The following is a 72,089-nucleotide window of genomic DNA, read 5'->3' on the forward strand; positions in this document are numbered from 1 at the left end:
AATAGAATGGCAGGTTTTTCAAAATGCATTTTGATTGAAAGTAAGGGAAGGAGTTAATAATCATGGGGTTATCACTAAATGCTGAGGCTTGTGTTGGATAATTTACATATGCTACCTCTTTTAATTGAACTTAATTTCATTTAATTAAATTTAAATTTAATCTAATTCTAAAGAGTATTTAATATCTCTTTTTAACAGATGAGAAAACTGAGGTTAGGGAAGGGTAAGTAAAATACTCAAGTTTGTACAATTAGTAAGCAAGAGAATTCAAATTGAAATTCAGTTTTGAGCTCTGAGTCCCATGGAGCAGATTACATGTGCCAAAGAACACATTTGTTTTGTTAAATAACAAAAATTCAACGGAGCTAATTTTTAAGATCTAATTGACTTTATTGAATCATTCATGAATCCAGCAGTCTCCCATCCAAGTGGAAGGAGCTTTGCTGAGTTGCAGAGAACAAGAGGTTTTTAAAGATGGAAAGGAAGCTGAGAAGGGAAATCATTGGCAAAGAATGCACTATGTCACCCTCCTAAGGGGCATGGAAGTGCCTGTGGGTCAGATTACCTCACTAGTGCTGACAGGTAATTCCAGGTCAATGAGTTAAAGGTTACATTCCCAGGGAGTTGAAAACTTCGATCAGGTTGGGCATTAAGTCTTGAGGTTGGGTTTGGTAAGGTTGGGTTTAGCACAAGAGACTCCACAGAGGGCTCGCTGTTTCCTTTTTAATAGTTTCTGTTACTGGGCAGCCCGGTGGCTCAGCGGTTTAGCGCCACCTTCATCCCAGGGCGTGATTCTGGAGATCTGGGATCGAGTCCCACGTAGGGCTCCTTGCATGGAGCCTGCTTCTCCCTCTGCCTGTGTCTCTGCCTCTCTCTCTCTCTCTCTCTGTCTCATAAATAAATACAAATCTCTCTAAAAAATAGTTTCTGTTATTAATATACATCACAGGGGGACGCCTGGGTGGCTCAGTGGTTGAGCCTCTCTGCCTTTGTGTCAGGGTGTGATCCCGGATGGAGTCCCACATCAGGCTTCCTACGAGGAGTCTGCTTCTCCCTCTGCCTGTCTCTGTGTATCTCTCATGAATAAATAAATAAAATCTTAAAAAAATACATCATAGGAGATGTGACTAAAAAATAGAGTTGCTTAGAAGCAGGTAAGTGAAATTAATGGTTCATTGTCCATGGGTACAAATGTTTTCCAGAAGTAAATTTGGGAAGTCTTAAGCTTATTCTATTCATGCCACCAATCCTTAACAATCTTAAGAAATATTTTTAGAATTCCTCTTTGGAATTGAGAATATGAAGCTATATTTAGGACCTATTTATTGAGCACCTTCTAAGTCCTAGTTACTAAGCTGGGAGAAAATAAAAATAGGTGAAAACTCCATAATGCAAGTTCTACTCTCTGGTAATTTGAAATCTGGTTGGAGAAATGGGATATTTACACATCTACCTCAATTCAAGGCAATACAGCAGTGCACAATTTGTGTACAATTTGTGGCAGATTTGTGTACATATTGCATGTGACAGAATTGACAACTACTCTATAATTAAATTTGGCCAATTTAAGATTTTTGGCTTTAATGTATTCTAAATTTTTTACCTTGAAAATGTATTCCAATAATGTGCAGAATGAATCACTTACCTATATCTGGAAGAACAGGTACCAACCTACAAGTGGAAGAGGTCAAGGAAAGCTGATCTTTTCTTTCAACCCAACAACGAATAGATAGTGTGAGAGAGAGAGAGAGAGAGAGAGAGAGAGTGTGTGTGTGTGTGTGTGTGTGTGTGTGTGTGTGTGAAGAAAGCAAAAAACAATAAACTCTACATGACTGATCACAATGAGGGTATTTTAGCAGGATTAATGGATCATCTTGTTTTATCTATGCTATCCTGTCTAAAATAATGAGTCTCGGGGTGCCTGGATGGCTCAGTCGGTTCAGTGTCTGCCTTGGGCTCAGGTCATGGTCCCAGGGTCCTGGGATCAGGCTCTCTGCTTGGTGGGGAGCCTGCTCCTCCCTCTCCCTCTGGCCCTCATCCCCACTTGTGCTCTTTCTCTCTATCTCAAATGAATAAATAAAATCATTAAATTAAATTAATTTAATTTAATTTAATTTAATTTAATTTAATTTAATTTAAAAAGAGTCTCATTAGGTCATGGTAAATCTGGCCCAAAGTGGATTGAACTCCCACCTTAGTTATAAAATTTAGATTTCATCTTTTGAAGATAAGTTTTTTTTTCCAGAAATGAGCAAATCATCCAGAGCTACCATAATAGAGAATTTTCAAAATATCCTGTTGGAAGCTCTGATGACAGTTAAAAAAAAAAAGGAATACAAAACATATGCCTATCCAATAACACATTTGGGGTTTATTTTGTGTTATTTTGTTTTGTTTGTTCTTCCATAATACATTTTGAGTGAATGACCAGGTGGCTTCCAAGGTGGTCCTGGGAAAGAAATAACGTGTCTTTGTCAGCATATCAGACACAACATGAAGTCCAGCCCTCACTCTGAAACAGCAAAATCTTCCAGTTGGTGCCGGCCAAACTACAGAGATTTTGTTTCTGCCATCAAGTTAAATCTTTTGTCAGGGTTTTCTCTACTATGCGATCAGCATAAGATTTTCTTTAGTTCAGAGACCTTGTAATTTGGCATTTGTATTATGTACAGTGCCTTTTGAGCAATTGTTTGCTTGGTATTCCCCTTTGCTTTTGTTAATCCAGTTCCATAAATGTATATACATTTATGGCCAAGAAAATAAGGACATTTAGTAATTATCTGGTTGCCGGTGGATGCAGAAATCCATTGAAAATAATTCAATAATTCAGGCACAGAAGTGGAGTTCTGGGCTTGAACTGTTCAATTGGACTATCATAAGCTATGTATAACCATGAGACTTTCTTTTTGCTTAGTGCTGTAAATCAGTCGCAAAATGAAAAGAGTTCCTAGGTATACTGTAGACGAAGGACACAAAAAGCAATTTTGCTGCTGTGTTTTCCCTCTCAAGACTTTAAAAATTCTGATTATTAATCTGCTGTGGGAAGTTTCTATCTGTGCTTCTTTCCAGTTATCTTGCAAGCAGGTATTCCAGGAGACTTGCTCTTTCTAAATCTAACCTTTCAATAGATAAATATTCTAGAGGCTGGGAAATCAACAAAAACCAAACAAAACCAAGCAAAACAAAACAAAACAAACAAACAAAAAACAACCCCATACCATGTGCTTTCTTCCACTAGTCACCAGAAAACAAATATCGATAGCATATTACAGGAGAGTAATGGTTCAGGCACTGCTCTCCATGTTGTTGAGGCACCCATGCATACAATGCCCAGGGCAAGGAGAAAAAGCAACATTTTATTGCCGATTTCCATGGTGCATCGTAAAGATTTGCAGATATAGGTCAAGAATGCCAAGTTCATTGCTGGGTCCAGAGAGGAAGGAAAGATAACCTGTGGTGGGGTGGGAGGAATATTTGGAAAAATAATGTACTATCAGTGTTTCTACCTTTCAGGCCATTAGCTCAGACAAGATCTAAACCAAATATGAACTAAATCCCTCCTCTGTGTCTTTCGTTACCTTCCATACCCATCCCTCCTTCATCATTAAGCTCCTAGCAGCAGGATACCCCCTGTGCTTTCTCTCCTTTATCCAAATCCTTTATCTTCACAGTCTTCTTATGGATGTTGAGGCCACAGATATGGACACTAAGCAAGCTAGGCTCTCACCTTTCCTTTCTCTGGGCAGCCTGTTGGCAGAAGAAGGTGATGCTACTCATAAATCTAATTGATGAGGAGAAGAGGTATTCCCTGATAGAGGAGAGACAATGAGCAATATGCACTTTACTAAGCTCCAAACTAAAACTTATTTTGGATAGCCATGGATTTGCAGTAATTTGACAATTTTTTACACTATTACTATACTTATTTATTTAAATATTTTATTTATTTATTTTAGAGAGAAAGAGTGTGTGCATATCCACACACATGAGAGTGGGGGAGGGCAAGAGAGGAAGGGAGAGAGAGAATCTAGAGCCTACTCCATGTTGAGTATGGGGCCTGACATGGGGCTGGATCCCACAACTCCGAGATCACGACCTGAGCCAAAACCAAGAGTCAGATGCTTAACCAACTGAGCCACCCAGGTGCCCCTACTATTACTATAATTATTTTACTCAAAATTTAAAAAAAAAATCAGTCATTATCTCCAACTGATTGATTACCCCTTATGATATGAATTCATTTACAGACACATAAACACACACACACATAGACACACACCCAGAATAAGGCAAAGAATTGAATCTCTTGATTGTGGTTAATAGATATGAATATTGTTCAAGTAGCACCTGCTATTTAGGTGAAGCAAAAACAGTAGGCCATGTTCCTTAGGGTAACGTCTTGAAATTTTGATATTTTGGCTTATTGGACTATGGGATGTTCCCATTATCTTCTAGAGACCACAGAGTTGTATAACCAAAGGATAATCTTGACCAACCACTCAACCAATGTGTGAGTTTTCCTTCACAATATCTTCCAGCTTCTGGTTGAAGTATCTAAAGGGATTTGGAACTAACTGCTGTTCATTGCATCTTGGGTGGCTCCAAACACTACAATCTCCTTCCTTCTAGGGACATGGAATTTCTTATTTGCATGTTCCATACTTTGGTCCCGTATTAGTCTTTGCCATCATGTAGTCTGATTCTTCCACAGGGAGAAATTTCGATGAATATTATAGATGGACAAAGTTACAGCTTATTTATATAATTCAGAAGAAGGAGATATTAAAAAGCAACCATTTGCAGCTTTATTTGTGGAGTTTTTTGGTGCTATTATATTCTGAAGTAATTTTCTATTATGGGTACAGCAAGGTGACATACATAGGTAAAGAATAGAGTTTCCCCAGAAGAAAGTGGGTAGTCAGACTGTCAAACATTCTTGAAATGTATCAGCACTTGGAAAAAGGATGTATAACACAGAAGAGAAGGAAAAAACTATTTTCTTTAGCCCCAGCCCCATGGAGACTATTCTAGAAATATAGAGAAGCTTAAGTGTACTTTTAGGTAGCAGGGAGCTCTGCAGCAAAGAACCACTCTAGTTGGGTAAGAGGTTGCTCTGTGGCCATCTAGAGAAGCCCTCTGTTCCAGACTCAGAGGGATGGGCTTCTGAGTCTTGAGAACAGCCCCATCTCATAGATGGTTGAAACCCTTTCCTGCATTAAAATCTTTTTTAATCTTCAAATGTCCTTACTCTCAATAAGTGTACAATCTGGGCTTAGCTGGACTGAAAGCTGGACTCCCAAGGCAGAAACCTTTAAAGCAGTAGTTCTTAGCCAGCACCAACCATTCTCACCCCTCCAGGGAGTGTTTAGTACTGTGTGAAGACATTGTTATTGTATAATCAGGGGTGCTACTACATCCAGTGGGTAAAGGCTGGTGATGATGCTAAACATACTGTGATACACATGGAAGCCCCTCAAAACAACGAATTTGCTGGCCACAAATATCATTAGAGCCGAGGCTCGGATATCCTGCTCTGAGGTATGCCTGCTGCCTCAGACCTGTGGGGGAGGTGCATATTCTGGCCCATGTGTGAAAACCAGGCTGGCCACCTGGAGCCAAGTCAAGCAAGTGGCAGAGACAGTGACAGGGACCATATCGGTGTGTGGCATTCACGGTGGACAGAGTGGGGTCCCCTTGAAGTGGAGGAGACAACTTGAAAGGGAAACTGAGGTATTTCTATCATTCTGGTGATCCCGAGAAACATTAGGTTTCACCAGTTAGCGTCTTCAGACAGTTAGATCCACTCTGATTCCATGAGTCCTTGAGCACTCTGAGGCAGGCAGTCTTGATTTGGATGTGATTGCCTTAGACCTTGATCAGCTGCAGCTTTTAAGGCAAAAAGTCAGTATCTCATCATTCAGAGCCTCACTGTTGTCTTTGGGCTGAGCATGTGAAATACCAAAACTTTTGCCATGCTTTAGCATAGGGCCTTATGGTCTTTAACAGGAGAATGTTTCAGCCTCTCCTTCCCCAGCCTTATCTGGCTATTAGTTTAGCGTTTGTTTGGGGTTTTTAATCCTTTCATCTGAAATATCCCATTCTTAGGCTGATTTTTAACTTCCATTTTGCTGAGTCTGTGATTCCAACTCAGTATATATGTCTATATATTTTCTGTTATCTTGGCACAAGAGATATTTGCTTGGATACGCTCACAATGACAATAACTTTCTTTTGCATTCTAAGATTGATTTGAAGTATTACCGCACCATTTAGCACGTTTGCATCATTTCTACATATTGTATTATAGTTGGCGATTTATTTGTTCACAGGGGCTATACCCATTGCAAACCAAAATGCAATAAATATCATTACAACTTATATTGTGTTTAGGCTCTATTTTCGCTATAGCACAAAGTGTCAAAAATCATTTGCTTTTTTTCTAAGATAGATGCCTTTTCTATAACGATATATGTGTTTAATTTCTGAATATGCCATCTTTTGTAATTTTCAGTGTTCTTGAAAAACTACCCCACCTAATTTGAATGGTTGGCCTGTGTTCTTTATAGCAATGATCATGTTTATGTAATCACTGTATTTCTTTTTTGAAATCCTTTCAAGTTGCAGAACTTTATTTATCAGTAACCAGAACTGATGGTCCACTACACACCTGGGGTTTAGAGGAGGGAGGTTTTATTTTTAATTTTTAATTTTTTAATTTTTTAAACATTTTTATTTTTATTTATTTGAGAGAGAGCACAAGAGAACAAGAGCACAAAGGGGTGGGAGAGGGAGAAAGAATCTGAAGCAGACTCCATGCGAGTGCAGAGCCTAGTGTGAGGCACAATCCCATGACCATGAGATCATGACCTGAGCTGAAGCCAAGAGTCGGATATTTAACCCACTGAGCCACCCAGATGCTGAGAAGGGAGGGTTTAGATATAAATGGTGTATACAACCCACAGTTGTTTGAATTTGGGGGAATTATAATCTAAGTTGAAACCAAACCCAGATTCCTCATTTCCTCATATCAATGATTGTTGTTTGATGATCCTTCTGCAGCTTTTGGGAATCAGATCCACCCGTGATTCAATTTTTCCAATCATGACCTCTGAAAGGCCTTTCTGAAAACCAGGGAGAATGAAATGTTGAGTGTGCGTATCCTTAAGTTTTACAAAGTCATCCTAAGAACTCTTTAATTAAGGGTCAGTAACCCATGAATCCCCCCTCCTTCCAGGCTGGCCTGTTGATCTGGTCAGCTCAGAACTCTATGATGCAATTTGAGACAGAAGAAACAAAGACAATACAGAGTAGTGGTTTATTAGGGATGTATTATATTCCATGCCAATGTCAATATAAATGCAAAATAAAAAGCCTTGGAAAGAGCTCGTTGTTCTTCAGAATTTCATTAATCCAGGCACAAATAACAGAGGGCTGGTCCATCTCCCGGGCCCACCTCCTCCCCACCTTCAGTCATTGTTCAATTTTAAATAGTTTTAATGGCTCTGGAAGTATTCATGAATTCTGCTTGCTTCACTTTCCTAATCATGTTGTCGGCTTAAAATTCACATTTAATTAACCTCTTCACCCAAGGCATAAATCAATAATAAAGCTCCAAATGCTTACCATACAAATAGTGATTTCCATTTGGAGGGAAACTGTTGAAAATTAGACATTAGAACACCTGAAGAAAAGCAGAGAACTAGTGGTGTGGAGCTAAAAAGAGCAAACACATAAACTGGGATAATGAAAGCCCTGGATTTGAGAGGGAATATCCATTTATTCTGATTTCAGGGACAAATAGATGTTTAGGTTGGGTTCCAAAATAATGTTTTCTCTAGAAACATTAGAGGCAATCAAACATACTGATAAAGGAATGAGGTAGCATGCAAATTCTTAGGACGGAAAATGATAAAAGAAGAGGTGTTTCTTAAAGAAAGGAGCAGAAGGTTGACAAACACGATTCAAAATCTGGCACCAACATTTTTGCTATGTGAACTTCATAGTATATTTTCACATCTCTATGTGTCAATTTCCTTGTGAAATGGAAATCTTGACATCTACTTCATAGAATTATCCCAAGAATTAACCCTAAATATGTTAAACAGATGGAGGAGGCATTCAACATGTGTGCATCATGGTGAGCATGCACACATATATACACACACAGAATATGAGAGAGCTTGACCCTCAAATCACTATTGATTATCTATTGACACAAAGGAGTACTGGAACCCAAACCAAGACAACTGATTTTCTTTTCTGTAATTTTTAGCTAAGGGAGTTAGTTTCAGGGTCTCTCCGTTAAGGATGCTATTTAAATGCAAGGCAAGGAGGCATGTCTCCTGACAAGAAAAGAAAGCGGTATCTATTGGAGTTATAGATCAAATACAGGGACATACTACTGTTGCCAAGGGGGACATGGAGAACAGACCATGTGAGGTGGCAAAACCTTGTTTTCTGGATCACTCTGGGGTGACTGGAAAAATACTACATTAGCCTATTATTGTAGACCATGATTTTCCTCATCCAGGAACATTTAATATCAATGACCTACTTAGAGGTGATAGAGCAGATTTATAAAACTGGGTTCTAAGCAGGACAATATAAAATTACATAGTGATAATCATAACTCCTTTGATCTGGACACATATTTCTATGAAGGCCTTTTTTTGAACAGCACATTAAAAAATAATCTCCTTGATAAATCACCCTGCACAGAACTTTTCTAAAATTATAAAAGCTCTGAGATAGTTTTATATAAACTGCTAGATAGTTTTACATAAACTGCTATTAAACCAGAGCTCCCATGTCTCACTTCTTCTTCCATTTGCACTAAACAATTGATTTAATTGAGCCTAAATGTTGGAGTTGATATCAACCAGTAAAATTTTGACTTCTCATTTTTATTATAATAGGATATCCTTGAATACTTATTCTATTGTTCCACTCCTTAGCTATTCCTCTCAAATTTATGTAATTTGCACATTAAATGACCATGATCTTTTGTGTCCTTCACTCTATTTAAAAAGTTATCAAGGGTAAGAATTATTTCAGACTTGAGTAAGTAATAGGGACTAGATTTACCCTCACATCCTCACACCCTAAACAACTAGAAAACTGGGGAAAAATATGTGAAACAATGGTTGTCAGAACTTGAAGAATACTCAGTTAAGAATTGTGGTTTCTGAGAGAAGAGAGACAAATGCGATAAGCTTTAATATCACCCCAAATTACTGCCTAGACTAAGTTTTGAGGTTGCAACATAAGGAGGGGATACCTGGTTGTAGCCCAATGACCCTCTTCAGTTGAAGAGATTGAGATCAGCATTGAAAGATAAAACCCCCCTAGAATGTGTGGAACACATTTTCAGACAGGAGGGACTATACACAGAGAGGTCCAGAGATGTGTGTAGGTAGGAAACTCCCTCCCATCTTAGGCATACACGAGCAGTAATTATGCAAGGTCATGGAAGGAACCATGGAAAGCATTAAGGCAAATTATTCTCAAGCTCACCTAAGACTGGAAATCTGTAAACCAGACAGATGGAATGATCTAATACACAGGGCTTCTGTTAATGTCCTGAGAGGATATCACCTTTGGGATTGAACTGAATAAGCCTAAGACTAAAGACTAGACTGGACCCAATCTAACAAGCCTTAAAAACAAAATTTAAGTGATCAAACTGACACCAATACCTTAACTGCATGCCTGGAAAAAAGTACAATATTATTTAAAGGAATAAAACAAAATCCCAAACCCCCAAATATACATCTCAATGACTATTTAGGTTTCACCATGAGGGTGGGGGTGGAAGGGTTGGGACGGGTGGGAGGGGTGGTTCCCACACCAACAAAGAAGTCTCTAGATAGCACCTGGGTGTCCTAGAATTCAGCTCAATTCTGACACCACCTACCCTGACATAGCATCAGATTCCACAGGGTAAGGGCTGTGTCTCAAGAAACTGCCCTCTGCTTCAGATGCTAATCATAAGTCCATGTTGTTACCTATGCTACTGACCAACTGGCTATAAATCAGGGGTCCCAATAACACCCTTGTTGAGCTTAATTAATTTGCTAGAGCAGCTCACAAAATTCAGGAAATCTGTTTACACTCTAGATTATAGGTTTATTACAAAGGGTATTCAAGGACACCACCAATCAATAGCCAGATGAGGAGACACAGAGGGCAAGCTTCTCTCCTTGTGGAACTTGGGGCCCACCTTGGCAGCACATGAAAGTATTCTAGTTCCCCAACCTGGAAGCTCTCTGAATATTCCCCACCACCAACAACTACTTTTTAATTAATGGAGGCTTCATTACATAGGCATGTTTGATTAAATCATTAGCCATTGATGATTGGTTTAACCTCTAGCCCTTTTGCCCTCTCTGAAAATCAGAGTGGAGCTGAACATTTCAACCTTTTATTCATGGTTGACTTCTCTGGCAACCAGCCCCCATCCTTAAGTGATTTCAAAAGTCACCTTATTAACATAAACCCAGTTATGATGGAAAGGGGCTTATCATAAATAACAAGACACCTATTTCAACTTTACAGCTCTGAAATGATTTTAGGAACTGAGGACAAGAGACCAAATTTATAACAAAAAGATGCTCCTGTTGCTTTTATTGCTAGGAAATTCCAAGCATTTAGGAGCTGTGAGCCAGGAACTGTGAATAAAGACCAAATATATGTGAGAGAGATATATATCTGGTCATCCGAATAATCAAAAACATATCTCTTGTAAATCACAATAATTCATTGATATCCAATAGAAAATTACTAGGTGTTTCAACAAGTAGGAAAATAAGATACAGTAGAAAAATCAATCCATATAAACTGACTCAGAAACAGCAATGATGATAAATTTAGTAGATACTAAATTTAGTAGATATTAAAACACTAATCATAAATATGCTCAATATGCACAAGAATGGAACATGTGGATATGACAAAGAGAGACATAAATGACACAAAAAAAGACCCAAATGAAACTTCTAGAAATGAAAAATACAATATTTGAAATGAAAAGCACACCAGATTAATAGTAGATCATATATTGATGTATTTAAGACCAGATTAGATAATACAAAAAACAGATGGGTAAACCTGAAGACACAGTAATAAAAATTGAACAAAACAGAGCATCAAGAAAAAAACGAAAAGAATCATAAACAATTAAAGGCATAAGTGACTTGTAGGATAATAGCCTGCAATCTAACGTATGTGTAATATGATCTCCAGAAAGAGGGGAGTAAAAACATTTGCAGATATGAATGTTGAAAATAGTCCAAATTTGAATTAAAAAAAAAAAAAACCTGTAAATTCATAGATCCAAGAAGCTCCACAAATTCCCTGAGGAATAAACATAAAAACAAAACAAAACAAAAAAACCCCACCATAATCAAGTTGTGGAAAACCAATGACAAAAAGATAAATATTAAAAACAGAAGAGAAAAGATATATGTGAAGTTTAAAAAAGTAAGAATGATGACATACTGCTTATAAGAAACTATGCAAACCAAAGACAATGGAGGAACATTTTTAAATATTTAAAGGAAAAAACAAAACAAACCTGTCAACCTAAAGTTTTTTTTTATCCAGTGAAAATATTTTTCAAAAATGAAAGTGAAATATTCTCAGACAAATAAAAGCTGAGAAAAGGCATTCCCAGCAGACTTGCTCTACATGAAACGTTAAAGTTTTTCAGGCAGAATCACATACACAAAACAATGAATAATGCTGGTAACAGAAATGAGCTGAGTAAATATATATTTTTCTCATTGAAAAATCTCTTTAAAAAATAATTGTCTGCTTAGGGCAAACATAATAAAAAATAGGCTGGGTTTACGACACGTAGAAGTAAAATGCTTGGCAATAGGACAACGTATAGAAGAAAAGAATGTACTTTTCAAAGGTTCTTATATTAATTGTGGAGTGCTGCAATATTATTTGAAAGTAGGCTGTGTTTTGAGGAAAGATGTTTCCTTTACCAACTTAGGTCCAGTGAGGCCTGCAGATAAACTGACAGATTTAACAGGAGAAAAGACAAAGTTCACTTACATATACATGTGGGAGCATTAGGATGAAGATGTGGTTTATACACCAATCTCCTAGGCAAAAGGAAAGGGGGAGAAAGGAATTCTATGGGAAAACAAATGGGATTTTTAGGAAAGACAAATAGAAGACAGGACAGTTTGTGATAGCATTTGTTTATGCAACTTTTCCAGTGTAACTGCTGAATCTCTTACCTGGCTGCAGAGCTCCTTTGGAGAAGGGATTTAGAACAACTCAACTATTTGAAGGCTCTGCTTTTATTCAAAGAAGGGAAGTCTGAAAAGAGAACTTTCGAATTTGTTATCTTTCAGATGTGTTAAGTTAAAAATGCAAATTATGAATCATAAGGCAACAGTGAAAAGACAAAATAGTATATCTATTAAGTCAAGAGTTGAAATAAAGTAAAACCACACAAAATACTCAACTGTTCCAATAGAAGGCAGAACTGAGGGAAAAGAAAATGAAGGCCAACTGGACAATTAGAAAACAAGTAGCAATATAGTAGCTATGACAAAGTATCAATCATAGAAAATTATAAATTAGATTCACCAAAATAGTTAACTTGAAGGACATTGCCAAAAGAATTGAAAAGCAAACCACAGACTAGAAGAAAATATTTATATAACATATCTGATAAAGGATTTCTATCCAAAATACACAAAGAACTTTTACAACCCCATAATAAGAACAACAACCCAAATTTTAAAATGGGCTGAAGATTTGAATAGATCTATTACCAATGAAGGTATACAAATGACAAAAAAACACAAGAAAAGTTCACCATCACTTCTCATTAGGAAAATGAAAGTTAACTCCAAAATGTAAAGCAATGAAAGTGAAACCATGATGAGATACTACCACACATCATTTAGAATGGCTAAATACCAAAGAGGTCTGAGGAGCAACTCAAATTCTCATGTTACTGATGGGAATGCAAAATATCAGAGCCATTTTGGAAAACATTTTGGTGGTTCCTTATAAATTTAGGCATACCCTTACCCATTCAACACAACAACCACACTCCTATGAAATTAATCCAGAGAAATAAAGGCATATATCCACATAGACTTGTTTGTTCAAAGTAGATTGAAAACAAACAAAAACAAAACTGGAAACAATCTAAACAATTCAAATCCCCAACAACTGTTGAATGGATAAACTAATCGTGGTTATAACCATACACTGGAATAAGTAAGCAGTAATAAGAAATAATGAACATTCAATGACATGCATGGACTGCAAAAGCATTATTCTAAATGAAAGAAGATAGAAAGGAAGAGAATTTACACGCTTTACATTCCATTTACATGAAATGCTAGAGAGGTTAAATCCTAGTGACAGAAAGTAGCCTGGTGGTTGCTGATGACCTAGTGATGACCTAGGAGGAAGCCACTGACTGCAAGGGCCCCTGGGGGATGTTTTTAGACTATAGGAACTTTTCTATATCTTGATGGTGGTGATTCTTTCATGTCTGAAACAGTTCTTAAACTCCTCAATTTTTATGGTATGTAAATGTTGTCTCCATAACGCTATTTTTTTTAATTATCAAAATCAAGCATTTCTTATGTCCCAGGCCTTGTGCTAGAAACAAGAATTAAATCAACCAACCAAACAACTGCAGTCCCTTCTTTTATTATATAGTTGGGGAGCTAGACAACAAATTTAGTAATTGCCAACATAATATGATATGTGATATAAGTGTATCACAGGGTTCTAAGTAATATTGAGGACTTGGGGAAAATTACCAGATGAGTGGCTAAGGATGGCAAAGTGCATGTCCCTATTTTGGCAACCTACTAAATTCACATCTTCCACTAATTCAAACCATAAAAAGGCAAATAAATTTGCATATTAGAATTTTGAAAATTTTGTAAACAAGATGGACATGTTTAAATTGAATTTCTTTTTTTGTGCTTTTTACTGTCTGTTTTAGCTTTTTAATTATTTTTATTTTTTTACTTTATTCTTTTTTTGTATATTTTTTATTGGAGTTCAATTTGCCAACATATAGTGTAACACCCAGTGCTCATCCTGTCAAGTCCCCCCCTCAGTGCCCGTCACCCAGTCACCCCAACCCCCCACCCACCTCCCTTCCACTACCCCTTGTTCATTTCCCAGAGTTAGGAGTCTCTCAGGCTCTGTCACCTACTCTGATATTTCCCATTCATTTTCTCTCCTTTCCCCTTTAATCCCTTTCACTATTTCTTATATTCCCCGTATGAAGGAAACCATTTGATGATTGTCCTCTGATTGACTTACTTCACTCAGCATAATACCCTCCAGTTCCATCCACATCGAAGCAAATGGTGAGTATTCATTGTTTCTAACGGCTGAGTAATATTCCAGTGTATACATAGACCACATCTTCTTTATCCATTCATCTTTCAAGGGACACCGAGGCTCCTTCCACAGTTTGGCTATTGTGGACATTGCTGCTATAAACATCGGGGTGCAGGTGTCCTGCCGTTTCACTGCATCTGTATCTTTGGGGTAAATCCCCAGCAGTACAATTGCTGGAGCGTAGGGCAGTTCTATTTTTAACTCTTTGAGGAACCTCCAGAGAGTTTTCCAGAGTGGCTGCACCAGTTCACATTCCCACCAACAGTGTAGGAGGGTTCCCCTTTCTCCACATCCTCTCCAACATTTGTTGTTTCCTGTCTTGTTAATTTTCCCCATTCTCACTGGTGTGAGGTGGTATCTCGTTGCGGTTTTGATTTGTATTTCCCTGATGGCAAGTGATGCAGAGCATTTTCTCGTGTGCTTGTTAGCCATGTCTATGTCTTCTTTGGCGAAATTTCTGTTCATATCTTTTACCCATTTCATGATTGAATTGCTTGTTTCTTTGCTGTTGAGTTTAATAAGTTCTTTTTTTTAAAAGATTTTTAATAAGTTCTTTATAGATCTTGGATACTAGCCCTTTATCTGATAGGTCATTTGCAAACATCTTCTCCCATTCTGTAGGTTGCCTTTTGGTTTGTTGACTGTTTCTTTTGCTGTGCAGAAGCTTTTTATCTTGATTAAGTCCCAATAATTCATTTTTGCTTTTGTTTCCCTTGCCTTCATAGATGTATCTTGTAAGAAGTTGCTGTGGCCAAGTTCAAAAAAGGTGTTGCCTGGGTTCTCCTCCAGGATTTTGATGGATTCTTGTCTCACATTTAGATCCTTCATCCATTTTGAATTTATCTTTGTGTATGGTGTATTAAATTGAATTTCTTAAGAGAATTGTCTCTTTTTTTGTGTGCACCACTTCTCCTCTTATTTTGCCTTCATTTTTGTAAATTATAACATAGATATAGTAGGCCACACAAATCTTAATTGTACCACACAACAGATTTTTGTATACATACATTCCCTCATAACTACCACCTAGATCAAGATTTAGTACATTTTTAGATTTTTTTTTTTTCTGTTTTTAAGGCCCCTGATTGCTCGTTGATTATTTATTGGCAGTTTGGAATTTGAGAACAGAGGGCAATGCTGTCTCTCTATGGAAAAACTGTAGAGGAAGATCAAAATTGTCATTGCTACTTATAAGAACTGTTCAGCACGATCAATTTTGACTCTGTCAGCTTCATTATGAAGATAGCTAATTTAGGTAACATTTGTAAGCACTCCCAGGGTGAAGCATGTCTTTCTAAGAGAGGTAAATATCAATATTCTGCCCTTGGGAAAGCTATTGGAATTTTAAAATCATTTCACTACAGGTAGAAAATTATAATTTTCAATAGGAACATGTTGAACCCTGAATAAGATGAGGGCCTACTAGCAAATCTCCTCTGTGCTTTTGTGTAAGAAAAAAAATCCCTTTGTGAATTGACCTTAAAATGCACTTTAATCTATGGCAATAATCTATGGTTATCCACTTGAAATAATAATTAATGCTAATGAAATCGATAATTAGGAGCCATTCTCAATTTTAATTAGACATACAAGTATTCTAATTAACCAGTTTTGGACTTTGTCTTGAAGTTGAAGGTCTTCTGTTCCTTGACAGACAATGAGGACAGCTCAGGAAAAAAGAAAACAACCACATCCTCCTTCAATTAGACTCCACATCAGATGGCTCCTACTGTTGTTTTCTGTCCGTGTAGTAGTTGCTGAGAAAAGTCCCTCTCCAGGAAAATGGAATCCATTTCTGGAAAGAGGGATACAATGCACACAGTGTTATTTGGCACCACCAATTTCTCTTAACAGTTCCAAATGCCCCACCTTCAGACTTGTTTCACTACATCTTACCTGGAACTATTTCTGTCCTCAATGCCAAGCTCACAGCAAATGAGAACTGACCATGTACTAAGGTCTGAGAAAGTGATGAAATATGAAACTGGAAAAGCGGATGGGGGGAATGAGTTATAGATTTCCTTAGCTTCAGGTTTTCCCCTTCCCTAACCTCCATGAATCAAAACTAGTTTGAGATGCTCAGTCTTTGCTTAATCTTGCCCTATTAATGGGACATGGTGGTTGGTTTGTGGACCCATTGTATCACTGAAGCAACATTTTATTTTATTTACGTGTTTTAAAGCTTTTTTTCTTAATTTCAGAGAGAGAGCAAGAGAGAGAGAGTAAGAGAGAATGAGAGAGTGAGTGAGCACAAGTGGGGGAGGAGGGAGGAATAGAGGGAGAGGGAGGAGCAGGAACCCCACTGAGCAGGGAGCCAGATTTGGGACTCAATCCCGGGACCCTGAAAATATGACCTGTGCCAAAGGCATTAACTGACTGAGCCACTCAGGTGCTCCTGAAGCTATATTTTAAAAGATATTATCCAGGAATAAGTGATGTTATAAGCTCTTTCCAACATTAGCAGAACAGAGTTTCTGGACCACAAGGCCTTTTGCCTTCCTTCAGATCATCTTTTCTGGGCAATCGTCTGTTCTATCTCCGTACAATACAGAGCTTACTCAGGCAGTTGGGATGTCTCACTACCTGGATGGCAAGCAGATGACATTGAGGAGATCACCTCTGTCACTGGGAGAACTATGCCTGGCAGTTTGTTTAACTCAGCTCATTCCAAAAGCATCTATAGACAACATACTCTGCTCTCTTAAAGACTAGTGAAACTGGGATGCCTGGATGGCTCAGTGGTTGAGCGTCTGCCTTTGGCTCAGGGTGTGATCTCCGGGTCCTGGGATCGAATTCCATATCAGACTCCCCAGAGAGAGCCTGCTTCTCCCTCTGCCTGTGTCTCTGCCTTTCTCTCTGTGTCTCTCATGAATAAATAAATAAAATCTTTTTAAAAAGGCTAGTAATACTGAGGCACTGTATAGTCTAGTGTTTCCCCCTAGAATCTCAGTGGCTTTCTCTGAATTCACTTTAACTCTGTCAGGACATGAAGGCTACTCTTCTGAGATTGAAGCAGGCTAGTTTCTACAGTGCCACCATTCCAGCATCTCTGCCTTGTTGACTAGAAGTGTTCAGATCTAAAGACACAAGCCTGCAAACATCCCAGACTCTGATCATCCCCACTGCAGTTGTCACTCTTAGGACACATATCATCAGAATGAGACAGGTTTGTTTGTTTCATTTTCAAACAAAAGAGAATGGCTTGCTGCCCAGTCTACTCGTTTAAGGCCCTAACAGATCACTAAGCATTATTTTTCAAGATAGAATTTTAAAGTGCCCCAGAGTGTCAACACTGTGGGAAATTGGGTAACTGTCTCTGGAAGCTTTTGCTTTTTGTTAAATGGAGTATTTATTTGGAATAATTTGGGATAAACATTTAATTTGTGATAATTTGGGCTAATAGAAAAAATAGCATGACGCCCCTGTATATTCCTCACACAGTGTCAGTTTTCCCCATTTATCTTCCATTACCATGCTACATTTGTCAAAACTAAGGAACCAGCACAGATACATTAAACTCTAGATTTATTTTAATTCTAGCAGTTTTTCCATTAATGTCAATTTTTTTTTTTCTGTTCCAGGATCCAAATGTGGATGGGTCCTCTTTCCATCTAATGTGAAGTCCTTTCTAGAATTTACCTTCAGATAACAGTATTTTCTTTCCAGTGAATTCTTTCGGTCTGCTTTGGATCTTAATAGGAACAGTACTAAAGCCCTGAGCTCCATGTTACATGTTGTTTTGTTCCTCTCCGTGGTGAACCCACCTCATACTTACTGCTCTGGATCAAACCAAAAGAGAGTCGAAGGGTGATGGGTTTTTAAAAGTGTCCTTCATCTGTTTTAGCAAGGACACAGTAGAGGTAAGCCCAGTCTTCTTTCATTCTCTCTTCCTTTATTTTTTTCTGAGTAAAAACATTTAGGTCAAATGTATCTGAACTAAAAAGCAGCTGAATTTTCCCTAGAATCAATAAAACGCTTCCACAGCATCCACACTGAAACAGACAAAACCTTCGTCAACGCCCCTGACAGGCAACCAGTCTCTCCTTTGTGCACCTGTAGGGTCACTCTTAGGATGCAGTCTTTAATTGAAAAAAAAAAAAAAAAAAAAGTCCTTCAGACCTCAAAGAGTAGCAGAAAGGGCATTATTCCTCGGTCTGGGCAGTTGTGAAGCATCATAATAGATTCCTTTTGCAAAACCATTCTCGCTAACACCAGCTCACCAAGTCTCTTTAAAGCTTATTAAGCACAGACATTTAGTTGCTCTTTTTTTTTCTTCTAAACCTGAAGTTTTCCTCCTCTAGAACCAATGTCAGTTCACAGTAGCTCAGTTTATCAACGCATCTAAAAAGAAGGAGAAAGCAATTATTTCTGAGAGTAGCCAAGGCTGTGCTTGCGGGGTGGGGAGGAAATTGTGACAAGGATTTTAGTATATTTAATTCACTTATTCCCTGAGTGAAAGGTGAAAATTATAGAGAGTTTTTAAAATTTTTTATTTTTTATATCCACTGCCTAGAGAATTATTACAAGTCTATACTGTTACATGATTACATGGACAAAGCATCCAGCTAAAATTATCACTTTGAATTTGATAATGAACTCTTTCAGTTTGGATTGAGTTTGGGTTTCACATTGCTTCACAGTAAATCTTCATAATTTAGGACCACATTAATAGGAATCTAAAATATGATGGATGGGTTGGTTTGAAGTTTCATTGATACAATTGTGAAAGCATGTTTCTTTGTAAATTAACCTGATAAAGACTGTGGGCAAAGGTTTAATCCTGTCAATAAGAACCACTGCTGTCAAATATTGAGGGTGCTCAACTGATTGGGATAAAATACGAAATTGTTTTGTTTTTCCACTAACTGTTATCAATTCTGCTCTGCTGACTTGCCATCCTCATTTCCTGAAGAATAGAAAATGAAGTCTTATTTCATAATATTCAGTTATGTTTGATTATTAAAAGTTATGTAGTTCTATTCCTTAAAAAAAAAAACCCTATTATCACAACTGATTCAAAAATACAACTTCCTCACCCCTCTAGCAGGAGGATAAACCAGTGGGGCCAGTGACCTCCTGGGAGAATTTTGCACTCTCCCATGCTCTTTCTCTGGTACTTGCACCACACATTCCCACACAACCTTCATCTCTTGGTTCCTTTCTTCCTCAGGCCCCTCTGCCCCTGCCTCCTGATTATCCCATCCCTGGTGTATGATAGCACCATGCTAGCCAGTGGATGCACAGATGTCAAAGCATAAACAAAATGTCAGACTCCCCTTTTGGCAGAGTCTCAGGCTATAAAGAGATTCTCTTGTGGATTCTTTTCTTTGGCTGCTATCCATAAGTGCATTAATCGAAAAGTGCTTATATGTACACTTAGCTTTTAATTCACATGTCAGTTAGAACTTTGAAAACTGGCAAACTGCTTTACAAATGCTTAAATAAAATGAAGGAAAAAAACCTAAGATCATGTCATCAGGTTAGACATTGAAGTTGTGCTTTTTTGCCATTTGTCTTATAAATTTGGGGAGTACATAAACAGTTTTTGAGGAGAAAAGTAGATATATATTTTTAAATTGTCCATGAAATAAGCCAAAAAAGTGATTGTTAATATCCAAATGAGGTATTAACCTAAAACCATTAGCTATATCATTTGCTTTATCTTATCTATTGTATGAATGTAGCAAGTTGAAATGAAGGCCCTTCCACTCATGAAAATACTGTTGACAATGGTAATGACAAACTTTACGTTCTAGGACTGATTTAATCTTGTTCTAAATCCCATCAACCCCGAGAAGCAGGAAGTCAGATCATCCACTGGAACTGTCTCAGCACAGCCTAGATATTCTGTTTCCTTTATTCCAAAGGGATTTTGATCTCAAGGGTGAAAGCAGAGAACCCAAGTCTAACCTCTTGCTCCTTGCTCCTTGTGCTCTTTTCTCATTTTCCCTCTCATACTAGAAGCTCTTTTTCTCCCCTCTTCCAGAGTGACCAGAACTCCAGTTCTATCATATTTTCATCTTCTCTAATTATAGACCTTTCTTTAAAATACTGTTATTCATTTACTTGTGCCCACAATCTTCATATCCTAGATTTAATGGTGGAAACACAACAGTGGAAAGAAAAACATAGATTGGTAATCAAGAAAATATTTCCAAAATGTTGTCCTTACTACAGAAATATTTGGGTGTAAATTTGTGACATAATGATATTCCAGGCTAATTTTTTTTCTTTAATCCTGTGCTATTATCACCCATTTCCATGGCTATGAAATTGATATGACTATCACCCATTTCCAATTTCATGAAATTGGAGCATGTGGCTGCAGTTCATGTTCTGGGTCTTTTCCAACATGACCTATAAACTCAATTTTTATACCAGTGATGATTATGTTTTACTGTTTCTTTATCTGGGAGCTACCCTGCTATGTGAATCAATGTTTTCTAATCTTTATTTCTAATCTTTATTTAAAATATAATAAAGTAGCCCACTCAGGAAACACAAGGCTACAAGCTATACTCTCAGAACTGCTATAAAACACTCTATAGCTAAGTAGTTGGGTATGTAGTTGGTAACCTGGACAATAACTTGCATAATGTTTGAGTAGAATTCACGTGGCCATATTTCAATACTGCCTATGGGAAAGAAAAAAAAAGTCGGTGGATAGTTTAAAGCGTACTATTACAAAATTAGAGAGTATGTTTCTAACAGAATTATTTTCTACCACTTCTCAAAGTTTTAAGTTTACCACAAATAAATGAAAATTAATTATATTCACATAGATCTAAAAAGTTCTCAGCTCTAATTTGTCTACTATGAACTTCAACAAATGGCATTTAGAAGCTGATGTACAGGCTTTAGAAAGGAATTTAAACTGCATTTATATTCCTAATACATATGGTTCTCTGCCATAGGGTCAAGTCTGCCATCTTTGACCAAGTTTTCAGCTTTGGGATGGAACCTCACAGAGAATCAACAGAAGATAGTGGCTTGCTGGGTGAACTGGGCGGTATGACAGCTTGGGAAACAGCCATAACAGAATACTCCTGAATGCATAGATTCCTTATTTTTAAAATCCAGATTTTCATGATCAGCTTAATCTAAATTAGGGAAGTTGGATGATATCTTTTAAAATAGACTTCTCTAGGTGGCGATACTTCTTATAATCTAACCTCAGAGATTCAAAGTTCATCTTTTTAAAGTTAGCTAAAGAGATACCTTCCAGACAACAACAGAGAAGTACCAAAGTGATCTAAACTCTCTGGACCATAGTTTCCTCAGAGTTAAAATGGGGAAGAGAGAAAAGTGAGGTCTCAATCCTTGGCTTGTCTGAAAAAACAAGACAGATTTTAGACTCTGTATTTCTGAACTATTTTCTTCGTGAGCAAAATGAGGACATGACTCAATCGAAAACAATGGTCTGATATGCATGTGTCTTGATGGTTTCTTTCCTGTTTGTGTGAATACTTTGGGACAAAGTGAATTTGAAGCACTAAAAGGGTTGCCTTTTAGGGTATTTTCAAATTGATAACAAATGTATTATGTATCAGTACTCATAACAATTTGGATTATGGGGGCAAAAGGAAAATCTTTAAACAATTCAAAGTAATAAACTGAAATTAAGATTAGTGATGGAATTTCAAAAGCATTTGATGCTTCTTATATAAAGCTTACCCTTAAATAGTTTGGACCTTTTGGTACAATTTAATAAATATAGGTAAATTGTTTTGAAAGCAAATAAAAAACATGGAGACAACATAAGGGTAAATTAAAGCTAGTCATATGCCATTTGTCATCAATTCTGAGTCAATGTAGCACGATTTAACAGATTTACGCAAGAAAAGTATTAAAACAAAATAAAAAAAATTTGGTGATAGGAGAGCCCAGGAAGGAAAGAATAAACCAATAATTAAATATGTGCCTCAAATATCTTTTGTCTCTCCAACATAACACATTATGGCTTTCAAACTCAGTTAGGAAGTCCTTTTCTTTTTCATACTTCTTTTCTTGCTATCAACTCTTAGTTAAAGCAAGTGTCCCGGTTCACTGGGCATCACATTTCAATCTCTCTGACATGATTGGCAAATATGGCTGCTGCTCTGAGATTTAGCCCTTCGCCAACCAGGTGGTGACGATTTCAGTAATATTCTCATATTCAAATAGATTGTATCTCACAAGGCCCCTGACAGTTCCTCACTTACTCATCCTTGCAACACTTCAAGAGAGAAGACAGAGTTTGGCTAATCATGCCCTGGAGTAGAGAAATCAGAGATCCATATGGATAAAGAGTTGACAGGGAAAGACAGCACAATGGAATGTCACAAAGCAAATCCACCATAAGGAATCAGAAATGCTGAACGATTTTCAAGGTCAAAAATATGCTTCTAAATATATTCCCTTTAAAATCCTCTTTCTATCCATAATCATTTTAGAATGGAAAAGGAGATACACATTTTACCATTCTTTATTTGGTGGATTAGTTTGTGTGAGGGTATCTGAGAAACCCTTCCCCCTTCTTGGATTTCTGCCTCCAAGGAAGCTGGCAGGTCCATTTCTCCTAAAACAGACCTAGCTTGGTTTAACCCTGAATGAAAGCTGGCATCAGGATTGGCAGAAAGTTTACAGCTCACAAACTGCTACTTCCTGGGGTGAGCTACTACTCAAATGACAAAGGACTATGAACTAATTTGCTTATTCTTTGACACTGCCAGTTAATTGTAGTTATTATGTATAAAGTATTGGTACACAATTATTATAATACAAAGACATTAATAGACTTATAATGTTAGTGCATGTACTACATATATTTAAAAGTTTTGCATTTGCTTGTTTTGGGGGGTTGGTTATTAAGGATTAAAAGACTATACTTGTGGAAAAAATAAGACTTTCATTTCTGAGTGAGGATATGTTTCTACTTATTTATCAGGGAGAAGACAATCATGATCATTTTTCCCCCATGTAATCAACATGTTTTGAGAAATCTGTGTTTGATGTCAGGGAGACTGATGAAGGCAGTGGGGAGCATGAGATTTTTCAGCATCCTCTATCATGAACTATGCTGTAACAAAAAGATTTCTTCTGGCCCAACCTCATAAAGGAATAATACTTCAACACCCAGTCATAGAACAATAAAAAACTAATATGTAGAATCTAGTGCAACTATGTCATTTTTAAAATATTTGAATAAACTTTTTATGTTAGATAGTGTTAAATTTATAGAAAATATATAATGATAGTGCAGAGCATTCCCATATACTCCACACCTAATTTTTCCTATTAACTTCTTCTATTATTGTGGTCCATTTGCAAAATAACAAATATTATTATTTATAATATATTTATTTATTATGTATTTATAATTACTTATTATTTATAATAATATAAAATAACAAGTAATAAACTAATGCTGATACATTATTATTCACTAAATTTAATTCTTTATTTGGATTTCATTAATGTTTCTCTAGCCACCTTTTTCTGTTCCAGGATCCCATCCAATATATCACTTTTCAGTTAGCTGTAAAGTCTCCTTAGGCTTCTCCTTAGTCACTTATCCATTTATTTGTTTATATCACTATGAATTCATGGATAGTATTTTATTTTGTGGATTATACTTTGAGTTATAATCCAATACCGTATTATATATTTTGTTGCTCAAGTTTTTCTAGCTTTACCACTAGGAGCCTGTTCTGCTGGTTCCTGTGTCCTGGCATATTGTTCTGGGAGCTCTTTCCTACTTTCTGACACTACAAGACCTTCCAAGTTCATCTGGCATATTTCCTGCCTGAGTTGTCGTATCAGACATTTTTTCTAAGTAGCCCTGGTTTCTTGTACTGGAGAATGGTATTAGAAATGAAGATCTGAGCACTGGCAAGCATGTCCTTCTACAGATTGCACAACTGAGGCTCAGAGAAGTTAAGGGATTTGCTCAAGATCCAAAGGTGACCAGTGGCAAAGCTAACACTGGGACACAAGTTATCTTGATGCTTGGGTCACTGATCTAGCCATTCTATTACTCTGTCTTTCCTGTCACATTCCAGGACACATAGCCTTCATGGGCATATAAATGAAAAACTGGGTCTTTTGCCCCAGTAGTCTAGACATTCTGAGTGTCCTGCAGTTACGTGCATTTTTATTTATGCAGGACTTTGAAGCCTCATCATGAAAGAGAAGATGAAAGCATAAGAAATTCAGCTATCTTAATAATGACAAAGGAAACCATGAAGGGCTGTTTCCCTATGTAGGGTATGGTTTAGGTAATGCAGAGAATATCAGGTGTGTCTTCATATACTTGGACAATGTGCTGTGTAATATATTTGTGTGAATGTTTTATCTTCCAAGATCCTCATCAGTTTGTCAGAACCCTTTCAGACATGTGTCTTTACAGCCTTGTTGACCTAAAGGCATGTCTACTTGCATACACATCTATAAAGAGCAACAATAACTCTTGTAGCTGGAAATTTGATATCTGTTGCAAAATACTAAAGAGTAATGCATATTATCCCTTTTTGGAAGAGACAGGTAGTGCATTTCCCTGCAGTCTTTGTGATGTACAAAATTTAGTGATCAACTAGTACCTAAAGCATATGAAAACCCTTGACAATATTCTTTGGTGCTAGAGGGCAAGCATAGTATACATCTCCTATCATCTTATTATATATATTTATATATGGTCTAATTTCATATTTATTTTAAAGGTCAGAAGATCATTTTAATATTAATGCCTTAGGATTATTTCTTTTTTATCTCTACAAGATGTGTTTCTGGTAGATTCCATGCATTTAATAGTGAGTCATTCTTATCACTCTGGCTGGTTATTACCAAGATTGTTTCAGCTATTATGGGTAATGCAAAGATGAATAAATCCTAGTTTGTGGTGATAAAATGATACCCTAACTTATATTTTACCGATGACCTCCATAGCTTCTAGCACAATATACCATACACAATAAGCATTAAGCAAGCAATCATTATTTAACAAATTAATAGCCAATCCATATAATATTGGGCCTTTACATTTTCCACTAGTAATTGTTTCATTAAAATATTTACAAGGCAATTGGTCAATATTGCAAATTCTTTGTTAGAAAAGTTTAAATGATTATTTCCTCATGTGTATCAATATCTTTGTAGTTTTGGTATTAAGCCCTGTAAAATAATAACTGAGCCCATCACTATATGGGCTTCCTTTCTTATCTATCTCATAAGTGAAGAAGTAGTAAGCAATCTCTGAGGTACCATTGTCCTAAATACCTATACTTAATGGTTGAATTGTTCCTAGTAGTAAAGGGCTTAAGCACCCAGATTTTATTTATTTTTCCTTAAAATGGGACTATGTTTTATTTTATTTTGTTTTACTTTTTAAATGGGGACTATACTTTAAATACACATCCTTAGGGGTGACTGGGTGGCTCAGTTAAGTCCAACACTGAGCGTGGAGTCTGCTTAAGATTCTCTCTCTCCCTCTCATTCTGCTGCCTCTCCTTCCCACCCTGCTTACTCTCTTCCTCTATAAATAAGTAAGTAAGTAAGTAAGTAAATAAATAAATAAATAAACAAATGCACATCCTTAGAAGCAATTTCTGTCAATTATTATAATTTTGGCATATAAAAGAAAGAACTTGGTATACTTTTGAAACTTATGTACATTGTTCAAATTCCAAAATGTCAGGGTTTTTTTTTTACCCTTTTATTATCTTAAATTTTATTTTAAATCTACATATTATATGTGATTGCAATTAATGCAAATGTATGACATTTATACCAATTACTCATCCTGCAGCAATCAACCAATTGCTAGTACTAAATGTTTAATGCAGGCAAAGCTTCTCACTCAGTAGTAAGAATAATCACATTTTTACTTACATTTATATTGGCTCATCAATATCTGTCTATGTATGTAATTTATTGGAACACTATCTGATGGAATATGGTCAGAGACAGAGTTAAGACTTTTATTTTTTTTTAATTTTTATTTATTTATGATAGTCACACAGAGAGAGAGAAAGAGAGAGGCAGAGACACAGGCAGAGGGAGAAGCAGGCTCCATGCACCGGGAGCCCAACGTGGGATTTGATCCCGGGTCTCCAGGGCCAAAGGCAGGCACAAAACCGCTGCGCCACCCAGGGATCCCAGAGTTAAGACTTTTAAATAATGAGTCATTTTATATGGGTTTGTACTAAATAAAGCTAATTGATGTTAAAGGCAACATCTTCAAAGAGCTTGTTAAGGGGTTTTTAGATGCTCAAATACACATATTTCTTCTTTTTTTCCTGATTCTATAAATTGAATACATTTCTATGCTATCTAAAGCAATTATCCCCCATCCCAAATGGACAAGGATCATTGCTACTTTTATAGCCCTTCTGGTCTGTTCCACAACTTTTGTAATGAGTGGCTGAGTTTGAAAGTAGCAGATCTGTATGAAAACATTGAAGGAATTTTTCCTGCTTGTCTGGATAAAACGTTAAGCATATCATCTACCTGAAAAATTTGGTCAGTGTGTACAGATCGGCTGGTGGTTCTTGTGTAAACGACTTTCCATCTCACCAGAGGTCTCTCAGGTTTCCTGCTTTCTGTTCTCAGAGGAAGAGAAAGTTCCTCGGAACTAATTTCTTGGGACACATAGGTGGCTCAGTGGTTGAGTGTCTGCCTGTGGTTCAGGTTGTGATCCTGGGATGGAGTCCCACATTGGACTCCCCATGGGGATCCTACTTTTCCCTCTGCCCGTGTCTCTGCCTCTCTTCTTGTGTCTCTCATGAATAAACAAAAGCCTTAAAAAAACACTAATTTCTCAATGAAAACGTACACACAAACACACACACTAAAATAAAAAAACAGCAGATACTAAAAGTGGGCCATGTTTAACTTTGTTCTTGAATTTTAGTTAGCAAATTGTAACACTTTTCTTCATTCTTGACTCATAATTTTTAAAATCCAGGGAACCTTCTTTGGTTTTAGTTTAATTTTCTTATGAAAGTTCAAGTTAGTCTCGGTTTCCTATTCCTGTTAAGAATTTCTTTGGTAGAACAAATCCAGAAAAAACATAACAAGATCCCCTAAACTTATCAAATTAAAATGAACCTATGAGGAAAGGTAAAGGCATTTGGGTTAACTTAACTCAAAGTCAATCTCCCATATTCTAAATCCTTGTGAGTGTTCAACACACCCAAGACTAAGCCGTGGTCTTTCATTTGGCATATTATCATTCTCTGAACTGGCATCTGGACTAAGTTCCCTGATCTGTAAAGATTTCATTTTCCTCTTTGAGGATTAAGTGAAATTCTTCCCATCTAACAAAGGAGCAGGTTATTAATATACCCCACAATTGCTTGTTTTCCTTTTATTAAGTGATATAAGTTGAAAACAATAACAATCCAGAGATATTGCTGAGATTGTCATCATAGTCTGAATATCCAAATGCTCAGCCTTACGGAATTTTGAGCATATTGCCATGATACTAAGGAGAAATGTACCAAAATGTTATCTCTTCAGAGCATATAAGACAAAACGGAATTTGTAGAACATAATCATAAAGGAAGATTGGTCAGCCTCACTAAACAGAAGTTTTGGAGAAGCAGTGGGATAAATACATTGCTCAGAGAACATCTGGGGCAGAGAAATGGGTGCAATGCTTTGGGAACTACACAGCTTGATATAGGATTCTGGCCTCTTCCTTCTGGCTCTACAATCCCATCTCATACTTCTATTCCATGGCCTATTTGTTTAGCGGCAAGCATTTAGTAGCATGTCAATGAACACAGGAGTTGCCAAACTATGGTCCATGAGTCAAATCTGGCCCAATGCCTGATTTTGTAAATAAAGTTTTATTGGAACATGGCCATAATCCTTCATTTGTACATTGCCTATGACTATTTTGGGGCTACCACAGCTGGGTTCAGTAGTTAAAACAGATATAGTATGGCTCCTATAGCCTAAAATATTTTCCTATCTGATTCTTTGATAAAAAGTTTGCTAACTCTGAACAGAAAGGATTAGTTGATAACTCTGGATTTGCAAACATTAACATTTACTGGCTCAAAAAAACACTAATCATATATGTCCTATATTTCTTCATTGAATAACTCAGCATTTCAAATCCTAGATCATTTTCTCATTTTCCCTGCAAAGAAAACTGTGTGCAGCATGTTAGGGAAGGAAATAAATAGCCCAGCAGGAAGGAAATTCAGAATCCTTCCTCTGACTCCACTGCTTTTCTCTACAGAGTGACTTGAAAACCCTAAGAATATAATGGACAGTAGCATCTCATGCTTCTTTTCAGCTCATCATTACTGGTTTTGCAAGAAGGCACAGACTTCTTGAGATTTCACTCTAGGGTTGGGTTCTTTTGTAGGCACACACACACGCACACACACACACACACACACACACACACACACAGCTAGCCTGCACTCATGCATGCCCAGCACCTTCCCTCATTTTGCATGTCCACTCAGGTGCTGACCGCCAGCTGGCATGAATGACAGATGATGCTAACTTTCAACAGATGTCTTTCTGACCCCAAAGATAATGGAAATGACAAATAATAACTTTGTAATTACCTTAACTCCAACCAAAGCATAAGCTGAAAAATAACCAGATGAGAACTACAGGGAACATGTGGGACTGACTTCCCTATTAAGCATGTTTAAGTGTCCCCCGTGCTGCGCAGCTCAGAGGCTGTGCCAAGAGAGCAGGGAAGGCAGCCGAACATGCACCCAACCATAAATCTTCTTGGCCCCATGATAAACAAACAAGATTTCAGCATCTGCACGCACAGCTGATGAGAAAGGGAGAAATGAAGATTAAATGGAAACTAGGGCACTGGCAGAGCTTGCAGTTTTACAGGGCTTTGGATCAGATAAAAGCTCTCCAATTAAAAATACATTTTAAATGCTCACATTCTCTTCTGTGTGTTGTGTCTGGTCCTCGAGAAGAAACAATAGGAAAGCGTCCCTCCCCCACCCCCCAAAAAAACAAATAGAACTTTGAAATGTTGAGAGGACAGTTTGCCTTTGGTTAATATTCTTAGTCTGGGAAGTGGGTGAGGCAAGATGGTGACATGTAGTGTGCCATTTCTAACTCTGGCCAATAGCATGGCCATCTGGGCTTCATCACACCTTGAGGATGACAGAGAGACCCCTGAGCCTGGTGAAACTTTCTTTTATTTTTAGGAATCTAGAGGCTATTTGAAGTAAGTTTTTGAATAAACACCAGAAAGTGAATTTGTTTAGTTGGTCTAAAAACCCTGACCATCCTGTGTATTCCTAGGTGGAGATCAACTAATCTCCAGGTAGAAACAATTCTTATTTATGATGATTAATTTTATGTGTCAACTTGACAAGGCCACAGGGTATCCAGTTATTTGGTCTATCATTATTCTGGGTATATCTGTTAAGGTTTTTGGATGAGATTAATGTTTAAATAAGTACATTGAGTGAAGCAGATTGCCATTTCCAATGTAGGTGGGCCATATCCAATTAATTGAAGGCCTGAACAGAACAAAAAGGCTGATTCTTCTCTAAATAAGAGAAAAATCCTTCTGTCCGATGGCCTTCAAACGAGAGCATCAGACTTTCTCTTTCCTTTAGACTCAAACTGAAACATCAACTCTTCCTGGATTTTGAGCCTGCTGGCCTTGGATCATAACTACACCAATAGTTCTTTTGGGGCTCCAGCTTACTAACTCACCCTGAGGATCTTGGGACTTGCCAGCCTCCATATAGCATGAGGAAATTCCTTAAATTTACACACACACACACACACACACACACACACGAGTCCAACTGGTTCTGTTTCTCTGGATAATGCTAACCAGTTCACCACAGACTGAGGCTAAGTATCTTAGGACATGCATGAGATGGCAATGATCTCACTGAAATTTTCTCTGTAACTTCCTCCCATCAATAGCTATAACAGAACCATACAAAGACAATTGCCATGATCACCTTCTGCAGGCTAACCATGTGCATTTGATCTAGCCATTCCTTATTCAACATAATTTGAATTCTTCCAGCTTGCAGTCACTCTTCCTTAAATGTCCTACACATATCACACTTAAAGTGTGTCTTGCAGCCTTCTGTAGGTACTGAACAGCATGATCACTTCCTGAATTCTAGGGCTGTAGATCCACTAATGCAGCATCTATTGGCAGTAGCTTTCTTGAGGATTGTGTTGGGTTCTGACCCAATTAACCTAAAATACCCCAGCTACCCTAGATGTTTCTGCAAAACTGCATCTTTTTCTTTATGTAGTAAAAAAATTTTTTTTCAGTACAGAAACATATGAAGCCATAATCTCAACTGTTACCTACAAGCTGTTTTCCCTTGGATAACATTTTTAGACCAAGTATTTCTTCTAAGCTCCAACATCAGTTCAATCACCTATTGGATGTCCATCAGTAATCTCCTAGATGTAAGCTCCACAAAGGAAGGAATTTGTTTGTTTAAATCACTATGTATGTCCAGCACCAAGAGTAGTGTCTGACATCTAGTAGGAATGCTGTCTGCAAACATTGTTAAGTGAATAAATAAATGAATCTTAAAGTTAACATGTTCAAATACAGTCTTACCACCTTATCTCTCTTCTTACATGTCTTCTCAGGAATCTTACCACCATCTCTATGAGCACCAAAGCCAAAAATTCGAGAGTCTACCTATATTACACTCTCTATACCTCATATATCCAATTATATTTTAAGAAACACTTATTTCTCACCTGAGTGACTCTCAGATTGATCCCCATTTCTCTTACCATATTGCTTAAATGTAGGTCCTCGTTCTCCCTACTGATGTTTTACTAGTTACTCCCTAACTAATCACTAAATTCTTGCCCCTACTCTTTTAATCCAAGCATTCTTCATACTTCTGCCAAAGTGGTCTTTCTGAAATGTAAGTCTTATCAAATTTTTGTACGGCTTAAAATCCTTTGGTGGCTTCCAATTAGAATCGGGGTTGATTCCAAATTCCTTAGCAAGGCACTCATTATTCTAAGCTCCTTCATGATCTGATCCATTCCTAACTTTCTAGCTTCATTGTTACTTCCTTGCCCACTAGATGTTCTATTTTCCAGCTGTAATGAACATGCCACACTCTCCCCTCTGACCTGGACATGTGTTATTGTCTTTGTTTCTTCTATTTATTTATAGAGTTAACTACAACTAAACCATTCAAGAAATGGTTACCAATCATCTCTAGCCTGAATAAAACACCTTTGTCCATGCTTACAGGACACCTGTGCATATCTTTATTGTAGACAATCATAACAAAGTGTGATAAGTGCACTCTTTCACACTCGACTCTAAACATGTACAAATTTGTATCCTGAGTGCTCATCCTAGTATTCGGGACATACTAAGTGCTCCAGCGAATGAATTGCCCTCTATTAAGCATGTTGCAAAAAGTGGGAGAAGTATCAAGTGAGTAGGAGACATTCTAGAACAAGTGATCCACAGGAGCAAAAGCACAGAGGCAAGATAACTCTTCTGTGTCTTCAATATTCAAGTACACATAGTTCAAGAAAGGAGGTAGAGAGCCAGAAGGCTAGAAAAAAAAAAAGTTGTTTTTAATGAAGAGAATTTCTGAGGTCATTGAGTTGCCATCTGGCCATTTCTAGTTGTCCAAGCCAGCAATAAATTATATGCATCATACAGACCTTCCTCTGAGTGTCCCACATCTCCCATTTTGCACTATCTCCCCTTCATCAGCAATAACACATAAAGCTCCTGAGTTCAGCACAAATTATCTTGTTAGCAAGGTTTTCCCTTCAGTGCTGCCTTTTTGCAACTCAATCTCTCTAATGCTGACTGCTAAAATGGCTTGATGTCCAGATGTAGATTCAACATCTGAGTCAGGAGATCTGAAATTTGTTCCAGCATTGTGGAAATGTGCTGGCAGATGTGATAGTGATTTATCTCTAGCACGTTTATTGGAACATTCCAAAGCCCTGAACAAAAATAACTCACATTTATGGAATGCTCGTTTTGTACAGGGTATTGTTCCAATTATCCTACATGCATAATCTCACAATATTCCTATGAGATATATATCATTATTAACCCCATTTTATAGACAAGGTCGTTGAGGTACAGGGTGGTCAGGGAAACTACAAACTCACACAGCTGGCAAGGTTTGGAGTCAGAATTTTTCAGGTGTAGCTTCAAGTTTCAAACTCCATGAACTTAATCATTATTCTATGGTGCTTCTTTAAAATGGGCAAGAAATACAAGGAAAAAGTACAGCTTCTAATATTGACTTTGCTATAAACTATGTGATTTTGGATAAGTCAGAACCCCATAAAACTTAATTTATTTCTCTGTACAATGACAGAATCTGTGTTAAAGATCAGACTTCAAATATTTTTGCTTCCAAAGCCCTTAACAATGTTTTAAAAAAAATTGTATCCCCTTGTACATTTTAAAAGGACATCTAGATTTTAAATATGTTTGAATATTTGCAAAAAAAAAGTACTTTCTAGCATTTTATAAATACAGATTTTTTAAATAAAACTTTTCTATTAGCCTTTTAAGATAAGTACTCCAGCTCTCTTCTGGTTACTATTTGCATGGTATATCTTTTTCAATCCAACTATGTCTTGATATAAACTATTTCTTTGTATAGCACATATGATTAAATCTTGCTTTTTCTTCTCTAGTCTGATGATTTGTGCCTTTTGATTGGAGTCTTTAGTGCATTCATACTTAATATAATTATTGACGTGATTGGATTTATGCTTGCCAATTTTCTATTTGTCTTCTACATATCTTGTGTATTTTTATTGTTGTCATTTTTTTTATTGTTGTCATTTTTGACTGTTTCTCCTTTACTGTCTTTTTTTTGTATAACCAGTATATTTTAGTAAATTTTTAGTAATTTTAAATCACTCTGTAAAGATTTTAGCTTTGATGTTTTTTAGTTAACTTTAAAAAAAGGTTTACACTAAGGTTTACAACGTGCATTTTCCTTTGATAAAATTATATATATTTAAGGTGTATACAGTATGATGATTTAATATACATATACACAGTAGATAATTATTATAGCCAAGCTAATTAACATCCTCCATCACCTCACATAGTTGCCATGTTTTTGTTGATGAGAGCATCTAAGATCTACTCTCTTAACAAATTTCCAGTATTCAATACAATATCTTACTGTACTGAATATTCATGTACAATAGATCTCTAGACTTATTCATCCTACCAAACTGCAACTTTGTATCCATTGGCCCTCATCTTCCCATTTTCCCCATATCCCACCTTAATTTATCACAGGTCACTTCAGATTTGACTGACCCATTCTAGTAAAATAAAGCTCCATTCGCCTCTCCTTGGTGCTAAAATTGTCATATATATTGCATCTATATAGGCTGTGAACACAGTTGAAGTGTTGTAGTCACTGCTTTAATCAATCTTATGAGTATGTTTAAGAAATTAAGAGAAACAAAAATATATAGTAAGAGTATTTTGTATTTCTCTGCTCTTTATTCCTTCATGTATATTTGTCTTCATGCCTAATTGTCATTTCCTTTCAGCCTAAAAAAGGACAGATGTGCTAGCAAAAAAATTCTCTTAAGTTTTGGTTACCTTGGAATGCCCTTATTTTGCCTCATTTTTGAAGGATAGTTTTGCTGGATAAAGAATCCTTGATTGACAGATCATGAATGTCTATAACCCAGTAAGTATGAGGCAATTAGGAGTTGGAGAAGCATTCCCCCAAAGAAGTATATCCTTTGGAGATTCAGTTGCTATGGAATATCAATGGTCTATTATAGTTAGAAAACAGTGGTTTCTTTGCAATAGGGATTCTCAGAGTTTTTAAATGCTAATATGTGTCTTGACTCTTAAAGAAGGTAGAGCTTAAAATGTTTCCAGAACTTTTCTGATTTTCTATAGAAAATCTTTTCTACTGAGTGTCCTCACTTAACTAGTGTTCTACAAACATATGTTGAAAAATGTTGATCTGGTTTGGATAAGTAAACTGAGGCATAGAAAGAAAGAGTTTGACCAAATGGATGAATCAATGGCTCAGTGAAAAGAATAACAAGATGATTATATTTCCATTCTATTCACTCCTAGTAGCCTTACAGATGGATCAGGTTATTGGAGAAGTAAAGGTTATGACCTTTATTGACACTCAAGGAAATATATTATGATTTGATTGTCATTGGGCTTTTTGTTGTTAATTAGTGCCCCATGTTTGATCATATAGCTTTATAAGTAGAAGTTCATTTATTATCTTTACCTTCATGTACCTATATGCCTGACTGTTACAGCTCACACTGAGTAGGAAAAAAATGCACAGTTGAAGCATCCTTACTTTATAATTATATTCTGATTGCTGAGGCATTATCAGGGCATTCTACAAAGCTCAACTAATGCAAACTTAATTCTCCTTTAATACCACTCCCAGAAAGAGTTTAACTTGAAAACAGTAAGATTTCTTTTTGAGTCTGTAGATTATTTTAAATACTGGTTGCTGGGTTTTATATACTGTATACAAGGGAAAAAATAGAAAGTCAGAAGGTTCTATTATTTCTTATCTTCTGAAGGGGACAGGGAAAAGCACAATGCTTACAGTGGTCAGCTTTGTAGTTTGGGTGATGATTGTAGGAAATCTGGAAAATGACTGCAGAGCAAACAGGTAGACCATTACACAAAGCATGTAACGACTCCTCCAGTAAGATATATGAGAATAGGATTATGTCTTTTACAGAAATACAATCATTAATGTGGTTACTATTTATTGAACTCTTGCTATATATCATTTTATCCATACAACTATCCAGTGACATAGCTATTACTAATTCTTTTCATTATAAAAATCAGGAAAATAAGCTAGAAATATTAAGTGAAATGCATAAGATTCACCCCAGGTCTTGTCTATGACTCCACATCTATGCTTTTAATTACTGTTCTACACTGTGGGTAACCATATAACAGTGATTCTCAGTCTGGTTTCCTAACCAAATCAATAAGAACTGGGCACTTGATAGAAATGCAAATGTTTGGATCCCATCCTAGACCTACTGAATCAGAAGCTCTGGGGATAGGGCCCAGCAATCCATTTTAACTAACCCTGCAGGTGATTCTGAGACTCTCTAAAGCTTGAGAAGTACTGTCATTTTAGCATGACATTTGGTAAACGTGTTTCGGGTTCAGGTATATTTTAAGAGACAATTTTAGGGATTTTTTTTTTACTACACATTAGAAATCATCTCGTTTTCAATGTCAATCTACAGGGAACATTAGAGCATATACCTTATATCTTATTTATAAAAGTTCAGGGCAAGAAATGGTTTTTTTCTCTTCATCTTATTTCCTATATCAGTTAAGTGATCCCAAGTGCCACTGCATTGATTGTATAGGCATCTGATCCCACTGCCTTTGGAGAAGCCAATCTTACTTGCATTCTAGTCTTCTGAGATTTAATCTTCTCATGTATATACCCCACCTAAATCCCAGAATTCATCAGTATCCAAGACAGTCTCTGGCACATAACAGGAAATTAATGATCATTAATTAAATGATGTATTAAACTGCTATAAGCTCTGACACAGATTTTAATGATTCTTCTAGGTACTCTTTTGAAAGTGAATTCTTAATATTTGCTCACTATCTGATTAATTTGGGTATAACAAGAGTCTACCAAAGTCAGGCATCATCATATTTCATTAAAATGTACATGACAAATGTGGTCACTATTCTTCAAATGTGGATTCCCCTAATGTACCATGCTTCCCAGGAATCATGTCCTGTATAGTGACATTGGGTTAATTTCCAGAATAGATCCTAAAAAACAAAACAAAACAAAACAAAACAAAAAAACAGGCTGTGTCTGCTCTGGTTTCTTGGAATACATGTTCAAGTAAAAACCAACTACTATGTAAGAAGTCTATACTGAGACCTTCATGCTCTAGGCATCTAGCTAAATAGAGAGACTATATGGATAGAGAGAAATACCCAGTCAACTTCCAACTGTTCTGGGCTTCTCAGGTGAGGCACAAAACTTGTAGGTTACAAAGTTATCAGATATCGAGCCCAGCCAGGCCTTTAGTTAGGTTCCATCTACCAGAGGACTTTAGTTGCCCCATCTACAATGGAAATAAAATGAGCTGAGACACAAATAGCCCAGGTAAGCTCAGTCACTTAGAGAACAGTGAGCAACAATAATAAACTATTGTTTTAAGTCACCATATTTTGGGGGTAGTTTGTATATAGCAATAGAAAATAACAATTGGTCAGGGTTTAAAGGTATCCCGTATGTTGGACATATGTTATGGTGCCTAAATATAATACAATGAGCTAAAAGAGAAGGGAAAGGTCTATGTATAATTCATTTCCTTTTGCTAGATTTAGCAACACATTGGGGTTGCTTAAATGTGAACTGTAAGTGATCTTATTGTAAGTATAAAAACTAAATTTGCATGGCAGGTAGTGTTGCATACTGCGTATTTCAGTTGAGTTAGAAATTTCTATAATAGCAAAGGGAATATTTTTATGAGTGTCCATGAAAGGAAAAACAATGTGTATTCTGTTAAATAGTTTATAACTTGAGTTACACTGTATATTAAGTAAATCAGTTTCTTTTTTCTTTTTTTTTTTTTAGTAAATCAGTTTCTAATACCACCCAAGAAAAGTGACTGTTGACTGGCACCACTTCCATAAAGCAGTGAAGACTTACATTAAGCAGCACCTAGTTCTTCATTCAGAGAGCCAGGTGGACATATATTACATGTTTCAGATTGGGGCTTTCCGTGTGATACCTGGTGAACCCTTCTAGTTAGCCTAATACAGCTTAATATCTGTCAAATTCCTGACCTCACAAAAACTTTTATATTAAAATTCTATCTTTTATCCCTCCTCCAAAACATAGAGAACAAAATGCACTTACTATTTATCACATAGTATATATGTTAGCTTTATCCTGTATGCAACTAAATCATAATGTATTTATAGGCAAAAATATTTTTCAAACTTTTGAGATATAACTATCATTGAGTAAGTTAAAGATGTACAATGTGTTGATTTGATGTACTCATATATTGTAAAATGATTCCCACCATAGCATTAACTAACACCTTTATCATATCACATAATTACCATTTTCTTTTTGTGATGAGAACATTTAAGATCCAGTCTTCTAGCAACTTTTAAGTATATAATAAAGTATTACAATAGATTCCCCAGAACTTGCACATTTTATAACTGGAAGTTTGTATCCTTTGACCAAAATCTTTCCGTTTCCCCTAGCCCAATATAATGTATATCCTGCCTCTGTTGGATGCAATGTTCTGTGTATGTCTTTCAGTTTCACATATTCTAAACTATAGCTGAACTCCAATGTTTCTTTCTTGATTTTCTGTCTGAAAATGGAATATTGAAGTCTCCTACTATTATTATATTTTTGTCTATGTATCCCTTCAGATCTATTAGTTTTTGCCCAATATATTCATGTAATTTAATGTTGGGTGCATATACATTTATGATTATTACATTTCTTTTGGTGAATTAATCTCATCATTATGTAATGACCTACATTTCTCTTGGTAAAGTCTAATTTGTCTGATATAATGATAGCTTCTCCTGCTCTCTTTTGATTTCCACTTGAATGGAATATCTTTTTCTTTAAATCTATATGGATCCTTAAAACTGAAGCGAATCTCTTATAGGCACCATATATTTGGGTCTTGTTTTTGTTTTGTTTTTTTTTAATCCAGCCAGCCATCTATATCTTTTGATTGGGGAATTCAATCCATTTATATTTAGAGTAATTATGAATAGATAAAAATTTACTAATGCCATCTTATCAGTTGTTTTCTGGCTTTTTTCTATTTTTCTTATTCCTTTCTTCCTCTCTTATCCCTTCTTTTGTGAATCGATGACATTACAGTATTATGCTTTGATTCTCTTTTTATATATTTTGTAAATCAACGGTAGGTGTCTGCTTTGTGGTTATCATAAGACTCACATAAAACATTGCAATATATAGTATAAAATAGACATACATACATATATGTGTTACACCTCTTCTTTTATATTTTTGATGTCGCGATTTACACCTTTTTATATGCTGTATCTATGAACAAATTATTGTAGCTGTAGGTATTTTCAGTACTCTGCCTTTAACATTTATACTAGAGTTAAGCAGTTAATACACCACCATATTGCAGTATAGAGTATTCTGAATCTGACTACATGCCTGACTTTGCTATTGCATTATATATTTTCAGATGTTTTCATGCTAACTAACATCCTTTCATTTCAGATTGAAAAATTCCTTTCAGCATTTCTTGTTAAGGCCGGTCGGTGGTGATGAATTCCTCTAGCATTTGTTTATTAGGGAAAGTCTTTATCTCACCTTCATTTCTGAAAGACAACATTGTTGGATAAAGTATTATTGGATGATGTTTTCTCCCTCTCAACACTTTGAATGCATCATCTCATTCTCTCCTGGCTTACAAGGTCTTGAGAAAACCAGTATTGCCTAATGGGAGTTCTTTCATAGGAAATATTTTCCACTCTTGCTTCTTTACAATTCTCTTTGCTTTGGTATTAGAGAAGTTCATTTTAGTAGGTCTTGGAAAAGTTAGTTTTGGATCAAAACTTTGGGGCACCTATTAGCTTCATGAACTTGGATGTATAAATATCTCTACAGGTTTGGAAAGTTTTCAGCCGTTATTTTATTTTATTTTTTTATTTATTCATGAGAGACACACACAAAGAGAGAGGCAGAGACACAGGCAGAGGGAGAAAGCAGGCTCCATGCAGGGAGCCCGACGAGGGACTCGATCCTGGATCTCCAGGATCACGCCCTGGGCAGAAGGCAGAGCTAAACCGCTGAGCCACTGGGGCTGCCCGCCATTATTTTTGTAAAAATAAGCTTTTTCTATCCCTTTTTGCACCTTTTCTCCTGGGACTGCAATGATGCATACATTGTTTCTTTCAGTGATGTCCCATAAGTCATGTAGCTTTTCTTCATTCTCTTTCATTCTTTTTGTTCCTCTGATTAGATATTTTCAATTGATCTGTTTTCTCACTCAATTATTCTCTCTTCTTGAACAAGTCTGCTATTGAAGCTCCACTGAATTCTTCAGTTCAACCACTGTATTTTTCAGCCTCAAAATTAGTTTTTTTTTATGTTTTCTATATCTTTGTTGAACTTCTCATTGTGTTCTTATACTTTTTTCCTGATATGGTTTTGTTTTGTTTTGTTTTGTTTTAATCTGTGTTCTCTTGTAGCTCTCTGAGCAATTTTTGGAACAATTATTTTGAATTCTTTGTCAGGAAATTCTTGTATCTCCATTTCTTTGGACCAGTTACTGGAAGCTTATATATATTACCTTGGTGGAGTCATGTTTCCAATTCTTCATGATTCCTGTAGCCTTGCACATTTGAAGAAGCAGTCACCTCTTCTAGACTTTATGGACTAACTTTAGCAAGGGAAGACTTTCACCTATAAATGTAAGCACACTGGAGCTCGCTGTGCCCCTGGATCTAGTGTCAGGGCACTGTCTCAAGTTGGGGGTATGATGTCTACTTGGTTCAGTCTGCTTGGGCTCATGGTATCAAGTGTGTGGTCCTAGGCAAGTATCAGTTGTGGGGGGAGGAGAATGTTCTCACAGTGGCTGCAAGGGCTGTTGGGTTCCTCAGTGGCACCTCCATGTTGAGTAGCTAGGGACCAGGACAGCACTCATGGCTGGAGCCAGTGGAGTGAGCACTCAGCAGACATATACACAGGTGGACTGGAGCCAACCATGGGTTTACTAGCAGCTTAGGATTCCTGGAAGCCAGCATGCTGTCCTGTAGCAGCACAATGTCCTCCAAGGAATACAAACTACAGAGGAGGGCCATGATGAGGGTCAGGCTGGTGGTATGCACAAGTGTAGCTAGAGAGGCTAGCTGTATGTGATCATAGTGATGCAAGTCAGCAACAGAAGACAAGGTCTGATCTAGGCCCACAAGCAGCTGCAGAGCCTCCAGCTGTTGGCGTGTCCTCCCATGGCTACGCAGCTCCCCCTGGCAGGTTCACTGTAGGATAGAACAGTTGTGTGCCTATGAACAGCCAGAGGAGCTAGCCCAAGCATGCATGTGGCAGAAAGGGTCAACTGCAGGGGTTTAGGCTGGCATCTTGTACTCCTACAGCTACAGAGCTGGTTGTAGTTTCTAGGCTCTGGCCGGGGCAGGGGTGGGGAGGGAGTGAAGAGAGGCCCCAGCAACTGGCATTAGCAAGCATGAATATGTGTGGAATGGTGAAATTTGCAGGGGTCTGCAGTGGCCATGCTGTCTATTTGGTTCCTTTGGTGGTAAAGCTGCTAGATTTGGCTGAAGAATAGATCACTGTGAACCACAATCATTGCCAATACATCACTGCTAGTGGCGACTCTTGCTTTGCTTCCTGGTTCCTACTCTCTCTATACATCTCAGCTTTGCCAACTTTAGTTGAGGTGAAACCAAAGTAGGACCTTAGTCCAGTGCCTTAAAGGACTGGGGAAGCTGGCTGATCTCCTGGCTTTTCCTTTCTGGCAAAAAGGACTTTTTCTAGCTGAGAAGTTCCCTCTTGCACTGTACAATGCTGGCTTGGGGAATGGGATGATGAAGGCAAAATGAAGCTGTCTCATCTCTCTTCTTGTGTGGTTATTCTCAGGTTTTTTTTGTTCTGTTATGTTGTCATAAATTTGTAAGTAGACTCCAGAGTTCCCCCAGAGCTGTTTCTGATCAAGGGTGGCTGTGTAATTGTTGATTTTTGTTGGAATTTCCTATGCTGCCATTTTGGTGACTTCTGGTAAAGGTCATTTCTTAATTCCTTTTTATATCTCCCACAGTGCCTAACTTTTGTATAACTTAAAATCTTTAATAAATATTTATCAGATGAAGAAATGGAATGATTGCATGGTACATTTGAAAGATACTGCATTTTGTTTTACAGACTGAGATACTTAAAGGACTATTGATAAGATCTTATTTTTATGTAATCTCTATATCCAATATGGGCCTTGAACTCAAAACCCTGAGATCAAGAGTGGCATGCTTCACCAATGGAGCCAGCCAAGCACCCCTAGGATTTTTGATATATTTTAATTGTTTTATCCTCAATCTCTGATTTGCCTGCTGAGGTCTACACTTTATTCTCAAATTTCATTCATCTATTCAAAACACAGACTCCTTTGCAGAAAGGCATTGATTTTAATCCTGTAATAGTCCTGTGATCACCACCAGACTCACTACTCTCAGATCACTTCTTGGCTTGACTTAAGTAACAAACACTCCCTAACACCTCTGTGTTTTATCTGTTATAAAGTCCTTCCTTAGGGAAAACTTTTGGAAAATAATTTACAAAGTCATATGCAAGTATTCAACCCTTCATAAAATATTAAATCTGTATAATAGTTGACCAGTGATCTAAGCAATTGGCATTTACATGCTTTATATATACTTTAAAAGAATCTTGGTATGATGTTTAATCTTGAGGTAATGGAGAAAGTGTTTTGCAGCATCCTCCGGATTACCCCTGGCACTTGGTCTCTCGGTTTATAACACAAGAATGTTCATCTGTCCATAATTTGGAGAATTTGGTTCACGTGATACTAAAAAAAGCCCACCTGCCAAGAAAGAATACAGTGTGGCTATGTGCTGCACAGTAGCTTAGGCATCACATAGCCACACTTCCACTAAATACTTCAACAGCTAGTTTTGAAACAGGAAATTCTTTAGGAGGTCTCCAACTACTTGAGCAAATTCTACCAAATTCTACTAAAAGATTTCATATGGTGTATCACACACACACACATACAATCACATGCACACAGCTTTCCAGAGTGGAAAGGAAAGCCCAGCAGGCAGTGAAGTCTCCTTTTTTGCTCCTCTCAAAAGCTTCTTCCATTCCCCTTTCCTTAAGAACCTCATTACTAACTACTCTTTCCTCTCTCCAGCCTATTTTCACTAATATTCTCAAAGATTCAGGGGTGGAAAAAGAGGAAATTAAGAAAAAAAGCACCCTCTTCTTTAAAAGGTTGGGGAACCCTGATAAATGTCTAATTGTGGACCATTTTTCACTGAGCCGATAGATGGGAAGAAAGAGGGAGGCATCAGGGATGCAATAAAATTTAGTACATATGAGGAATTGAAACCTAAGGGGTTGATGGCTCTATTACTCTGCTTGAGCTGCTAGAGCAAAATACCATCAACTGAGGTTTAAATAAAAAAAACATTTATTTCTCACAGCACTGAAAGCCAAGAAGTCCAAGACCAAGATGCCAGTAGACTTGCTGTCTGGTGCAAATCCTTTTTCTGGTTTGCATTCAGACACCACTCATGTCTCTTCCTATGAGGACACTAATCTCATTTATGAGGGCTCCACCCTCATGACCCAAATACCTCCAAAGAACCCCCTACCTTCTAACGACCTTCCCATTGGGGGTTGGGCTCTACTATATGAATTTGGCAAGGGGACGCAAGTATTCAATCCATAGCAGTGGCTTTAGACAGGGTAGACGCCAAGGAAATCTATGAGGGGAGCAGAGTAGAAGGATAGATTTTGCCATGAGATTTCAAAATCCAGCAACAAAATCCTTGGAACTATGGGATTCATTCGGCTCAACTGATTTCCTCTCTCCATTCCACCCTCCTCTTCAGAACTGTTTATTTTTTTAAAGATTTTTTATTTATTCATGAGAGACAGAGAGAGAGAGAGAGAGAAAGAAAGAGAGAGAGAGGCAGAGACACAGGCAGAGAGAGAAGCAGGCTCCATGCAGGGAGCCCGATGTGGGTGGGACTCAATCTCGGGACTCCAGGATCATGCCCTGGACTGTAGGCAGGTGCTCAATCACTGAGCCACCCAGGTGTCCCCAGAACTGATTTTTGAAAAATTTTATGTGCAAAATTTTCACATACTTATTGACAGCTCTGGCTAAGACTATAAAAGTTATATAATAATGGTTATAATGCTACTGAAAAAAATGAAGCCAGCCCTTTCTCATTTCCATCAAGTCCCAGGAAAGTGGCATAGCTGTGTGGCTGCTTAAAACATCGTTTTTGTGTTCTTCAAACCAGTATACCTTAATTCTGTCTCAGAAAAATCACTGGTAAGGCTGTTGGAGATTGGATATGGTGAAGAAATACTAACCTTTGGCACCCATACATTTCAAATTTGTTAGCTGTGGAAGTTACTCTCATTTTGTTCATGAATACATGCAGCTTGGGCATCCAGATAGACAAAACATGCTTGAATTCCAGTGATGATGGGCAGCTGACACAGCTCCCTGTGCTCCCCAACTTCAGACCTTCTGATTCAGTAGATCTGGAGTGGGACCTGAGAATTTGCATTTGTAACTACTGCCCAGGTGATACTGATGCTGGTCAACTGTGAACCATACTTTAAAAATCCATCTTTGCTTCAGGTACCACAGTAGTAACTTGCTTCTTAACATATCCCTCATTGGTTGTTTTTTCTTCCCTCCCTCTTTTGCTCCCTTACCAGTATTTCTGAAATCATCTTGCAGGTAAACTATTTATACTCAATCCTTAATTCAGGCCTGCTTCTTTATTTTTAAGACTTATTTATTTATTTTTAAGAATTATTTATTCATGAGAGGCACAGAGAGAGAGGCAGAGATATAGACAGAAGGAGAAGCAGGCTCCTGGGGAGCCTGATGTGGACTTGATCCCAAGACCCCAGGATCATGGACCTGAGCCAAAGGCAGATGCTCAACCATTGAGCCACCCAGGCATCCCTGCAGGCCTGCTTCTAGGGAAACACAAAATAAGACAACCATCTAGACTATTCTTGCCATGATAAACATGGGAGCCTCCTTGCTTAGAGAGATTAGGTTACATGTCCCATGTAACACAAGTGGAAAAGTCTAGCTGTGACATGATGCTGTCTCCTTGACATAATGCTTGCCCCTTATAGAGTGCTCCATGAAGGTTAGAATTAAATTCATTAGTGTTGATCAACTATCTCACAAGTATTAGAATCAGAACTTGCTATTGTTTGAAGTCTCAAAGTTACCACTACAAGTATTTCATGTTTTAGAGCAGACCCATGCATCTGGAGAGGTGACCAAATTTGTTTAAGCAATTCTCCCAGCACCTGAAGACTGGGATGGATTTGGCTCTGCATTGACACTATGGTCCTTTAGTAGAATTGTGGTCTAGGGTTGCACTCTGAAAACTCAAATGGCAGCCTGGACAAGTTTACAGCTGCTTAATAGCCGGAGTCTGAACATCCTAATGCCCTCCTCTGGAGATAATTAGACCCACTGTCTGCTGTCACTGCTGCCCTTTGATTCCTTGTTTTGTATTAGCCAAGAACCCAGCTCCATCTCCCTAAAGTATGTATCATCTTTGCTTCAGCTCACCACTCTTAGACAATTTTGTGGTGATTTTTTTTTCTCCCTTCTTTTTATGGAGGATGGGAATTTTTTCCTCTGCACAGAACAAAGCATATGTTGCAATTTTTGAGTGGTCTTATGATTGAATCACACCACTCTTTAAACAGACTTGTCTAAAATTTAGAGGTGGTTGAATATTCAAAGCTTAAAATCAGACAGGGCTCTGGCTTCATAGATCAGTCAATCACTGAGCACTGGGAGCCCAGAGAGAATTGTACGTAACAGGAAAATAATATGTAATTGCGTGAACGATTCACTTTATTGGTTTCCTTGGGATTAAGCTTGTACCATCTATAGTAGTTTTGACAGCAAAGGAAGAAGAAAAGGGGAAAACTGTGTGCAATTTTCATAACTTATTCTTAATAGAATGAAATTTGAATTGAATTGTGATAAGCTAAAAAAAAAAAAAAGAAAGAAATGCTTAAAGTGAATTTAAGTTCAAGCTGATTTACTTTAATTAATTTCAGTGATGGTGAAACAAGCCAGATTTTAGTCTTGGGAGTTAGGACAATACCCAGAACACAGAAAAATAAATAAAGAAGGGATCTTTGCATAGTCCATGTAAAACGTCAATACCACTTGCACCATGAGTAGAAATACTTTAAATCAATGGTTTAGGGTTCTTACAGGGAGTCCATTGGAACAGCCTCATTTAATACAAGGTACCTCTGAATCAGGCCTGATTTTGTAAATCTATTTGTACAAAATCAGAATAAGAGAGGTATCTTGAAACAACTGAGCTACTAAGTGTCTGGTAGCTACAAAATTCTACTACTATCACTAATAATAATAATAAAAAAATAATAATAGCAAACACTTATCTATTGCTTATTTCTAGGGCCAGCTTCATGGGTATGTGGTCAGCACAGCCACCTAGTGTCTCTTAGTCAGAAGGGAGACCCTCACTAGGGTTTAATATCCTGCAGTTCCTGTCTTAAAATTCTTCATAATCTTGTCTTTGATTCTAAAGACCAATGAGACAATGGAGCATGTGTTGGAGACCTGGAGTCCAGCTCATATGCAGTACCGCCTCCCACTGCCCCTTGTGTCTCTAGGATATGTGCTCAGTTGCCTTCTTTCCCACTCCTTGGCACTTGGGGACCATGCTGACTTCCCTCTCCTACATCTGCCCATTGACCACTGCTGCCCTCTCTCCTCCCCTGGTTGGGGGGCAGGTGTGGGTACAGGGAAGATTGAGCCCTAATCCCTAAGACTATGAATATAATGAGATATTGCACCCATGATTGTGTTATATTACATGGCAAAAAGGGTTCTGAGACTTAATAAAAATTCCTAATAAGTTCACATTGTGTTAATCGAAAGGGAGATCATTTAAGTGGGCCTAAACTAATCAAATGGGACTTTAAAAAGCAGTGAGTTTTCTCTGGCTGGGAGCAGAAGAAGAAATCAGAGACTTTTTTTTAAAGTGGGAGAAGGACTTGGCATAACACTGCTACATTGCAGATGGTAAAAGACATGCAAAAAGAAATGTCCAGGGCAGGGGAGGTGTCTGGAAGCAAAGAGTAGCCCTTGCCTAACAGCTTGAAAGGAAACCAGGACATCAGACCTCCAGCCACGGCACCTGGATTTTGAAAACAACATGGATCATCTTAGAAAAGGATTCTTCCTCAACAGTCTGCAGTAAAAACTCAGCCGGACTTTGATTTTGACCTTCTGAGAGCTCAGCCAAATCAGCCTGGGCTTCTGACATACAGCACTGTGAACCAATAAATGGGTGTTGCTTTAAGATGTTCAGTTTGTGGTAATTTGTTACACAGCAATAGAAAACTAATACACCTCCATCCTTCCTAAGTGGTCCTTTGTCATTATTTCTTTTTAAGAGGAAGTCAGTTACTACATGAAATTAATGGTTGGTTAAGGCAGACTCTTAAAATACAGCTTTTCTGTGGTTACATACACCTATAAACAGTATTCTTCTATGAGATAATTTATGACAATGCTGAATAGTTTAATGAGCCACAACATTTATAGTCATGTTAAATAAAGACAATCAAATAGGCATTAAAATATAGGAATCCTGGAGGGTTCTAAGACAAATTCTTGGCCTCACTCATGTCATGCACATATTTTGTGCAAGATATTATAAAACTTAAGAGTAATATTGTAATTTCCTACCTCTCTGATGATCATGTTTATTCTAAAAAAGTGTTAGAGAAAGTGAGAACAAGACTGGCCTCAGTGTGTGTGGGGGGGTTATATGATATTCCTTGACCTCTGTTTTTTTTTATCTTAATCAGTCATTCTGTCTTTTTTGATGAAAATGATTCTCTCATGAAGTCAGAGGGGGTCTTCAAAGTTCAGCTCCTATGAGAAACATGTTGGTGAGTAAATGAGGCAAGGAAAAAGGAAGGAGGATTTGTGTTGGACAGAAGGGAGCCCATATGATGTGCTGCCAGGATTGAGGCTTGGGCCAGAGCTGGGCCCAGTCTCCTCGTGCTAGAGCTTGAGCATCATGCCATTGTGATTAAACCTTCAAACTCCTCTCCTGAAGCATCTGAGTCACCCAGAAAAAAAAATAAATCAATGATACACTCTGAATAAATGAAATTTAAGTCAAGACCCGTATTTCACACTTACTCCTCAGTGGAGGGAGTTTTATTTCACGTTATATTTTTAAATTGTGTGTGTGTGTGTGTGTGTGTGAGAGAGAGAGAGAGAGAGAGAGAGAGAGAGAGAGAGAGAGAGAGAGACCCAGCCAGGAGACTCTTAAACACAGCTTGCTACCAACCATTATTTATGCTCCATTTCTGAGCGGCACCTAATAACTGCTAATTAAGTCTTTTGTAGCCTGACTCTGAGCTAATTAGGGTTAATTGAGCCTGCTTGTGCATTAGCTATTCTAGCTCTTGTCCTGATAATCAGGATTTTGGAGCACATTGAATATTTAGTCAGTCTGTTAGCTTAGACTTCTTTCTACCAGGCATTGTGTTACAGGCCTTTGTCATATGTTAATGGGTGACAGTGGGCTACTCTCTGCTTGATTTGCACCTTGCTTTATGGTGTGCATGGGTGTTTGTGTGTGTGTGTGTGTGTATGTGTGTGTGCGTGTATAAACAGCCAAGGAATATGATAGAAGAATGAGTCCCAAAAGAATGGACAAGCAGCAAGATTGGTGTTGTTATTTCAGCTTTGATTTTTAATCATTAAAGAGATTCACTAAGGGATATCTTTTCTCAGTGAAAGAGAATGGAGTTTTCAAGGCTGTATTTGTGGTCTATAAATAAAACATTTTTAGTCTTCTTTCCTAATCCCATTTATTGATTAGATGGCTGTATCTTTGAACTGATTTTGAACTGTGGTATAACAGGGACCAGGATACATATCATGACTGTTGTCATTATGACTATTTTCAGCATGATCAGTTAATTCATATGAATAGCCTCTTTGAGAGCTCCATTTCACAGCATTTCAGATCATTGATAATGCAGTATGTTTTTGAAACTTAAAAGAAAAATCTCTTATCTTGGAATCTCATTTAATTGTTTGGCTGTCTTTACCACAAAACCAATTCTACATAAAAACCAATTGTGAAACATGTCTTCTCTTTAGTTTTTCATGGTTGTACCTTCCAAGGAGATAAAGTTTACCAACAAAAACTGAAATGCTTTTTAACATCATTTCACACCTTTTCTAATATCACCAAACAGTTATTCAACTTATTTATGAGTATTATCTGAGGAGCCAGAATTTAAAACAAATAATGTGGCTATAACAAACATAAACACTGTGTTTCTTTTTTTCTTTCTTTCTCTTTTTTTTTTTCTTAAGAGGGAGAGAGAGAGTGGGTGTGCACACTTGAGCAGGACGGAAAGAGAGGGGGAGAGAGAATCTTAAGCATGTTCCACATCCAGCCAGAGCCAGACATGAGGCTAAATCTGACAACCCTGAGATCATGATGAGCTGAAATCAAGAGTCAGATGCTTAACCGACTGAGACACCCAGGTGTCCCAAAAAACAATGTTTCTTTAATGAAACTCTGACAGGGAGATAGAGAGAGGTCATCCTTGGAGCAAGAAGTCCAGCTGGCTTTTCTTTTCTATCTCATATACACTTAGCAAGAGTTTGTTGAATGAGTGACTGAATGAATGAGTTAGTGAATGAATGTGTATGAATAACAGTAATTCATACAGTTACCTTCTCTGTCTCTATACAAACAATCTAGATATTTATGTCATGTGATTCTTTAATTCTATACTTTTGTTAGGTTAGCAGGTGAAAAAAATCATTAATTTTGACCTCTCTCTTTACAGATGATGAAACTATGGATTACAGAGGTCAAGTGATGGACCCAAGTTCACGCATAATTAAATACTGGCAAAGCTGAAATCTAAACCCAGGGGTAAAGTTGATGGGTTTCATTGTGAATGGAAATTCTGAGCACTGAAAAAGTCTGTGTCTGGTCATTGGCTGCAAGCTCCTTTACCTTCAGAAATAAGACTAAGCCAGTTATAGAGGCCAATGTTCTAAACCTCCATCTTTGCACAAATGCCCATTTGGCAGAGGCTATTGCTGAACATTTACTTTACTTTATGAAATTTGTGTAAATGTGGTCCAAAGAAATCTTCATTACAAAGCTCTTAATTTACAATAGAAAGCTTCTTTTAAACACATGTCCAAATAATATAACTAATTAATTATGTATATATGGATATGCCCATACATCAAAAGCCTCAAAGAAAGTTAAAAATAAATGGGGGTATATAACTTCATAAGCAAAACTATGCATAAGTTTGGTTTCTTTTTAAATAAATCCAAAATTAATCAATAAAATTATTACTTAATATATTACCATTGAGCTCCTAAAAAACCTTGTTTCATGGTTTTAAACCAACGATTCTTTTATATGTATGAAAAAAGTACTGCCAACAATCGGCAGTGCATCGAAATAATATCTAATTACTTCAGTAGGTAGGGGAAATAATAGAATCTAAATTGTGGCCTAAAAAAACTGCAATTTAAAGCCTGCATGCTGCTGTTAAGATTTATGATCATACTAATCAAGTTGATGTCAGGGTTTATTTCATAATAGGGATTTTATGATTCAGGAAAACAACTATGATGGCTGAGAACAAGTTAAATGGATTTTGTCCGAAGTATTGTTCCAGAGAATGATGTGAACATGTACTGCAGTGCTTCCTAGGGAATTCCTCCATTTCTTTTCCTCATAGCTCCCTATATTCTATTGTGATTAATACTACAGGAAATTCTTGATTTTTTTCTTGTATGATTATGATTATAGGCAATTCTTGGGGGAGAGCAGCATGCAGAATACTGATAATTAGAATTAATCAAATTATTCAAGGATTCACTACTAGTTCTTGTTTTATCTACATTGAACCACTGTTGTGATTAGACCTGGAATTTAATTTGTAGACATTGACTTTAATTTATAGAAGTGAGGACACGGAGGGGTCAATGCCATTTAAAGAAGCTTTATTGCTCACAGTTCCCAAGAGAAGGCAATATGCCACACTGTGCAGGCCCATGTGGGAAAGTCTGTAGGTTGGTCAGGAGGCAGAAAAAGCAAAGGAGAAGGTGTAGCCCAGAGCTCTATTGTGGCTTAGGGAAAGAATAAGGTAGGGTAGACAAGCCTGAGCAAGTTTAGGATTGGACAGTTTAAGTAATTTCAGCAGGCTCTGGGCTGTAGATGGTCTCTGATTAGGCAGGACCTGATCTTAGAGCAGGGGAAATATTGAATCCCTGAGAGTTACATAAAGGAGTTATTGGGAAGTGGGCTTTGGATTGGTTGGTTTGCATAGGAAAGCTGTGCTAACAGAAGAGTGATTTTCTATCTTGGAATTAGCTAGCCCTGGGAGGGGCAGTCTCTCCCAACCTGCATGGCACCAAGATGTCCAAGCATCATAAAATACAGAAAATAGAAAACATGAATAATACAACCATCCCTGAAGTACTCTCTCTCTGTTCTCCCTCTCTCTTCTTGGCCTGTCCAACTTCAAAAGCAAAGATTGGTCAAGGGATGAGGAAGAAGAATCTGGAAATCCTAAAAGTAAATAAGCCCTAGATTTGATAACCAAGAAAGGGCATGAATTAACTAGATAATTTTATTGAGTCCTTGGACTCTGCATTTGAGGGACTGAATTCAAATCTTTACATTTCATCATCTAAATATCTATTCTATGGGATGTCTGGGTGGCTCAATCAGTTAGGCAATCTGTCTTCAGCTCAGGTCATGATCTTGGGGTTCTGGGATGGAGCCTTGGGTAGGGTTCCCTGCTCAGTGGGATGTCTGCTTCTTCCTCTCCCTCTGCTGCTCTCCTTGCTTGTGTGCTCTCTCTCTCTCTCTGCCAAACAAATAAATGAATAATCTGAAAAAATACATTTTCTTTTTCTTTCCTAGCTTTCCCCTTAATCTTTCTCCTTTCCTCTTCTCTCTTTCTTCTTTTATTTCCTGTTTTCTTTTAACAACAACAACAGAAATGATTGTGCTCAAATTATACAGTACACTGACTGAGTCCTGGTGATACAAGGATGAAAAGAAATATCAATATCCATATCCTCAAAGAATTGGTAGCAAAACACTGCTGAAATATGACTATTTTTTGGACACTCTGGGAGCTCTTCTAAGAAGAGTGTGTGAAGGAGGACACATGGAGCAGGGAGGTTCTCAGAGGAAGAAACTCAAGATGAAAACGGACAGCACTTGAAAGGTATCAAAGGGAGCAGCCATTCCAGAAACAGCAAGGACGTGTGCTGCCCAGTGGTGAAGGGAAATGTGTCGTTACTGGACAGAAAGTAGTTGAACTGACTGAAGCATAGTGACTATGGGAAGTGGAAAACATTAGGTGAGAAATAAGGTGGGGGCCAGATCATGAAGGGCCTTTTATGTCATACCATGGAGTTTGGATTCTATTCCCTCCATCCACAAACACTAATTGAGCACTATTTTCAGACACCACTCAAAACACTGGGACTACAGCAGTAAACAAGACCTCAGAAGTCCACTTACATTTCAGCCTAAATACCTCAACATCAACAAACAAATGTATAAAATAGTGGTATAAAACAAATGTATAAAATAGTGGTACCTGTAAGGAGAAGGACCGGGAGGGGGTTGCTATTTTAAATGGGGTGATCAGGGTGCCCAGGAGGCTCAGTTGGTTTAGCATCTGACTCTTGATTTCAGCTCAGGTCATGATCTTAGGGTCATCAGTTCAAGCCCCACGTTGGGTTCTGCACTGCTGTGTGTAGGGAGTCTGCTTGAGATTCTCTCTCTCCCTCTGTCCTGCTCTGCTCTTGTGCTTGCTGTCTCTCTCAAATAAACGAATAAATCTTAAATAAATAAATAAATAAATAAATAAATAAATAAATAAATAAAGTGATCAAGAAAGCTCCCCAAAGCACAAGTCACTTAAACAAGGGTTTATTGAGCTCTAAAGAAGGAGCATTTTAACAGACCCAGGCAGTAAGGGGAAAAGTCCTAAGAATGTCTTAGGCGGAGGCAGGAATGAGCTGAAGCTATAGTTATTTGAGACAACCAGGAGAAACTGGGAGGCAGGAGCTGTGTGAGTGAGGAGTTGGTGGTGGGAGTAAGGTTCAAGACATGGGCAGGGTCCTACCTACCTAATTACATAGATGAGAGGGGGAATTGCATTTCATTATGTGATGGGAAACTTTTGGGAGTTGTGACAAAGCACATAACATGATTTATATTTTACAAAGATGACTTAGATGTTTTAAATCTTAATTGGATGGTGGCCTCCCAAATATATATACTCACCCAAATTCATCAAAACATATACAGTATCTATGTATTCTATGATACCTAAATTATGCCTCAAAAATATTTTTTTTCTCAAAAATACTTTTAAATGATAATTTTTCTGGCTGTATGGAGATGTGTGCAGAGCCAGGTAGTGTAGAAGTAGAAGATGTACTGTCAGATTTTTTTCTTCGCCATCAACTGAGAGTCACTGAAAAACTGCAGAGAGATGGAATCTGATTTATACCTTTGAAAAATAACTTAAAACGATGGAGTACAGAATGGATTGGGAGCCTGAGAACAGGAAACCTGATTAGAAGTCCACTATTGCAGTAGTGCAGGTGGGAACTATCAACAGGGTTAGCACAGACAAAGAAAAGAAATAATTAAAGTATTCAGGACATGGAATTGCCATGATTTGGCCATTAGATAAAGGAGTGGGGATTGAGAAGCATCTAAGATGAATGATTCACAGGTTTCTGGCTTTGCAGATTGGAGAGCACAGGATACATTTATTGAGGTAGAAGTCACAGAAAAGAGGAAATTATATGCAATGTGTTTAAATTGGGATGTTAGGTAACACACAAGTGGAAATGACCAATATGTAGCTGTAGATAAAGGGCTAAGAGCTGACAGTGCTAAAGTCCTTAAATAATAATTTTTGAGTTGTTACTAAATGAATATTGCTTAAAACTTTAAGTATGAATATGGATGCCCTGAAAGAGTGCTAAATCATGGCCTACAGTCTTCAGAATTCCTTATTGTGGAAGGATGACTCACATCTCCATAATTCATGTCATTCAAACAAGTCTTTACCAAGCACTTATTAAGTGCTTGGTGGTAAGTGAGGCAGTATGATTGATTTTAAAAAACCCTGTAATTTACATGGAAGTTTTCTCTTAATGGGAGCTGGATGCACAAATTGGCTACCAGATTTATCATACCCTTTAAAATCTATCAACTCTTAGCTCCATTTTATAGAGGAATTATCATTTATTGTATGCCGAGTATTTGCCTGAAGCTGGGTGATTTTCAGATAAAGTAAATCACTTTGTGATAGGTTGAATTCTAAGGTGTCCCCAAGATTTCCTGTCAGTGATGTACATGCTCTACATGACCTTGAGTCTGAACACAACAGGTTTCGCTCCATTGATTAGGTTATGTTTTATGGCACAACTGACCTTAAAATAGGGAGATTATCCAGATAAACGTGAGCTAAACACAAGAACCAATTAAAAGCAGAGACTTTTCTCTGGCTGGTGACAGAAGAGGAAATCAAAGAAATGTGTTCTGTCTGGCCTAGGAGCCACACAGTGTGGAACCACAAGCAGCTTCTAGTTGCTGAGAGCAGTTCCTGACCAAAGCTAACAAGAAAATGAGGATCTCAGTGCTAAAACTGTAAGGAAGTGGATTCTCCTCACAGGCTGTGAGCTTGAAGAAGATCCTAAGTGCCAGATGAAAAACACAGTCCTGAAACCTGTAACCTTGGTTTCAATCCTGAGAAATCCTGAGCAGAGGATTTCCAACCATTCTGGGCCAGACTGCAGGCCTACCGAAGCTGCAAGGTAATAAATAGGTGTTAAATCGGTGACAATTTGTTATGCAGCAATAGGAAACTGGCACATACTTAATACCCAGGAATTCTCCATGTAGAGTCTCAGAAAGGTAAGCAACAGCGCCTTGCTCCAGATGCTGGTAAGTGGAGCAGCACAGATTGCAACCAGGTAAGCTAACTCCTCCCCACTGCTTCCTTCACTCAACTCATCCAGAGAAACATCCAGTAGGCAGGAGAGTGGTGGTGCTATGGGTGGAACTGAAGCGTAGCATCCTCACTGGAAGCCCTTTGTTTTCGCCTCTGAGCTGGGCCACCTCTGCTCACATCCACAACACAGCGTCTGCTGCCTCTCTGGAGTCCTATGGTCTGTCCGCCTCCAGGGAGAGCAGTGAACACCCATCTCATGTACCAATTAATCTTTGACCACTAAGGCTGCCTAACAGAGGTGGCAAGGGTGAAATAAACTCATGTTTTTTAGGAACCGAGCTGAGACCCCTGATTTATTTCACCTTGTGTGTGAAACAGCAGCTAATGATTTTTGGTTCACTACCCACTGGACTAGTTTGGGGTAAAGCTGTGTAGGTGTAATCGCAGGAGAACACAGTTAGGGCATGAGCCACTGGACTCCTGGTGTGGCTATAATTCATCATCCCCCAGGCTCAAAAGGCTTGGGTAGCCAGGGAACATTTACTATGGTCTTATAAAAAGGTGTCAATATCTGAATGACCCTTTGTGTATGAGCAGGTGTGTATTACAGTTCTAGCTTTACCCAGATAAACCCAACAAATATTCCCTTTGTGTCAATCACAGCCTAGTAGTAAAGATGCCTGGTCCTTAGGAGCCTTACTTTTAACATGAATATAGCAACACCTTATGGGAATATTGTAAAGATCAAATGTGATAATATACACAAAAATGCATTACAAACTGCAAAGTGCAATTCACACTTAGGATGTTACTCAATTGGGCTCAAGGTAGTTGTCTATAAAAAACCAAAACTTTTAATCTTTTGAAGCTTTAAGCATGTAGAAGCTGCTAGAGGGGAATCGTCAGCAGCTGAATCTGTCTTCCCTGTGTTAAACCTCCACACCCCATCCTTCTGTCTCTGTCTCCATATCTGTGTCTCTATCTCCATCGGTCTCTCTCTCTCTCCCTTTGTCTCTCTCTCTCACACATACATATATTACTATGAAGTGAGATGATCCACTTTAACATCTTCAATCCATCCTTAGAGCACCTTGAAAAATGCTCAGGTCCCAAACGAAGTGTGTTCAGTGACACCTGATCTCATACTCTGACCTCATGAAGACAAGGTGGCATTACTTACCCCGAGTCTGCACTTCCTTCAAGTTGAGTAGACCTGCCTGCCATCCGTGGAGTCCTACTGGACCCAGCCACATCAGAACCATGGACGAGACCTGAGACAGCTGCCAAATGAAATGCTGAAATGGGTAGGGAAAATAAATAGAATTTTTTCAGCTTCTAAAAGGGAATTACCTTCCCTGGTGAGTGAGGAGAAGAAAAATCACTGAGAGAGTGTTGGAGAGTTACTTAAAACACATTTTTATGCATCGGACAACAGCAAGAAATTTGTCAGCAGTGGGCAGCATCGTGGTTTGCCAGGCTATAAAAAGGTTATGCAAACAGTAACCCAAAAAGAATAGAAACACATTAGAATTTATAGGCCTAAATTGCTCACTATGTAAATGAAGCTTTCAAATATATATGGTTTATGGAAATTAATGTCTTATATTTATTACTCAGCTCCGAGATTAAAATTGGAACCACACTGATTAGGTAACATTACAAATCAATTCCCATAGAGAGAAATAATAATAATACATCAAAGTACAAATGCTCTGATTAAACAACTTGATATATAAGAAGAAGGATGTGTGCTTCTCCTGACTGCTGTTTCTGAATTCTAGTCAGTTTTCTCCTTATTCTTCCCAAAACAATGGGCTGAAAGGAAACAGACAAGCTGGTTATGACACTTCCTATTTCAGTAAACACCCAGGGAGAAAAAAGAGGGAGAAAGATCTGGGCTCCTTTCCTGCAAGTTAAATATCAAATCATGTGAAATTTGTGTTGCTGAATGTAGAGACACTTCAAGTGCTATAATCAATGTAGCAGTTAGCCAAAGAGAAGGCAGGAAAGCAAACAGTGTATCACTGGACCAGCCTTCCATCCAAGTATCTCAATTTCCCTTATTTCTTTCAGGCAGGGGAGCAGGGTTATAAAGTGGAAGGAATAATATTAAAGGCTGGAAGCATCCATTACTAATTCAGTCCTGTGTGCTCAGGACCTACGGAAACTGTTAGGATTCATGATGTCCACAAACATTAGAACATTTTATTTCCAAGTGAGGAAAAGAAGATTTTACCCAAAGATGACAGAATGAAAGTAAATTTAAATCTCAGTGCCTTTCGGGGTGCCATGGGAGGAAGGAGACATTTCTAGAAAGATGCTTTCAGAGACTTCCGTGGGAGGATTTTGGAGCACAAACAATGCTAGTAGAAGTACCATACGCCTACATGATTTGGGACCACAACTCCTTTATGAAGAGGCAGAGTGTCCCTGTTAGGGACAGATAAATAAAATTTAAAACAGACAAGCACATATTTTTTAATTAACAAAGTGACTCCCTTCATCATCTTGCTTCTGTCCAGATCCAGCCCAAGTGTCTCATTTAGAGTAAATCACAGATAGCGAATGGGGAAAAGTTTCTCCACTTCATTAAAGAATGTGGTAGACCTTTAATGTAGCCTCAGGATTTTATAGCAGTACATTTTCCCCCTCATGTCCATCTTTCATGAAGGTAAATATAATGACTATATTCATCCCGTGTTGGGATGTCTTAGGTAGTCCTGGAGAATTCTGACTTCATGTCAACTATACCCGCAGGCATTGGGTGATATGCCAGTGTTGGGCTCCTTGGGCTTGACTTAAACATCTGCAGCATTAGGTACACCCAGAACTGAAAAAAAAAAAGAGGTATTGGAACTTGCTAACTGGCACATGTTGTATTGGTAAATAGTGTCTGCTAGCATCAGAATGTCATTTCATCTGGAGACTCTACGGAGTAAGATAAGCATGTTTATTTCACCAGACTCATCGGTTTTTGAATTCATTTGTGTTAGTGCTTTCATTGTTTTGCCATCATCCTGGATGTCCATGCCCAAATGTTTCTATTTTCAAAATGAGTGTTCTGAGAATCATGTGCAGGAGCCTGTACCAGGTGCTTTAGCAGACACCAGGGTGAAGGAAGTGAGAGCCTCACCTTGAGAGGCTACAATCTGCCAGTGAAGATAGGGCAGATAAATAATTACCTTGTTTTATTATTAATTTTAGCATCACAAAAGAGATGCAGGCCCTGACAGGCTCTCGTTGCCACGCAGCCTTGGGTACTTCTCACTCAAGTCCCAATTCAATTCACTGATTTGATTCACATCCTGATCTCTGTTATGTGATAATGGTTTCTCCTCACCTGTTTATCCTTTTAACCAGAAAAACTTTCTATTCTGCTCATTTGGTACCAGCCACAAACTTATCTCAGTTTTTGGTTTCATTATTTCTTTTCCTGCAGCTAGTGTTCTCTGAGAATAGGGGAAGGCTTCATGAAGAAACCAGCATGGCAGCTGGGGTTAGGCTGTGGGAAACAAAAGCCAAGATGTCAGCTACCTCTGCTTCTTGGACCAGCCAAACCTCCCCGGAGGTAACAATGATGTGTAGCCTCTATATCTGTGGCCTTCATTTAGGTCAGCTAAAATAATAATAATATCTAAATAATATCTATTAGCTTCAGAACATCCCCATTTCATCTGGAGACTACCAATTAAGATAATCATGTTTATGGCCCAGATAGAACCTGGTCACATAGAAATCAGTATGAAGGGGGGTGAGGGCCTTTCTTGCAGAAGAATCATCATGAACCAAGACAGAAAAGGGAAGGCATATGTGTTTAGGTGTTTCTGCAGTTTGGCTGGAGCACAAGGGACAGACACACAGGAAACTCATGGGAGGGCCAACTTTAACAGTCATGTTAGGGTTAACATGGAAGATTTCAAATATCTGAGGTGTGAAAACTGAATTTTCTTGGTATCGGGAAAATAGGAAAGATTTTTGAACCAGAGAGCACAAGATCAGAGCTACTCTTAGGAAGGAGTAATTTGGTAGCTATGCATGGAATGTTTTAGAGTCCAAGGAAAGAAAGAAAAGAAGGAAAGAGAGAGAGAGAGAAAATTGGAAAGGAAGGCAATTGGAAGAAAGTAGTTATAAAGGTTCACAAACACTATGCTGATCTAAATGAGGGCTACAGGTATAGAAAAAGAGGGTACTCCTTATTGTTGTCTCCAGGGAGGTAGGGCTGGACCAAGATGCAGTGGTAACCTGAGTCTTGGCTTTTGTTTCCAACAGCCTAACCAATGGAATACCTTATAAAGTTTGTAGGAAGCAAATGGGAGGCAGGAGCAGAGTGTTCAAGAAGAAGCAAGAGGGAAAGCAATATTTCTCCAGACTGTAAAAGGTGTTCCCCTAGACTGCAGGGAGACAAGACCGGTCTGTGGCTCATGGAGTTGGCGGGGGGCAGGTTCCCAAAGAAGCCTGGTTGCATGCAATCCATGACAAGCTCTTAGGCACAGAGCACCCAGCCTTGTGAGATTTTTTTTCCTCCCATGTGTGGGAGGAAGGGCCTAAAGACTCAATGCAAACAGAGGAGGGATATATCTCATCACCACAGACATCTAATAAATGGGGGCTCCCTCTAGCATCCCCTCATCATGGATGTCCTAGATGGCAGATGACCTGACCCATGGGTGCGGGAATGGAAGGAACCCTAGAGGTGCCGACTTTAAGTCAATCTCTTGCCAACAGATCAGGGTTAGGATTCAAGTGAGAAATTACACTGATTCAGAGAAAATTAAAATTGTTCTATTTTTTATCCACCTGGATTTGTGTATTGGACTTCACATACTCTAAATATTTTACATATTTTTGTCTTCTGGGTATATAGTACAGCATGTGCTAAAGCAGTCTATGCTCAATAAATAGGGGTACATAAACGTAAGTGGATGAGATTCAAGATAAATCCAATCTACAAACACATTTGTCTTATAGTACATAATAATAGAAATGTCTGTGTATATATTTACTATTGATAGCTGCCTATTTTTTCTCTAAATATCTTATTTCTTTGTTTTGAAAATCAAATTACCAGACCACATTCAAGTAAAATTCTTTTGCTCATCTGAAAGTTCCTGATTTTTTTTCTTTCCTTTTCTTTTTTAAATTCAAGGTAAACCTAATATTGCTCACAGATTTTAAATCCCAAGAGATAACAATTGTTCTATTTAGTCACAGCCTTAACTGTGAGGAAAATAGAACTATTTTGCAGAAAAGAAATTTAATTAAGGCTTTAGCAGCAACAAACACTTAGTTAAAAAAAAAATCAGGCAATCACTTGCTTTCCTTGCCACATTTTACATTTCTTAAATTAGTATATTTGCATCGATTTACATCAGAATTGAGTACATTTGCTGACATTATCTGCCCCCAGATTTGGGTTTGTTTATTGACCCCAGCAATGTCACACAGGGGCACCTGCCAACCTATGTATTCATTCCTGTGCACTGAAAACATCTGGTAAGTCTCAAATGGGTGCAGCTAGGAATGTCCTCTCATATTGACTCCCATTTACATGTGGGACCAGGCATTTTTTTCGTGGAAGGAGAGCCTCTGCTACAGTGATTGAAACTTCCCTACGCTAAATGCTGACCAAGAAAAGGAGGACTGTCATATAAAGCCTGATTGTCTTCTCCTGATTCCAATTTGGTTATATATGAAGGTTCTACTTGTCTTAGAATAGAAGAGATTGTCTAAAGAATCTCTGATGAGTTTGATGTCAATGATTGTTTTTTACCATGTTTCTACGGCACTAAGTTTTCAAAATGGTTGGGGTCCCTTACCTCATAGTTAGCTTGGAGAGACTGTGAGGTAAACACATCAGACAAGCTAAGAGATAGGAATTGACATATTCAAGGTCACATAGGTGGCTTAAGGCACCATGAAAATGAGCACATAATCTTCCTTTAATAACACTTCAGTCACTGATTGTTCTGCCGAAGCTTCTAAGAGCCTATTATGTGCGCGAGGTACAGTGGAGGTCCTTGGAATAAAAATATCAAGAGGCATAGTCTTTGTCATTAATGATGGTCTAGTACTTTATAAAAGATTGGTCAGGAAGGGTGGCAATTATAAAACAACATAATAAATACTTTGAGGGCTTTCTAGAAGAAAAGAACAGTTTTCCAGACTGGTTTTACTTCCTGTTGTAAAACATAAGAAATATAATTTAATCCAGCTATTCTACCTTTCTTTGTTGTTCTTCCATTACTCTCATGCTTTTACAGATCCAATGCCCCAGGACTATGCACAGCTATGGATTTGTAGCAAGGAGTGATTTGGTCTCAAGAAATGGAATTTGTCTTAAACCGGCTTACGTATAGGGAGATCTATTTTAAGGACACAGAAGTAAGTCACAGAAGCTCAAAGCAGGAAACCTAAATAGGCCCCCAGGTGGAAGGAGGACTGCACTTTGGAAGACATTGAAAAGCAACAAGGACTAAAGTAGTTTCTCTCCCTGTCTCCTTTGCTCCCTCATTTTACCAAATCACTTGCAGGGGCATTTTGTTTTTGCATTTGTCCTGTTTTCCTATATGAAAGACAAAATGCACTAGATAACTAAGGTGATCAAATGCACTAGATCAACTAGTGATCAAAATGCACTAGACAACTAAGATGACAACTAAGACCCATCTCTTCCATTGTATTGGTGGGGACGGAGAAGGATGGAGTTTTCCAAGAAGAAATTATGAGCAAAGGAAACACATCAATAAATATCAGTTACTAAAAAAAAATAATAATAATAATATCAGTTACTTAGATAACTGTTCTGGGGCTTCTTGGAAGGCAATATCACTAGATATTTGGATGAGGAGTTATTTATGTATTAAAATAGATAAGATGCTTATCAAGTTGGTAGAATCTGTAAATATACCTCAATTCATTTCTACTGAAAAATTCTAGAAGTGACCAAAAGATATATGAAAGAAAAAAATTTTGCCAGCATTGAAAATCAAGAATGTGTGCCAATGACAATTTTGAAGACTTTCTAGAAGAAAAGAGCAGATGGCTTTGGATCAATCCATTAAGAAACAAAGTTTATTGATACTTAGAAAAGGTCTTTATCCTAGAAATGTAGGATAATTTGACATTAAGCAATATAACAATATATCTCACCACATAAACTTTTAAAAGAAAAAAACAATAGAAGCTAAATGCATATATATGTGTGTATATATATATATATATATTTTAATATCACTCCCCTTCTCTATAAATATTCAAAACCTGAGGACCAGGATTCAACCCTAATTTGTTTAAAATTATCTTCTAGAAACCTATAGTCAGACTTATTTTTTATATTAAAAACAAAAATTCCCATTGTACCAGAATAGCAAATTTCCTCAGGTTTATTCCACTTCTTCAGAACTCATTGACTACTCTTTCAGCCCCAAATAAATAAATAGCAGGAGCTGAAAGTCTTATTTCAATTCAGCTTAATTTAAAATATACAAAGACCCAGTAATGTAAATAGCTTCTCTAGGTGCAACTAGGTCTATATTTTTTTAAGATTTTATTTATTTATTTATTTATTTATTTATTTATTTATTTATTTATTCATTCATTCATTCATTCATTTATTCATTCATTCATAAGAGACACACAGAGAGAGGCAGAGACGTAGGCTGAGGGAGAAGCAGGCTCCCAGCAGGGAGCCTGATGCAGGACTTGATCCCAGGACCCTAGGATCATGACTCAAGCTCAAGCCATGACACTGAACCACTGAGTCACCCAGGTGCCCCAAGGTACAACTAGATATTCTCTGAGATATCTCTGAAATACTTACTCCATGTTTTCATTTCCTCTCTTTCTCCCTGGCTCTTCAATTGGCATCTAGAGTATGAGCACAACCTTCATAACTGTGACATTGGAGAAAAGGAGAACCTTTGGCTTCTTATGAGCCTCTGCGTGTGCACTGTCTGCTCGATGAGATGTGTATATTCTGTTCATGCCTTTATTTAACCTCTGTGGTCCATTGAACTGTGGTCTCTTCTTCTTTGGCTCTGTGTGGGCCTCATGGCTTCTCCATGCTTGGTCAGTATTCCTGCAGGTCCCTCTGCTATAGCTTCTCTCTGTGAATCCTTGTCTTAATCTCCTTTGGACTGTAAATGAGACTACCCATCCATCAGCAAGTCACCCCATGAAGTCACCCCTCCAAGCAAGACCTATGGAAGGCATTCTGGACAGACTGGAACAAGAATCACCCCAAAGAATTCCTTGTTCACTCTCTTTCTGCCTGACTCAAGCTGCTCTTCATTATTATACCTATTGTTGGTGTAAACCAACTTACAGAGCAGTAGGAAAAAAAAATCAGCTATAGTGATGTCAGCAAGATCAAAAGATATGTTTCCAATGCCTCACCCCTAACAGAAATATCAACTTCAACAACTATCCAAACATGAAAAGGAGAGTGATGTGAGCACCTGACTTCAATGCAAACCCTGAACCAGGGCCACCCCTGTGAGCCCCAGCATGAGGCCAGCCCCTGTGGCCTGAGGACCTATTGGACCTAGCCTCCAGATTTGCCCTAGTGCCAAGGGCCCTCACAACCCCAGGCCCCAGATCAATACCCAAGCTCCAGGTTCCAAGCTCAACTAAGTGCCAGGCCAGCTCCAAGGGATTCAGCTCCTATGCTAGTTCCCAATGACTCCAGGCTCCCATTCTGCTCCAGCATCAGGCCACACTCATGGACCCAACCTCCAGAATGGCACTTGTAGTCCCAGCCTCCAGACTGATCCTGTGCCCCAGACCCACAGTCTGCCCCAGTGCCAGGCCAACTCCCACAGACCCAAGTCTCCATCCTGCATCCCAAGGATGTAGGACCATAGCTCACCACAGCTCCAGGATTCCCCCAGGCTCCAGGTGAGTTCTCACAACCTCAAGCTCCAGTCTAGCACCAACAGAGTCAAGATCCAGACCCATCCCTACAGTCTAAGCTTGCCCCAACACCAAGTAAGCTCTCACAGACCCAGATGTCACATTTTTCTCCCACAGACTGAGATACCAGTCTGCCTTAGCACCAAGCCTGTGTAACTTAAGGAATGCCATTAAATACACACACACACACATACACACACACTCACAAACACATTATGGGAGTCCAAAACGAATAGAGAAAGAGAAAAAGACAGAAAGCTTATTTAGAAATGACAGATAACTTTCCCTGTAGTGAGGGAAATGAACATTCAGATCTATGAAGCCCAAAAACCTCAAATAGATTAAATATCAAGAGATCTTTATAGTGACACATTATAAATTCTCAGAAGTTAAAACAAGGAGAGAATTTAAAAGCAGCAGAGGAAAATGACTCATCATTTACAAGAGCACCGCCATGAGGCTATTGGTAGATTTCTCAACAGAAGACTTGCAGGAGGAGAGAGGAGGATGATATGTTCAAAGGGCTGAAAGAAAGAAAAGAAAAGAAAAGAAAAGAAAAGAAAAGAAAAGAAAAGAAAAGAAAAGAAAAGAAAAGAAAAAGACTACCAACCAAGAATACTATACCAGATGAAGCTGCCCTTCAAAAGTAGAGGAGAGATAAAGATTTTCTCAGATAAACAAAAGCTACAGGAGTTCATCTTCACTAAACCTGTCTCATAAGACATGCTACTCAGAGTTCATGTTGAAACAAAGGATCCTATCAATGTGAAAACACATGAAAATATAAAACTAACTATAAATGTTAGAATGTAGTCAAAGTCACAATACTTTAATACTGTCCTGGATGTGCATAAATTACTTTTAACTCTAGCATAAAAGTTAAGAGGCAAACATAAAAAAAAAAATAACTATAACTACAGTTTGCTAATGGTAACACTACATATGTAAAAGATAATAAACAAGATATCAATAACATGAAATGTGGGGAGAGGGAAAGTTAAATTGTAGCATTTTGTATGTAGTCAAAGTTAAGTTGTTTTCTAATTAAAATTAACTGTTATATTAAGATGTTTTGTGTGAGTCTCATGGTAACCCCAAATATAAAGAAATCTGTAGTAGATATGCAAAAAATTTAAGGAATCTAATCATATCACAACAAATAGAACATCATATAACAAAAGAAGACAGAAGGAAACACAGGAACTATGAAGTAGTCCAAAAACAATTTTTTAAATGATAAGAATAAATCCTTACCTATCAATCATTTTCTTAAAAATTTTTGTTTATTATTTATTCATGAGAGACAGAGACACACACACACACACACACACAGAGACAGACAGACAGACAAACAGACAGACATAGGCAGAGGGAGGAGTAGGCTCCCTGTGGGGAGTCTGAAGTGAGACTCCATCCCAGAACTCTGGGATTATGACCTGAGCCAAAGGCAGACACTCAACTGCTGAGCTACCCAGGTGTCCCTACTGAGCCACTCAGGCATCCCACTTTAAATGTTAATGGATTAAATTCTCTACAAAATGTATAGATTGGATGCACACAGGCTGTTAGCTATAGATAGAAAAAGATATGCAAATGGTAAAGAGAGTAAGAGTGGATGTACTTATATTACACAAAATAGACTGTAAAATGGAAACTGTAACAAGAGACAAAAAAAATAACTATGCAATCATAAAGGGGTCAATTCATCCAGAGGATGTATAAATACATATGCATCCAACATCACAGCACTGAAATATATAAAACAAATACTATCAGAACTGAAGGGAGAAATAGAGAGCAATAAAATAAGAATAGGAGACTTCAACACCCAATTTTCAACAATGGAATCATCATCCAGAAAGAAAGTCAGTAAGGAAACAGCAGATTTGGACCCTATAGACATAAATATTCTATCCTACAGCAATAAAATACACATTATTTTCAAATGCACATGGAACATGCTCCATGGTAGATCACATGTTAAGCCACAAACAAGTCTTAACAAATTTAAGATGATTGAAATCATATCAAGTATTTTTTCTAATCATAATGGTATGAAACAAGAAATAAATAACATGAGAAAAGCTGGAAAATTTACAAATGTGTGGCAATTAACACATTCAATGGGTCAAAGAAGAAATCAAAGAAAATTTTAAAAATCTCAAAACAAATAAAAATGAAACACAACATACACAGCCAAACCTAGGGGATATAGCAAAAGCAGTTTTGAGAGGGAAGTACATAGCAAAAAATGCCTACATTAATTAGAACAACTTCAGATAACCAACCTAACTTTAAAACTCGAGAAACTAGAAAAAAAAACAAACAAATTAAACCTAACGTTAGCAGAAGGAAGGAAATAATGAAGATCAGAATGGAAGTAAATGAAACAGAGACTAGAAAAATAGATTTAAAAAAATCAGTGAAAATGAGTTGGCTTTTTGAAAAGATAATCAAAATTGACAATTCTTTAGCTAGCTTTACTAAGAAAAAAAGACTAAAAAATCAGATAATAAATGAAAAAAGAGACATTATAGATGACACCATAGAAATAGAGGATTGTAAGAGACCATTCTGAACTTTCACCATGCCAACAAATTAAATAATATAGAAGAAGTGGATAAGTTTCTAGAGACATACAACTTACCAAGACAGAATCAAGAAAAACTAAAAAATCTATATAGATGCATAACAAACCAGTGTGAACAAACAAATCAGATAGAATCAGTAATCAAAACCTGCCCCCCACTCCCCCAAAAAAGCCAAGACTTAATGGCTTCACTGGTGAATTCTACCAAACATTTAAAGCAAAACTAGTGTCAATCTTTCTCAACACTTACAAAAATTGAAGATGATGAGACAATCTCAGATTCATTTTACAAGGCCAGTGTTACTCTGATACCAAAGGCAAACAACAAGAACACTACAAGGAAAAAAAAAATATATATATATAGGCCAATATCCCTGGTGAACATGAAATATTCTCAACAAAATATTGACAAGCCAAATTCAATAGCATATTATTATTATAATTTTTATTTTTTTAATTTTTTTATTTATTTATGAAAGTCACACACAGAGAGAGAGAGAGAAAGGCACAGACACAGGCAGAGGGAGAAGCAGGCTCCATGCACTGGGAGCCCAACATGGGATTCGATCCCGGGTCTCCAGGATCGCGCCCTGGGCCAAAGGCAGGCGCTAAACCGCTGCGCCACCCAGGGATCCCCTCAATAGCATATTAAAAGGATCACATACACTGATTAAATGGGACTTATCCCTGGGATGTAGAATGGGTCTTCATATACAAATCCATAAATGTGATAAACCACATCAATATAATAAAAGATAAAAAACATATGATCATTTCAAAAAATGTAGAAAAAGCATTTGACAAAATTCAACATCATTTCACAATAAAAACTCTCAACAAACTAGGTATAGAGAGAACATACCTCAATGTTATAAAGACCATACATGACAAGCCCAGAGCTATCAGTATATTCAACAATTAAAAACAAAGTTTTTCCTCCCAGATCAGGAATAAAGCAAGGATGACCACTCTCACCACTTTGATTCAAAATAATACTGGAAGACCTAGCCACAGTAATTAGGCAAGAAAGAGAGAGAGAGAGAAAAGAAAGAAAGAGAGAAAGAAAGAGCATCAAAATAAAAAAAGAAGTATAATTTTCTCTATTTGCAGATGGTATGATATGACATTTAGAAAACCCTAAAGATTCCACAAAAATCTCATAAAACTAATGAACAAATTCAGCAAATTGACAGAATAGAAAATCAACATATAAAAACCAGTTACATTGTTATGTAATAACAGTGAGCTACTCCAAAAAGAAATTAAGAAAAAAATCCCACTTATAATAGCATCAAAAAATAAAATTGAATGCTAAAAGTAAATTTAACTAATGAGGTGAAAACCCTATATACTTAAAAGTATAAGACACTGTTGAAAGAAATTGAAGAAGATGCAAATAAGTGAAAAGATATTCCATGTTCATGGATCAGAAGAATTAATATTATTAAAATGTCCATAAGTGATCTACACATTCAGTGCAGTATCTATCAAAATCCCAATGGTATTTTTCACATGATTTTTAAAAAATTCTAAAATTCATATGAAACCACCAAAGACTACAAAGCAATCTTAAGCAAAAAGAATAGGTATCACTATACTTGGTTTTAAAATATGCCACAAAACTATAGTAATCAAAATAACATGGTATAGGCATACAATCAGGCATATAGATGAATGGAACAGAATAGATGGCCCAGAAATAAATCACACATTTATGGTTAATTGATCTTTGGTAAAGATGTCAAGAACATACAATAGGAAAAGGACAGTCTCTTCCATAAGTTGTAGCAGGAAAACTGGTTTTCCACATGAAGAAGAATAAAATTGGAAACTTATCTCACTCCATATAAAAAATCAAATTAAAATGGATTAATGACTTATTTTTTAAAGACTTATTCATTCATTCATTCATTCATTCATTCATTCATTCATTCATGAGAGACACAGAGAGAGGCAGAGACATAGACAGAGGGAGAAGCAGACTCCATGCAAGGAGCCTGATGCAGGACTTGATCCCGGGACTCCAGGATCACACCCTGAGCCTAAGGCAGACGCTCAATTGCTGAGCCACGCAGGTGTCCCTGGATTAATGACTTAAATATAAGACCTGAAACTGTAGTACTATTAGAAAAGTATACGGAAAACGCTTCTTGACATTGGTTTGAGCAATGATATTTTGGATATGACTCCAAAAGCATAGGCAGCAAAAGCAAAGATAGACAAATAGAACTGTATCAACCTTAAAGCTTCTGTACAGCCTAGAAAATCATCAAGAATGAAGATACAATACATGGAATGAGAGAAACTATTTGCAAATCATCTATCTAATTAGGGGTTAATATCCAAAATATATAAAGAACTTAACTCAAAACAAAATGTATGTACCTGATTACAAAATCAGCAAAGGATGCATAGACAATTTTCATAAAAAGACATACGAACAGCCAAGAGATTAATGAAAAGATGCTCAAATCACTAATCATCAGGGAAATTGAAATCAAAACTACAATGAGATATCACGTGGTGCCTGTTAGAATGGCTATTATGAGTAGACTAAAGATAACAACTGTTGGTGAGGATATGGAGATAAAGGAACCCTTGTATACTGTTGGTGGAAATGTAAATCAGTATAGCCACTGTGGAAAATAATATGGAGGTTCTTGTAAAAAAAAACTAAAACTAAAGCTACTGTATGGTCCAACCATCCCAATTCTGTGTATATATCCCCAGGCAATTAAATCAAGATCTTGAAGGGATATCTACATTCCCATGTTCATTGCAGCATTATTCACAGTAGCCACGTATCTGTCAATGGGTGAATGCATAAAGATGACATATACCTGTACACAATGGCATGTTACTCAGCCATGAGAAAGAAGGGCATTTTATCATTTGTGACAACATGGATGCACCTGGAAGACACTATGCTAAGTGAAATAAGCCAGCCAGAGAAAGACAAATACTTATTATCTCGCTTATATGTGGAACAAAAGAAAAGAAGGAAAGAAAGAAGGAAAGAAAGAAAGAAAGAAAGAAAGGGAAAGAAAGAAAGAAAGAAAGAAAAAGAAAGAAAGAAAGAAAGAAAGAAGAAGAAAGAAAGAAAGAAAGAAAGAAAGAAAGAAAGAAAGAAAGAAAGAAAGAAAGAAAAGAAAAATGAAAACTCATAGAAGCACATAATTGAACAGTGTTGGGAAGAGGGAGAGATATTAATCAGAGGATACATTACAAGCCTGTAGGATGAATAACTTTAGATATCTAATGTATAGGTGTGGGGATCCCTGGGTGGCGCAGCGGTTTGGCGCCTGCCTTTGGCCCAGGGCGCGATCCTGGAGACCCGGGATTGAATCCCACGTCAGGCTCTCGGTGCATGGAGCCTGCTTCTCCCTCTGCCTGTGTCTCTGCCTCTCTCTCTCTCTCTCTCTGTGTGACTGTCATAAAAAAAAAAAAAAAATAATAATAATAATAATGTATAGGTGTGATGACTATAGTTACTGTTTTGAATACCAGAAATATGCTAGGAGAGTAGATTTTGGGCTCACTAATCATCAAAAAAATGGTAATTAGGTGAGGAGATATGTTAATTAACTCAACTATCGCAATCATTTATATATATATATATATATAATCATGTTGTACACCCTAAATATATATACTTTTTTATTTAAAATATATAAACAGGAAAGAAAAAGTGTTCTTCAAAGGCTTTGTGCTTATACAACAATGATAAAAAATGGAAGGAAGGAAGGAAGGAAGGAAGGAAGGAAGGAAGGAAGGAAGGAAGGAAGGAAGGAAGGAAGGGAGGTTACCAGTCATTAGGAGAGAGGCCAAGGAAGGAAAAGACTGGTGGAATTCACTTACTCTCCAGTCCAGTGTGTGACTGCACTCACTGTAGCCCCTCCCAGGCCAATTCAATGTCATGAGGTACTCCAGTGAAGCTTCCTCTTCTCTGAAAAATCCCCTACTGCATTTTCCTCTGATAGAACAAAGTTTAAACTGCGACAATACAGCCTTAAATGTAGGCTACCCTTGCTAAAGCTCCAATCACAGCTTGCCACTATCATCCAATCAAGAAGTCAGTCAGAGCCTGGCTGGCAGGAAAAGAAGGCTTTACTGAATATGGAAATGTGTGCAGGTCTCCCATGGGTAAGGGTTAAGACACAGAGCTTCAACAACTTGATTAAGCAGATACATTCCAGAGAGAGAACTCTGGGAGGCTGTAAGAAGGGAAAGTAGATCAAATCCTTGACAAGGATGATAGAATTCAAGGCCTTGCCAGCTGAATTTCATACTGACTTTGTTGACAGAAGACCAGCATGTTCCTGGAGGCATCAGCTGAGGATATCCCCTCAGAGCCTCTTATTAGGGAAATATATGTGCTTTATAAAGTCTAGACAACCAAGAGGGGGAAATTGGCTACCCCTTGACAAAAGTCATGCAGAGCTTCCCACTAGCCTCTTGTCACAAAGTTAGGTTTATTGACTATTCCAGTCTTTGTTTCATGTGACTTATCTCGTGTAGGGTCTTAGAAGCACACACACTCTCCCCCAGCAGAGTGGATTTATTAAGAGTTATATACCAGCTCTCAGAAGTGTCTTCCAGATAATCAATATGCTGAGAGGCTCTATAAAACAGGCGATAGCCATCACAGCATGTCCAATTTCTCTGTGTTTTCACTTTTACATCTGTTAAAGGTCAGAGACTATATTTATCACAACCAAATATACATGGATATTGAAAAGATATCATTGCAGCATATTGTTTTGAAATGGGATGGGGTGTGAAAAGTCTTTCTTCCGGTTTCTGAAAAGTTCAAATTAAATTAAAGCACATTACACTTTTATGTGCTCCTTTCCATCAAAAGATTCCAAAGTCCTTAAACAACTTTAATTAAGTTGTTCCAGCATCTCTCAGGAGCAAATCAATATTTTTCATATTCCTTGTTACAGGCTAGGGAAATAAAGCCCAGCACGGGCCCCCACCCCCAGCTCAAACTGAACATTTTTTCTTTGAAAGATAGAAAATTCCTCTTGAATATATTTAATTATAGAGGAGTAAAATTTTCCTCTTTAATGTGCCTTACCTTTTCTCCTCTGTTAGAAATGAGAAGGAAAAATAAAAAGCCAGCCCCAAATAGGAATCTGAGAAAAATAGGATTTTTTGGAGGCCTAGATATTGAAAACAGAATATATTTTTCATCTCTCAGGCAATATGGGAGGCTATCTGATTTTTTTCAGCCTGCAAACAAAAGAAGTATAACCATATTTTCAGACTCCTAAGATTTTTAAAAAACTAAATCCTCAAAAGCCACAGAACCAACTCTTCACCTCAAAAGTGTCACCAGAATGAATCAGAAATCATTCCTCTTATAAACCTGTGGAAAAAAGGTAGGTGGGTGCTGAATTTTCTTCTGTTCTCTTTGTAGGATAATGGGTTTCCTGTGTCTTTTGATTGAGGATTGACATTCTCTGCTCTCAAAATGTCTAACTGTCCATTGGGGAGAATCTAGGCTTTTGCAGCAACCAATAGATGGTGAGCCATACTCAGTATGACAGGAGGGCAGGAAAAGGCTGCTCTGCCCTCTCGGAGGTGGCACCATGGGGACTCAGGAAAAAAATAATCTAGGAGAAAAAAAGCAAGTTTACTCACATTTCTCCACCTGGGGGCTACTGTTTGTAGGAAACAAATTGCTATAATAATAGCTACACTTCTGCCACCTTCCTAGGTTCACCTTGGAGACGGATTTAAGCTCCTGGGATGAAGGCTTTTTGCTGTTAATGTGAAAGCTTGAGTGCCTGCAACTGTCCCTTAATGGCTTTTGGAAACAGAGGCCTTCTGCATCTCCTACCTCGGAAAGCTCCGAAACTGAGAGCATCTCGGCTGAGCCGTATCTAGGCTTCACACTGAAGCAGCGGCTTTCCTACGCAATGCAACAACCTCTAATTCTCTGTTTGTAGCATAAAGCAAAGGGAAATGGCAGCCATTAGACATGATAAATTGCCATGTTAGGCTCATACTCAGTTGGTAATCTCTTGGTAATCTGCTCTGAGACATTTTATCCCAATGTCCATTAAGGTAGTTTTGGTCAACCTTGGTTATCAGGAGGGTGTTGACAGTCTCTCTCCTTCTCTCTCTCTGTCCACATACACACTGCCAGGGAGAAAACCCTTACCCCATATCCCCTTTTGGATTAGTTTTTAATCTACAGTACTCAAATATAAAAGAAGTTGTTAGAATAAGGCTAATGAAAGGCTGCATTTTCTCTCCCTAGTGTCACCCCTAGAAAAAAAAAATCCCCATTGTGTTTCTAAAAAACGCACTTAGGAAGGCCTACACATAGGATAATCCCACCCCCTGTTTATGCCTGT

General features: G+C 37.7%; 1 long non-coding RNA gene across 1 annotated transcript; it reads left to right on the forward strand.

Annotated features, from left to right (window-relative positions):
* Window positions 1-17,982: 17,982 nt before the first annotated feature.
* On the forward strand, window positions 17,983-23,543 carry LOC125752691 (uncharacterized). Its single transcript, XR_007402801.1, has 3 exons — window positions 17,983-18,254; window positions 21,309-21,403; window positions 23,321-23,543. It is a non-coding gene; the product is annotated as an uncharacterized LOC125752691 (long non-coding RNA).
* Window positions 23,544-72,089: the final 48,546 nt, after the last annotated feature.

Source organism: Canis lupus, chromosome 16 (genome assembly GCF_003254725.2).
Source record: "Canis lupus dingo isolate Sandy chromosome 16, ASM325472v2, whole genome shotgun sequence".
NCBI classification, from domain to species: Eukaryota; Metazoa; Chordata; class Mammalia; order Carnivora; family Canidae; genus Canis; species Canis lupus.